This window comes from Carya illinoinensis, chromosome 6, assembly GCF_018687715.1.
Source record: "Carya illinoinensis cultivar Pawnee chromosome 6, C.illinoinensisPawnee_v1, whole genome shotgun sequence".
NCBI classification, from domain to species: Eukaryota; Viridiplantae; Streptophyta; class Magnoliopsida; order Fagales; family Juglandaceae; genus Carya; species Carya illinoinensis.
In genome coordinates this window covers 29,681,471-29,742,418 of record NC_056757.1, presented here as the reverse complement: position 1 = coordinate 29,742,418, position 60,948 = coordinate 29,681,471, and the positions used below count along the sequence as shown (strand labels likewise).

Below are 60,948 nucleotides of genomic sequence, written 5' to 3'. Positions count from 1 at the left end.
CCTTGCTTGAAGTATTAGGCCACCCACCAACTATCTCTGCAGCAAAGTCAGAAGATGCTGCACCGTAGAGGTCTGCTCTCTTATAAATAGGAGAGCTTAAATGTGTAGAAGTGGGGGGCGTGGCAGCAACGTTGGGGGAGAAAGAAAAACAGAGAGAAGAGAGACATGAGGGAGATATGAGAATTTGTATATTTTTGTAAATCTTGTACAAATTCTATAAAAGAGGCTCCAGTGGACGTAGGCAATATGCTGAACCACTTTAAAATTGTTTTGTGTGATTTTCGGACAGGACGGAGGCACAACACATGAGAAGAGAAACACATGGAAGATGAGCGGAACACTCGGCTATTTAATGGGCTGGCCGAATGATTGCAAGTTTTAATTGCTCCCGGACCGACCAAGTCTGCACGGTTTCTGATTGGACAGCTCAGATATACTCGATCCCAAATATTCGAATTTGATACAAATTCTAGGTTGGTAGACTAAATGCAGGCCAGTCGGAGTTGTTAGGTTGCCATTAATTTCAACGTTGAGATAGTTAAACTGTGAATAGTAATATTTTTTATATTTAATTGAGATAGATGTTAGATGAATTTTAAACTTATATAAAGATTAAAAATGAATGAATTGAATTTATCTTCCAAACACTTCCTAATTAGCAACTAGCCAAGTGCGGTTGCGAAGAGAGGAACTTGAGATTCTGACATAAATGAGATTTAGATTTTGCCGAACACGTTTTGAGCAATTATTAGAAGTCATTTAGATTGAGAAATTTTCGTCTCATCTTATCTTATTATTACAATTTCCTTAAAGTTTTACTGATACCATGTTAAAACTGATGCAAATTACATTTTCTCGAATTTGTCACCAAAGTAAACAAAGGTTTTGATCTTATATCAGCTGATATATGGGGTCCTAATCCAACGCAAGCCCATGATGGCTCAAAATATTTCTTTAGCATTGTTGATTAGTTCACTAGGTGTACATGGATTTATTTGTTAAAATTTAAGTCTGAAGCACAAGTTTTCCTCCAAAATTTTTGTTCCTTCATTGAAACTCAGATTGAGACCACAGTAAAGAATATTAGAATTGACAATGGAGCCGAGTTTATAATGCCTAATTTCTACCAAACTAAGGGCATCTTACATCAACTTACATGTGTTGCCACCCCACAACAAAACGTCTTAATTGAAAGAAAGCAACAACACATTTTAAATATGGCAAGAGCTTTAAAGTTTCAATCCGATATTCCCATGAAATATTGGAATGATTTTGCATTAACAGCAGTTCATTTGATCAATTGGACACCAACACCCCTTCTTGATTACAAATCACCTTTTGAAGCCCTCTATCACACCAAACCGTCATATTCTCGCTTGCATGTTTTTGGGAGTTTGTGTTTTGCCTCAACCTTTAGCCACACTCGAACCAAATTTGACCCACGAGCTCGCCAATGCCTATTCTTTGGCTATCCATATGGTGTCAATGGGTACAAACTACTAGACTTAATCACTTATCAAATATTCATCTCCCCTCATGTTGTGTTCCATGAACACATCTTTCCCTTGAAATGTTCCACCTCAGATTTTCTTCACCAATTCCCTCCACAATCACTTGAGATCTCCTTTGCCCCTCCCATACCCCAACCATCACAAAATATTTTTTACCATTTAACACCATCTACCGATACACCAATGCAACCCAATCTTCCTGTTAGTGTCCCAGAAACCAACCCAGACCTCCCTAACCTTCCTTCCTCCATTGAAATTATTGACTCTTAGACCGTTCCACGTCGCTCAACTAGGACCAGACGTGCCCCTGCTTATTTACATGACTTTCATTACCAACAAGCTATTGCATTCACTCCCTTCCAGTCGACATTCAAGCTGCAAGGTTCATCCACTTCCACCAACAAGTCACAGGTTCATTTTCCTTTATCTTCATCTCTTTCTTACAGTTCTCTTTCACCTCAATTCAAAGCTTTCCCTAGTTCCGTATTAATGCATATTGAGCCCACTTCCTACACCAAAGCAATTAAAGATCTCATTTGGCACGACGCAATGAAGCAAGAGCTCACTACCCTTGAGCTTAATGAGACTTTGACCATTGTTAAATTACCTCATAAAAAGAAAACTGTTGACTGCAAGTGGATTTACAAGTATAAATTTAGAGCAAACGGAACAATTGACCGAGCTAAAACTTGATTAGTTGCAAAAGCATTTACCCAACATGAGGGCATCGACTTTTATGATACTTTTTCTTCAGTTGCTAAGATTGTATCCATTCGATGTCTTCTCGCAATGGCAGCTATTAAGGGATAGGATCTCCAACAACTTGATGTGAATAACGCCTTCCTCTATGGCGAGCTTGATGAGAAAATTTATATGCGACCACCTCCAAGACATCCCACTACAAAGACTAATCAAGTGTGTCGTTTACACAAAAGCCTTTATGGTCTGAGACAAGCTTCACGAAAATGGAATGCCAAACTCACCTTTTCCCTAGTTGAATTCGAGTTTTTCCAATCCAAAGTCGATTATGGCTTATTCACCAAGTCCACAACGATATCATTCATGGCATTGCTTGTATAAGTAGATGATATAGTCTTGTTGAGTTCAGATGCTACATCTAATGTTACTGTGAAGAAGTTCTTGGAGACCAAGTTTAAAATCAAGGATCTAGGAAGCCTAAAATATTTTTTTGATATAGAAGCGGGGCATTCAAAGAAAGGGATACAACTTTGTCAATGAAAATATACATTAGACATTCTAGATGAAACGAGGATGATGGCATCAAAACCATCCCACTTACCTATGGAGGCCAACATCAAACTCAGTAAAGATGAAGGTGAAGTTTTCAAAGACCTTGCTTTGTACAGAAAACTAGTTAGCAAACTCATTTACCTCACAAACACTCAACTAGATTTGAGCCAAAGTGTGCACTTACTCAATCAATTCATGGAAACATCTCGTGTCCCTCACTATGATGCAATCCTCAAAGTGATCAGATATGTGAAAGGAACCTCGAGGTGGGGACTTTTCTTCCCTATCGATTCCAAGCTAGAACTTATTGCTTATTCAGATGCGAGCTAGGAAAATTGTCCTGATACACGACACTCGACTACCGGCTTTTGTGTTTTCATAGGAAGTTCTCTTGTAGCCTGAAAATCGAAGATGCAAACCACCATGTCAAGATCATTTGTAGAATCCGAGTATAGGGCAATGGCAGCCGTAGTCTGTGAACTTACATGGCTCCAATACCTTCTTACTGATTTATGCACCAATGTCAAAGCCAGTGACCTTGTATTGTGATAATTTGACAGTTATTCATATCATGGCAAATCTCGTCTTCCATGAACGAACAAAGCATATTGAACTAGATGACAATTGTCATCTTGTTTGAGACAAAATATCAAATGGACAAGTAGTGACAGCTCATGTTCCTTCATATCTTCAAGTGGCAGGCCTGCTTACCATGTCTTTACACTCTTTTGCATTCACTCGACTTTTATCCAAGATAGGACTTATTAACATATACTCTCCATCTTGTGGGGGGATGTTAAAATTACCTCATAAAATCCCTCAAGTTCCTCCGATTCCTCCAAACAAGCAATTCAGTGATGACTCGAGAATGCAGTAGTAGGATGCTTTCTGTTTTAGGGTAGTTACAATGAGCTGTAAAATGCATTCTTTTATTCATTATTTCTTATTTCATTATTCTGTTGTCTATAAATAGCAAGACATATTGAACACTTGATACTAATTTTAATAGAATCTTAATTCCTCACCCTTTTTCTCTATCATCCTTCACTCTGTTATTTCATCATCTCTACGTCAGTTTTAACACTCACAGACACCACTAGCCACCCAGTTGCACCACTGTAACTCAGTTCCTCCACACATAAAACCCACATAGCAAGCCTCTGCTTCTATACATGAAAAAAAAAGTAAGCATTTGCTTTGGTGGTCTTAGTCCTCCATTGTGCATTGCTACCACAACCGCCAACAGAAGGCTCTCATAATTATCATGCACTTCTTATGGGAACCAAGGTGGACCTATCCTTAAAGATTCCTTGTAAATTCTAGATGGGCCAATTACAAGATCAAGAGCCAAGAAAATCAAGAAAACAATGCAAGAATTGGTGCAATCCACGTGGGATGAAGGTAGGAAGAACCCAACACTCAAGATGGGCTTGAAGGAAAAATAACCAGGTTTGATCCACTTGATATAAGCTATGGAAGACATGATTTAAAGATTGGGCCTATTGTTGTTAAGGCTTTCAATTTGTTTAACGGTATTTTATTATTAGTTTAGAATAAGTAGGCTTGAGGATACTTGGCCCACATATGTCTTATTTCTAATGGATTAGGGTTATTTTTGGGAAGGCCTTGTATTTTGGTCAAGAGTTTATTTGGAAAGTTATAATTTTATGTCTCACTATGGTTTCAGAAGCTACGCTAGCGCGGCGTATGACATTGTTCATGCTACAGTACCCGACACATTGTTTACTTAGGGTTTTTGGGGATTGTCTATTTAAACCACTTGTAATCTCATTTGAGAGGCAGACTATATGGAATTGTCATTGAGAGTTGAGTTATCTCCTCTTGTTTTTCTTGAACTTCTGAACTTATTAAAGGTAAATCAAAACCTTTGTGGCGTTCTTCCTTTGTAATCTAGGTTCTTGAGACGGGTTTTTCAACGGGTCTAAATTTTGATATAATCTAGGTTCTTTGAACGAGTTCTCATCGGGTCTAGATTCTCCATCCATATATCTGAGTTTGGCTTTCTTGGGGTTGTTTTCCAGTATTGTTGTTGGGTCTCAAAGCAAGTCTATTGGGATTCATATCAACTTCATGGAGACACATGGACGAACTGAGCCACAACCCTTCATGTGAGAGCAATCTAGTCTACTGGGTGTGCTCCAACTCTACCTCCCATGTTTGCACCATTAACTAACATGTCCAAGTCAATAGCAATGTGAGCTTCTTGCTCCTCCATGCTCGGTGCCACACGGACATAGCTTAGCCACGAGATGTCACATAGACGCTACCGCACTTAGATGCCAACCACCATGGAAACCACAACCCTGCTGCACGGTTCCACTTCCTCTCGGTAAACCTTTCTTCGATATAATTTTAGCTGGTTATTAGTTCCCTTTGTTCACATAAGATTAAATGAATATTGATGTGTCATGGGTTAAGGTCAACCAGTAACTGATTGTTACGGTCTTATATGATTATATGGTTAGTCATGCAAATTTAAATAGTCCTTAGGTTTGAACTTAGGTGTTGTGACTTCTATAGGTGATATTGATTATATAGGAAATATTTGACACGTGAGCACTGAATTTATGATTTTATTGTCAATATTATTAAGTTAATGTAATCTTAGGAATTAATTGTGAAATTATTTGGAGAAACTATATGAAAATCAAAGTGTTTTGGGCAATGACGATATTTTAGGATTTCAATGACTTTTAAATATTAAGAAAATCAATTCTTTTAGGGATAGTCGCTGCTTGCAAACGGCAGGCAGTCAACTGCCACATCAGCCGTTACATTAAAAAAAAAAAACCAGAAATGCCAGAAAGAATCGAAAGATGAAACATTTACAAACCCTCATCCTTCTCAACTCAAATCACTATTTCATATTTTTTCCCTTTTCCTACGGATTTTTTTTTTGAATTAGATTTCCTCTTTTTTTAGTTTTCTTCCGATGATTTGTTGGAAATAATTTATGCTTTAGTTGTACAAAAAGAATGTTTGAATGGAGAATCAATAGATTCGGAATCACCAACTCAATCCAGTAGTTTCGATTCTGCAAATCATACAAAGCGGTCCAAAATGAGGGATAAATCAAAGAAGACGAAGATGGAGAGGAGGACAGAGAAGCATGTGTTCTGCATCGAGCTTCAATGGTGATGCTTTAAAGAAACGGAGTCGGCACTAGCACAGTAGCGATGATAGCAATGTCACGGTTGCCATGCTTGGGATTGTAGCGAGGATGATGGGTTTGGAGTCGATGTTGGAGATTAATTGGGTGCATAAACGCTCAGACCCAAATTCGATTTCACGCAGTCAATCCATGAATTTTGATAATCACTTGGCGGGATTTGATTCGATGTAGGGGCAGCATCGATGAGTTAAATCCACGTTGTCGTTTTGAGAGATTCCAACCTTCCTTGAGTTGGAAAATGAAAACTTCCTTATACTTAGTTTCGAAAATGGAGGTGGAAGTAAAGAGTTTAGATTGAAAGGGAGAAAATCCGAACTGGGTTTGGGAGAATTAAGGCAAAGAAGAGCAGAAATATGTAAAACCATCGAAAATAAAGCAGAGAGGCTGCAGAAGATGAAGAACAACAACTGCTACAAAGGAGAGCAAGGGTCTAAGAAGAAGGTCTTAGATAATTTGAACGAGCGGGAGAACTGTAGTAAGAGAATCCTTGATAAGCTTATTGCTAAGGTAGGCAATAAGGGAAAAGCTAAAGGCTCCACTATTTCTCCATCTCCTTCAAAAGCTCCAATGAAAAAGCACATGTTGCCATGGTAGCCGTAAAAAGTAAAAAACACCCATATCCAGTAACCACAAGGAAGTCTTGAATAGAGGGAGACCAATAAAGAAGAAGAAGAAAATAAGTCCGTGCGTGGTTCAAAAGAGAGTGATGGAAACTGATAAAGGGAGGGAGGGAGAGTTCGTGTTGGACAAAAAGGTGTGTTTAATTTTTTTTTGCCACATCAACGGCGCTTACCATAGGCGACTGAATATAGACTTTTTGTGAGAAAATATAGATTAATATATTTCAGGTTTTAATTACGAAGTATGTGTTCATTTGAAAATTTAAGTAAGTTACTGCATTACTCATGAAAAATGTATAAAATATAAAAGTATTTTTTATCATGACTAGTGTAGCATGAGCAATATTTTTAGCATTTGTGTAAAAAAAATGAGAATGAAATATGAAAATTTGTGCAAGATTACATGAAGATGCTTTGAATTTTTTTCATTATGTGAAAATGATATGATTCTGTTTCGTATTCTGTTTTGATATGATGTGGCATCTAAAAACTTTTGATATGGCATTCTGATACTGTATCTAGCTTTATTTCTACTCCGCCCTTACCACGGGAGTAAAATTGTGGCCTTTGTTTAGATTGATACTAACTTTTTTGTTTCTGAGTGCACCCACTTTGTTTCCCAACGTGGTTTTCTTTGTGGTGTTTCCTATGTGTACACTCAAGGTTCCAAGAATAATAAGAGGAATATTCACTTTTGTCTTTACCCGATTTGGCCACCAAGGATAGCACAACCCTACCATAGGGGTTAAACATGACCTATATTATAATATAATGCTCTGACATGATATAAATGTGATGATACTTAGTTATGCCATGCCAAAGGACTTTAAAATATAAATATTTTGATTCTTTTGAACCATCACTCTGATAATTTTGATAACATGTTCTATTTTGTATATTGAAACTAAAAATGTATTATTTTTGCATTCTGTACTCTATAAATGTTCATATTTACATATTAGTATATATTCTCTATTTACTGAGTTATTGATAACTTACCCCATTATTTACATAATATTTTCAAAATAGGAAGCATGGGCAAGTACAAAGAGGGTACTTGGGTTATTGGGAAAGTTGACATTTGTTTTAAGACTTTGTGGTATTTTTAGTTAATTATTTTTGAGTAGTTGGTTTAAAACAATGAAATTTTGAGTACTTGATATATTGGAGTTTATATCTGTCTGGTGAAATATGATTTTAAGTGACAATAAGTAACTTTCTGACCCGAGATCGTGAAGTTGCAACTCCACAATATCATTTTAAATAATAAGCTTAGAAAAATCACAAAAGAACTAAAAATTAATTTGTTTATATCTCTATCGATCGGATATAAATATAAATATAAATAGAAATTCGCGCAAAGTTATTTTTATGAGAAATGTTACTCCCACAAATGGGAATGAGGATTTCTACAAAGTGTAATTTTTTTTTTTAATGATTAAGATCATTATTGTTTAATAATATTGTAAATTTTTGTTTTTTTTTTAATATTTAAAAAAGTATTAAAAAATACATTAAAGAAAAATTTTACACTTGGCAGATCCCGACTTCCATGTATGACTGCAGAGCCGCTCATTGATCTATATGGACCAAACTCGGTCAAATCTATTGGGTACCCCAGTTAGACTCCCTTTCAGCCCTTCGCCCTGTGAAGCATCCCCAGACCCAGGGCCCAGAGTGAGATGGTTGTCAAGCTCTCTAATAGTCCAAGGCCTAAATCGTAATTAATTAGGCATCTAGACACCGCAATTGACGGGTTTACTTGGTGGAATTAAGTTCCATCTTCTTGTGCTCAGCCTGAGTCCTCTTTCAGCACGGCATTGTGTTTGGAATTGGACCTGTCGATTCGACTTTATAAAACAATGAAGGTTGATCAATTCTTTTCTCCTTTGAAAATAATTTCTCGTGCTTTTAATATCTCTCGGTGGGTCCGTATCATAGACCCTGAAGATGTACTTGTCTGATTTTCCAAAGCCTTCCTGTCTCTCTCAATATTTTCGATCGTGGAAATGGTAGGAGTTAAATATATGTTTGAAAATATAACTGTAATATTTGTATATTATTTAAAATTAATTTATTATTATTTACAGATAATTTAAAATATTCTTAATATTAAAACGGAGTTTGATTCATACTGAGCTTGAATGGACTTTTGAGAGTTCTACATGTTTTGGAGTTAAAAGGTCGGTTGAACAAAGAAAACATTGTCGGGTCATGGTTTTATTACTTTATGCTTTGTTTGAAAGTAAAGACTACTTTAAGGTTTTTATTTTTTACCGTGGATTTTTATTAATATAATAAATGTTCATATTATGTTTTTATTGAAAATAGTCCACAAAATTTATATATTTTTTTAATACAAATATACATGATTTTAGATGATTGGGTTAATACGGTAGGTCATGCGAGTGAGATGACAGTTATTTCGCCAACTTCTAGATTTTATAGTTATCTTTATCAGGCCTATTTTATTTTTATAACATATTTCGTCTCATTTAAATATTTTAAATATTTTAAATTTTTATGTAAAATAAAATAAATAATTTAATTTTAAAATAATACTAATATTAATATTAAAAAATTCTATTTTAAAAATATTTTATATAAATTTTAATTTTTATCTCAATTTATCTATTTTTTAAAAAAAAAAGCAGTGTGCTTTTAAGGGGGTCATTCATTGTCTAGTAAAACAAAGGACAGAGGAATTGCCATTTCTGTAGCAGCCTCCACATATGACCATGTCTCGACGACAATACTTCAAAATTTAAATGAATGTTCTTTGGAATGACTCAAATGTCTCAGCTCAGTTTTCTGTAGCTATCATGGATTAATGCTCGAGATTCGAGAGCCACACAAGCTGATGTATCATGATAAGCCTACCAAAATTCAAAACTATCTATCACAATGTTAACGTGTCAACCGTTACGAGGACTCTTTAACCAATTATTTTTAAAATATTTAATATTTAATTTCAAATAATCAAAATTAAATAAACTTTAAAAGTATATTTTTAAAGTATATTCAATATATTTTTCTATTAATTAAAAAAAATATATACTTAAAAAGTATATTTTTCGTTCAGTTACTTATACCTCTGCCAGTATGCTCTTGCATTTACAGGCTCGTCCCGCACTTCGACTTCAGACGTTGGATTGACCTAGAAAATAGGAGTTGCAGAATTATTCGTATTCAGAAGATAAACGATAAGACATGAAGAATGGCCGTTCACTTTCCGAGAAGACGTTCTTCATCGGAGTGGCTTTGGCCGGTCTAATCGTCGGTGCGGTGTTCGTCTACAGCTTCATCGGATCCGGAAAGAATTACCTGCTGTGCTCACAGACCGACGGCTCCGGCATCCGTGCCATCTCCGGCTACTCGCCCACGGAAACCCAGCTCCGAGCCATCCTCCACTACGCGACCTCGAAGATTGTTCCACAGCAGTCGTTGGGGGAGGTCACCATCTCCTTTGATGTCCTCAAGTCCCGCGCGCCTTGCAACTTCCTCGTCTTCGGACTCGGTCACGACTCGCTCATGTGGACCTCGCTCAACCCACGCGGCACGACGATATTCCTCGAGGAGGACCCCAAGTGGGTGCAGACCGTTCTCAAGGACGGCCCTGACCTCCGGGCACACACCGTCCCGTACCGCACGCATCTCTCCCAAGCCGACGAACTGCTATCCTCCTATCGCTCTCAACCGCTGTGTTCGCCGTCGAAAGCTTTCCTGCGCGGCAACAGTCGGTGCCGGTTAGCGCTGGACAACCTACCGGAAGAAGTCTACGAGAAGGAGTGGGACCTGATCATGATCGACGCGCCGCGAGGGTACTACGCGGAGGCCCCGGGCCGGATGGCAGCAATCTTCTCGGCAGCTGTTATGGCGAGGAACCGGAAAGGATCTGGTCCAACGCACGTGTTCCTGCACGATGTTGATCGGAGGGTGGAGAAGATGTACGCAGAGGAGTTCCTGTGCAGGAAGAACTTGGTCAAGGCGGTAGGGAGGCTTTGGCATTTCGAAATTCCGCCAGCGGCTAACGTGAGCGATGGCGACGGTATCGGTGTATCATTTTGCTAGAAAGAGCCAAGGCTCCTGTTCGTGGGTCCCTGTCGTCGTCCTCTATTTGTCGTTCTCGTTTAGACATTTAAGCTAGAACCGACGGAGAAAGACAACAATTATAATTTATTTCCAAAAGAAATTTAGAATTTAGAGATTTTACAAAAGGTTTGGGCGTTGTGTTCCAAGTTAAAACAGGTTTTCCGTTTCTATTTGTCTTCATTATATCATGTCTGCCATGCGTGTTTTGTCTGGAGGTTTGTGGAGGCTTTTTGAATTATTTATTTACTTTTTTTATTTTAAATACTGCTATATTTATAAAAAAATTACATAAAAATAATCACACAAATTGATATGACTATATTTACTCTTTTAAATTTATTTTATAATATAAGTAACTTTATAATATGACAAACTTTATTAAATTACGTCAGTTTGTAAGATTATTTTTGTTTAATTTCTTTATGGCTAGAGTATTTCCATTTCTTTTATGACATTTTGGTGAGCTTTGGATAATAATATAAAATGTGAAGATTTTAGATGAAAGTTGAATAAAATATTATTATAATATTATTTATTATTATTATTATCATTATTTATTATATGTTTTATGTTAATTTAATAAAATTATAATAATGAAATAAGATAAGATGAAAGCCTCTTTGTATACAAAGCTAGCAATTATATAAAAATAAATTATGCAGTTTTACATATTTTTTAAATTTATTTTTATAATAAAAATAATTTTATGATATAATATATCACATCAAATTATATTATCTTATAAATTAATTTTTATATAATTAAAAGAATGAGATTCTTTTTTGGCTGGATAGCAAACGGGTATCCCAAACACACTTTTTTTCAAAAAAATAGATCAATTTAAGATTTATATAAAAACATTATTTTTTAATAATTGACCCAATTAATTTTTAAAGAAGGAGTTAACGAGATTACACAATCTAAAACTCTATCTAGAAAATGAAATTGCTTCTTCTTGAGTCTTTATTTTATTTTTATTTTTTTTTCAAGTTTTTTTTTTTGGATAGAAACGTACCTCATTTTCTACTGCTGGTGGGTAAGAACAGGGAAACTTTTTAAAAAAAGGTTTCTTCCATTTTTTTTTTTCTTTTATTGAATGTAAGATTAGAATATATATATATATATATAAATATATATCTCTATTAATATATTAAAAAAAAAAAGAATGTAAGATTAGAATAGTACTGCCCAGTCCACAACAAAGGCTTACACATTAATAAAATTAATGTTTCTAAGATCATAATAACCAGGTCCGCCTTTGCACTGTTTTATCTGTTGGCCTTTGTGCTGTAGTTGGACAATTGTTTGTTTAATTTATTGAAAAAGAGTAACTTTACATATAATCGTAAATTACATAAATATTGTGTAATCGAATTGAAAAAGAGTAGGATCCATTATTAAAAAATTAATTTCTTTCACATGTATCCCATGTTTTATTTACCTTTTCAAATCAATTACGTGACGGTTGCACAATTCACAGTTACAAAAATCTTTTCTTCTCCAAGTATGATAGAGATGAGTTATCCCTGTCCAAACTTTGTGATTATCTTCCATCTTATTTTAAAATTGGGATTAAATGTTATAAAAAGCACTCATACATCACACGTCTATTCTTATTATTATTATATTTCTTTCTCAGTAGGTGTTTGATGTAAGACTGCTGAGTAGAATAATTTTAAACCTTAAATTAATTCATATATAGTTTATCTTTTAAGAGCAATGCTATTCTATTACACGGTGCAGTAAGGAGGCCCTGGTTTGCTGTTGGTAAAGTGTTCGTGCTAGAGAAGAGTACAAATGAAGTGAAGTGGTTCGGTAAAGTGAAGTGATGAAGGGGTTGTGGGCTGTGGGCCTTGAAGCGAGTGGGATCTGATAAAGCTTAGAAGTCAGCTGGGCCGTTAGTGGACCTTTATCCTTTATCTTTGTTACGGATAGGATCATGTTGATTTTATTTTCCTAATTTCCTAACGGTTGTGAGTGGAGAGGTGTCAGGGTTTGTTATATGGAATGGCAGTGGTTTGCTGTTGGGGAAAGCAGAATATTTTGAAGTCATTTTCCCTGTTCTCTGGAGGATTGCTCCCCTTGAAGTGAGCTGTATTCCCACGTTTGACGTAATTCCAAATTTTCTCTCAGTTTCTCTCAATTTCAACTCTATTTTCTATTACATTTCCTGGCCCTTGGGTCTATTACAAAGTGGTATCAGAGAATTCATTCTTTGTGATTTCTAATTCTCATGGCAGAAGGCACCCGCATAAGGGGACACTTGGGCTTTGACAAAATTGTCCACATGTTAAGAAGGGATTTTTATTAGCCTGGGTTAAAATCTTATCTAAGTTCAAGTGGTGAAGGTGAATAACACAAAAACCATGGACAGATATAACTATAGATTTTATGGAGTGGCTACCTAGGTCCGGGGGCTTTAACACTTTGTGGGTCACGGTGGATAGATTCACCAAGTATGCAAACTTTGTGCCACTAGCTCATCCCTACACTGCAAGAGTAGTAGCTTAGTTGTTTCTCTAATCAAATTACATGGGATGCCAGGTTCTTTTGTCTCGGACAGGGACCATATATTTACTAGCAAGTTCTGGAAGGAGCTGTTTTCACTACAGGGTATCCAGCTGGCCTTCAGCACAGATGAGTGGACAAACTGAGGCAGCCAACAAGTGGTTGGAGAACTACTTGAGGAGTTTCACCAGCGATAGGCCTAAGGATTGGTCGAGGTGGGTGGAGTTAGCTGAGTGGAGTTTCAACTCTAGCATACATGCCTATACTAAAGTATCCCCCTTTGAGACGTTATATGGAGATAAACCTCCTAGACTACTTAATTACATGGCTGGAACCTCAAGGTTGGAGGAAGTCGACTCAAAACTAAGAGATAGAGATCATCCTTGGACATTACACAAGGGAAACATCACCAACGCACATAATCGTATGAAGCACTACTCAGATCATAAGAGAAAGGAGCATCAATATTCTATGGGTGATTGGGTATACCTGCAGCTCCAGCCACATAGGCAGTCCTCTGTACACAACCGCCGAAATTTGAAGCCTCCCCCGCTTCTTTGAGCTGTACCAGGGGGTGCAGAGGTTTGGCGAGGTGGCGTATCGCCTGAAGTTATCGGACACAGCCCAAATCCATGACGTGTTTCATGTTTCTTAGCTAAAACGTGGGTTGGGGCAAGACATCACCCTAGTGCCAATGCTGCCAACACTCAGGGCATCTTCAAGCCAGAGCTTGAGGAGGTCCTTGCCAGTCGCATGAGGAAGAGAAATAACAGGCCTTTTGTCGAAATCCTTGTACGTTGGCAGGGGCAACATGCCGAAGAGGCTTCGTGGGAACCATGCTACCAGATGCGTAAGGATTTTCCTCACCTTGTGGACAAGGTGTCGTGAAGGGAGGGGGAATTTTACACGGCGCAGTAAGGAGGCTTGGGTTTGCTGTTAGTAAAGTGTTCGTGCCAGAGAATGTGCAAGTGAAGTAAAGTGGTTCAGTGAAGTGAAGTCACGAAGTGATGAAGGGGCCGTGGGCCTTGAAGCTTGTGGGTTCTAATAAAGCTTAGTGCTAGCTGCAAGCTGGAGGTTAGGCCATTGGGCCAGAAGTCAGTTAGGCCGTTAGTGGGCCTTTATCCTTTTATCTTTGTTACGGATATGATCTAGTATTATGTTTATTTTATTTTCCTAATTTCCTAGAGGTTGTGAGTGAAGCGGTGTTAGGGTTTGTTAAATGGAAGGGCAGGAGCTTGTTGTGGGGGTAAGCAGAATATTCTGAAGTTATTTTCCCTGTTCTCTGGAGGATTGCTCCCCTCGAAGTGAGCTGTATTCCCACACTTGACGTAAGTCCAGATTTTCTATCATTTTCTCTCAATTTCTACTCTATTTCCTATTACATTTTCCTGAGTCTATTGGCCTTTACACCACATGTCATCTATATAACATAATTTAATTGATAAAATTTAAATATTAAAATTTATCTTTTAAATTAAATTATATCACGTAAATAGTGCGTAATGCAAAAGCCTATGGATAGTTTATTCGTCTTTTAAACTGATTGATTTTGATATCTTAATTTTATTGTTTTATTCCTTATCGTTTTAATTTTGGTAAAATTTGTAATTTCATTAACATTTTGTTAATCTATCGTTAAAATATTGACATGACATGTCATCGGTCATCAAAAATAAAAATGTAAAGGCAAAAATATATAAAATAAGAAAAAAAACATAAAATAGAATTAATAAAAATTAAAAATAGTTTATATTAAAAGATAAAACTAAAGTTTGGTAAGAGGGGTAGTCCCCCCCCTTCCTCTCTTCAAAGGGGTGGCCGCGACTCCCAGTCTCGGATCTCTCTTGGGTTCATAGATATGTCGGTGCCAACAGTTCTCCGAGAGCCATCCTGATTTTTAGGCGGCATGAGATATGAAATGATAAATCAACACTTTTGATGATGTTAATGGAAATACAAACTTCATAAAATATATATATATATAGTCGCAATCGTGAATGCGCGAACGCCGTACAATTATTTTTAAAAAATTGAATAAATATAAAACTCACATAATCACATGAAAAAAGATTAATTTTTTAATAGTAGACTCTATTTTTTTTCAAAACGACTGCACGTCACTTGCGTACTTCACAACTGTATGTAACATTACTCTTATATCTATTTTAACAATATACCATAATGAATAAAAAAACTTATAATCAAAATATAGAGATTATTGTATCTAAAAAGCAAATCATATAGATTAGAGAAATTCTATAGGAAAGCCTTATACCACGTACCTCCACTTAATAATATGTGATTTGTCATTTTTATCATTCTATCTTGATGCTCAAATATATATATATATATATTTAAAAATAGAAAGACAAATGACAAATTATATGTTAATTAAGTGAAGATGTATAGTATAAGGTTTCATTATATCATTTATCTATAGATTATCTTAACAAAATTTAACCCTTAAAATTAACGAGTGTTTTTTTATTTTTATAAATGTCTTTTCAAAGTTTTTAAAAAATCATCTCCTAGACAAAAATGTCATCTGGCGGTGCCTCATCTCATTTAGGTTACTAAAACCTGACCAATGAAAGCCAACGGCTTGTTGCCTGATGGCACAATTGACAACACCCATATCTCCAAAATGGAGATGTTCCACCCCACTCTCCTGATGTATAATAATTAAAAAAAAAAAAAAAAAAAAGAAAAAAAAAATCTGACCACTGACAAGCTGCATCACCTCGTAGTGGCTTGGTCGTGGTTGTCTGGAGTGGGCCACTTTTGATGACTAAGACAGTCGAGAATGGGAGGTCGAGCACCACGAATTGTGGGCGCTCTTGCCTGCCCGGGGCCTAACCAAAGGGGCATAGCTGCATAAGTCTCCCTGCTTCTGAAAAAGGAGAATTCTACGAACTACATCCTCGTCTCACTATAATAAAGTGATGTCGTTCACCAACTTTTGAATTTATCTTTTAAGGAAATAAAGGATGATTTATAAGTGATAAAAGTTGTTATAAACCAACTTGTATTATATGACTACATTTAGCCGTCATAATTGACTAGATTTAAGTCGTCAATTAAGACTTTTGTACCCCTATATATACGAGAATATTTCTAATTTCATAATAACTGAATAACAAATCTCTCTATCTCTCTCTATTCTAGAGAATTTCTCTCTTTTCAATTAGTTCACAGCACGTTATCAACACAATTGCGATTTTTCCCCTACCGCGTTATCTGCAACCTCTTGAGCCAGGATTTGAAGGATAGAGAAAATTTCAGAAATCTCAACAACTCTTGCCCATCGAAGCTTAAGGTCACGAACGCGGAGGCCGACGGCAACATGGCTTACAAGAGGGCATGCGGACCAAAGACACAGAATCCAAAACAAAACAAAGCCACGAACTCGTTTCCAGTTCAAGGCTTCAATTCAAGCAAGAAACTTAGGACCCTCTATGATGCTTTGACCGTTGTCTCTACTTCTATTGTTGTTGTTAAACTCCATTTTGATTGTACGGGTCAACTCGCACCAAGAATTGGGCGAGTGGAGCTGCGAGTCCGACTCAGAGAGTAGAATCAAGTCTGAGTTCCGGCCCAACCTCATCACCCTCGATGGCCACGCCGATGATTGAAAGGGCATTGATGGATTCGAGTTCCCTCTCCTCCCCGCTCTCGACCCAGATGAAGATCACGAATACAAAGGAGGAAAAATGTCTCCAGGCTTGCCCTCTATGATATTGCGGGAACCCCTAGTGTGGCTGCCGATGTCGACCACATCAACACTAGATCTGAGGTGTCTGATTATAGAAGACCAGCTGGGTAAAACTTTAGAGGGATCCGATTCTTTACTGACTAGGGAGCAGTACGTGTACATGGTGAAACTCACAGAGCAAGCCGAGCGCTATGAGGAAATGGTTCAATTCATGGAAAACCTTGTGACTGGCTCCAACTAGGTCTCAGATCTCACTGTGGATGAGCGCAGGGCGTGTATGCCTAAATCGGAGGCCAGCTTGAGCACTGTAGACAACACTGAGATTGCTTCGATCTGCTTTTCTGCAAGTTTTCTGCAGTTGCACTGTGTAGAATTTCCCGTGAAGGGGTAGTTGAGCACGCGAACCAGCATCTCTCGTGAAGGGGTAGTTGAGCACGTGACTGAGGCAGACATGTGAACCAAGCTGAGATTTTTTTTTTCTCTTTCATTTTATTTGTATGGGTGAGGAGGGGTATTCTGGTTAGTTTGTGAAAAAAAAAAGGGTGGGGAATCTAAAATCTGGCATGGGCTTTCATTCAGAGAGAGAGAGAGTCTTTGAGGCTCAAGCTCTATAAGAGAGAGACATGAAAATTGCTCGAGCCGACCTGATCAGTGTGATTGGCAAGCAAAGCTCACAGTATCTATTTTGGTGTTTTTCGTTTAGTTGACCGTTTTGTTTCTAAGAAATAGCTCCGACGAGGATACGTGGAGGATTGAACATATTATTCCAACTTAATGTCACCATTGGGATTCTGTTCGCTAACCTTGTCAATTATGGCACTAATAACACAAGGTTTTATTGATTCTGAAGTTACTGGTCTTTTACTTCAAGTAAGTATTTCAATAAATTATTTGCAATTCTCAATGTGAGTATTAAAAATTATATTCATTATTATTACTTAATAAAATTCTATATTTATTTACATAATTTACATCTCAGTTATATCTTTGATAAATTTTTATTCAATAATTTATATACAAGTTCTATTTACTTTTTATACTTGTTATAAATTATTGATATTAAGATTCATCTTGGAATAAAAATTGAGCATCCCTGAAAGATCGCTCTAAATCAATAATTTTATTAAATATCTTATAGTTTAAATGAGTGATACGTGTGCCAAAAACTCATTATGATTAATGCTAGGGCTGGGCTCCGACTCCGTCGGAGTCGGAAAGCCCAACTCCGACCTCCGACTCCGACCAAAGTCGGAGATCAAGTTGGGCTCCGACTCCGACTCCGAATCAGAGTAGATTCCGACTCCGATCGGAGTTGTCGGAGTCGGAGTAGAGGGTCGGAGCTCTAATTGGAGTTGAATGGAAGAACAAAAAAAAAAAAAAAACTGAACAAACGAAAATCTCAACAAAGAACATTCCCCAATTCACAATTTGTTTTCTCTTTTGCAACCCAATATCAAAATCTCCGAACAAAGAACATTTCACAAAGAATAGATTTTTGCATCCTAACAAATAACAAATAAACAGAAATTATAAAAAATAACATAAATTATAAAAAATAATATAAACAGATTCACAGAAGATTTTCGCATCCTAGGGTTTTGGATTGCTCCTTAATGCGGTGGAGAAGAGGAGGCTACTGATGGTGAGAAGCGGTGGGAAGAGGTTAGGGATGAAAACCTAACCCACGTGTAGTGGAACTCGAACACGGTTCTGAGAAAATGATGGAAGTGAGAAAACGAATTGAGTAATATTAGTTGACTAAGGGAACTTGTGAGAAAACAAAGGAGGAATTTGTGAGAAAACGAATGAAGAAGCAAAAGAGAAGCTTTCGGTTCTGAGAAAATGAGGGAAGAGGTGAGAAACGGCGTAGGGTTTCGACCTGATTCCTAAAGGCTGAAGAGATAAATATATAGGATGCCGAAACGACGCCGTTTTGAACTTTTGAGGGTTTTTTTTAACAAAAACTTGGCAAAATGTAACATTTGTACGCGGGGAGGCTCGAACGTGGGTCAGTTTATTGGCAAAACACCCCATCGCACCATTAGGCCACTCAACTACTTGCTAGTTATGTTACAACATTAAATATATTAAGTTTAAATGTCAGAATTTGGAGTCGGAGCTCGGAGCAAATATGGACTCCGGACTCTGACTCCAACTCCGACTAAGGGAGTCGGAGTAACTCCGACTCCGACTCCGAATTCCGAAAATTCCAACTCCGTCGGAGTCGGAGCTTTGTCGGAATTCGACCGGAGTTCGAAGTTCGGAAATTTTGCCCACCCCTAATTAATGCACCTAAAATTGCATAATTAAAATTGTGTAGAGAAAAGTCACTAACGAATATATGTATAAATGAATACCTCGAATGTGCTCCTGAAGTAATAATATCGAGTACAAAAGTTCACAATATATTATAAATTTATATCTGATCTTCTAGTGACCAAATAAAATAATGAGTTTTTGTTAAAAAATCATTAGTCGCGTCCTAATAGTTCCACATCATTTTCTGAAGTGAATGATATTAGGTTTATATCATTTTATTCCCTAAAGTGAAGAAAATGATGCATTTTATTCAAAGAAACTAAAACTGGACATGATAATGAATATCTTTATAATATTTTTATAATTTCAAACTAAAAGTTTGTATTAGAAAAAATACCAACTTTCTTTTTGAGATAATATTATACAATTATTGAATCAAATATTATAATGCATCAAAAGTGATATAATTCAAAATATTTGTATGTTTTTATGATTATCTTGATCATCCAAAATCAATTACGATAAGTCGAATAAATTTTCATATGAATGTTCATAAAAGAATCTTTTGATTCTTTTACTATAAAGCCTTACCACCAGGAGTGGAAAGAAAAATTTGTTAGAAGCAAATAAAATGAAATAATTCAACATTATCTTGATTATCATAGGTGAACTGGAAGTTCAGATGATAATTAAATTATGGATGCAATAAGATAAAAATGTCTCATATTCTAACTGCTAAAATTCTAGAGAGGATTGAAGTCCCCGTAGAACAAATAAGAAATTTAGCAATCTAATGTACATAAGATATGTCTAAAAGCATGTGAGATTTATTAATACAAAAGATAAAGCATCTCAAAAGAGAAAAACACAAATAATTTGGTGCTCCTGAAGATGCCGTACCCACAAAACAAGCAATAAGATCTATCCAAATTTTCTGTATAAAATTCTCCTATATAAACTCCTAAATAGTATGAACATCCTCAAGAGTGCCTCCTGAAGAGGTTTTTTATGAAATGTCTTCCTTTGAAGAGGAACATGTACCTGAAAATAACGAGATCTCGATACATTTTATGAATATTGGATAAATTCTGAATAGAAATAAAAACGTTGTCGACAATGTATTTTCATATAAAATTAGACTTGACATTACCAGAAATAATGAAGAAAGTGAACCAAGAACCGTCGAAGAATACTGACGTAAAAATATTGGCCAAATTTGAAAGAAACAATTCATGCATAATTGATATCACTAGTAAAATATAATGCATAGGGACTTGTAGTCCAAACACCTAAAGAGGTGATGCTTGTTGAATATCAGTGGGTATTTATATAAAAGAAATGAAAATGTAATATATAAATTACGAGTCAGTTTCTTGTAGACAATCCATATAGAATTGATATTACTAGTAAAATGTGATATATATGGACTCATAGTCCAAACACCTAAAGAGGTGATGCTTGTTGAATATCAGTGGATATTTATATAAAGGATATAAAATGTCTGAAGCTTCTAATCTGAAAATGTGATATATAAATCACGAATCGGTTTCTCGCAAAAACAATATTGATATGCTTTTAAAGTGGTTGAAATTATATTGAGGTTTTTATTAGCTTGAAAATTACCGAGAATTTGGATATGCATGATTAACTGCATATTTATATGGATCATGACATATATATGAAAATCTCTGAAAGATATATAATACATGAAACTTCTAATCTGAATACATCTAAAAATATGTATTCTATCAAGTTTCAAAAATCTTTGTATAATATAAAACAATCCAAACGCACGTGAAACAATCTATTCTCATATTTTTTCAGTATCGATATTAACTTATTGCAGTTTATATAGATTATTTAAATGTCATTGAGACTCTAGAAAGGCTCATGAAAACTGCACATATTTGAAATATAAATCTGAAACCATTGCGGCTTCAAGGGGGAGATGAATAAAATTAGTAGTTCTGAAATATCATCTCTTAAATACAATTAGTATTTCAGATTCATATTACGATTTTGTAAGAAGTGTGCATTATTAAAATAGAAATAAAATAGAGCATACAGAACATCTACCAGAAGATAGAAACACAAATATAAATATTACTGAAATATTATTTCATTATCTTGAAACAAAATTATATAAATGTTTTGCATCATTTTTTAAACGCTCTTGTTTTTTAAGAATCTGCATGACATCCTTATCTAAAAGAGTAGGCAATCGAAAAGAAGATTTAAATAAGGATTTTAAATTCCTATTCTCGTATTTTATTGCTCATATCTTATGTTGGACTCCAAAAAAAGTTGCTGAAGGATAGAAATATTCTCGTGAAGTTTGTCAACCCCACAAGTTTTTGATTGTAGTCGCTGAGAAAATGCGACAATGGATGATGAGTATCGAGTATCGAGTACCGAGACTCACAAGCTCATAAATAGTTTCATTATCTGACTTATTAGTCAAATCATTATTGTATTGCATTATAACACTTACGGTAAAAGCAAAAACAACTGATAAACGAGGTGCAGAATACCTTATATATTGGTCATGAGAAGATTGCTGAGCCATTGCAGAGTAAGAATGCAGAAAAAGATTGCAGACTAAAAATGCAGAAATATATTGCAGAGTAAGAATGCAGAATTATTAAAGAAAAGTGAAGAAGATAAGATGTAGCATCTCTACAAGAGACAAGAGATGTAGCATCATAGCTTTGCGATGCCTGACAACTATAGAAGAGCTAAAAATCCTGCGATGCTTGTGTGGTCTAAAAAGATGGCCACTGTTTTTGTTGAAAAATGAGATTAGCGACTTAATTTTGATCAATTTTCTACTAACTATGTTATTTATAAGAACTCTAGAAGAGTAGTAAATTTAATGTTAAAATGATCTTGAATTGATATGGTGAATTTCACTATAAAGTCTTGAAGCATTTTTATAGGGACAAAACTCATCCCCTGAGTATTCCAATGGTTGCTCGATCATTTGATGAACAGAAAGATCCATTTCGTTCTTATGAAGACAATGAAGAAATTTTTGGTCCTGAAGTACCTTATCTCAGTGCAATTGAAGCCCTGAATATGTGATTATTTTATCAACATGGACCAAGTCCACAATTAGTTGGATATACGAATGCAGGTTATCTTTCAGATCTACACAAGAAGATCATTGCACTTTTCAGGAGAAGTAATGTTTTGAAGACTTATGCTGATTGTACTATTTTTCCTTCGCTAAAGTTTTATCCCGCTGGATTTTCCTTTGCAAGGTTTTAATGAGGCAATCCTAAAGTCCTTGGCGGTACACATGAATATTGTACTCTTTTTCTTCCTTTGGCAGTGCACATGAATATTGTACTCTTTTTCTTCCTTTGGCAGTGCACATGAATATTGTACTCTTTTTCTTTCGCCATTAGTTTTTTTCCTACAGGATTTTTCTTTAGTAAGGTTTTAACGAGTCATATTCTTTAAATATGGTCATCCAAATGGGAAGTGTTATAAACCAACTTATATTGTATGATCACATTTAACCGTCATAATTGACTAGGTCTAAGTCGTCAATTAAGACTTCTGTACCCCTATATATATGGGGATATTTCTAAGTTCATGATAACTGAATAACAAATCTCTTTCTCTGTTCTGGAGAATCTCTGTCTTTTCAATTAGTTCACAACAAAAGTATCATATTTATTATTTGTTACAAATATTTTTATTACCTACACATACTAATCCAGTGGTCCTTAATCCATCCGATGACTTATCCTGGGCCCCCCATTCCTATATGTTCTGTGGTCTCGCATGCCATCACTGAATCTATGGACAATACAATCGAACATAATCCTCTCATTTTCCATAAACCTCTAGTGTAAAAGGCAAGACATGACAGTGTTTTATTGTTCTGTTGAGGCTAAGAAGTGTAAAAATTTAGACCAGCAACAATGACTACACATAATTACATATTTGGGGTTTTGTTCAAATGGTATGAGCAGAAGAAGAATTAAACAAGTCTAATATCCCTCTCTTCCAAAATGACCCAAACAACTCTTGCCAATCTTCACGCACCTAGAGCTTCTTAGGCCTAAAAGCGGAGAGAGCAGCAAACCCTTTCCCGAGCTTGAGACACATGTTATCTTTCTAATATGGTAGACCAAAATTACAAAGAAATCTTGAACATATGCACTAGATTAATTTTTTAACCACCAGTTGTTGCCTACAGAGATATCATGGGTTAGAACATACCAGGCTAACGTGGAAAGAGAACAAAAGAAAGTGAAGTTGATGGTGAGGGACAATCATACAGCTATAGATGATCGGCCAATCTACACAAAATTCATGCTACAAAAAGTACTTCATACGTTCATCTCTCCTCATGGCATTGTATACGGCTTGGACCTGAAGTACACCAATTTCATGTTAACAAAAGCCGATACAGGTTATAAATCATATTGTTAATCAATATTTTGTCTGCCTAATGTGGATTTCAAAAGTAATCAATATATATCTTTCTTCTAGAAAGAGAAGAAATTTCATTGATATCTGGTTGCGCGTTTGAGAGAAAGAGGGATGCAGAGACCGACCTGCTCACTAGAAATGACTTGAATGGGTCCAATGTTCACAGATACATATTTGCCTCTCGATGACACTTTCTGCTTCACATGACCCTGTGCAAAACATGAAAATATGATGTTGATTAGACTAGGATTTATACCGTTATATTTACTTAATCTTAAGTAGTTCTTTATAAAAGTTCAGCTGTCAAAAACACAATAGCATTATATAATTTTGTAGCCGACACAATATTTTCACAGAACAAGACAAAATCTGCAAATCAATTACTTGACTAAATTGATGCAAACATTGGGAATAACAAAAAGGTCATCGAGCACTGCACCAATAAACTTTTAGGTTAAAGATGTTCCCTAAACAGGCCAGTCCCATAATCAATCGTTCAACTTGCAACTTAGATAATTGCTAAGGTGCGTACTGCCCATAAATTAAGCTATAATTATTACCAGATGAGCCAGCCACCACGCACAAGGAGCAAATACCAGATGATAAGTCAGCTACCACGCACAAGGATCAAATCAGCACCACTACATGCTCAACGAATTTACAACAGACTTGCTCTTAATATTCTGTTATAAATAGATGCTTAGGGGCAATATAGTACATTCATTTTCTCTGTATAGATTATTCTTCATTCTTCTTGTATAAATAGCCTACTGTACAGAATATTTTTACATTACATTATTAGAATTTCTCAACACTTTCCATCATCTTCTTCATTGCTCTGCATCTCTTTTATTCCAACAACCAGACCTTCATCAACTTTTACAACAATAGAAAAGAGCGATTAAGTAGATGACCATGAAACAAACTCAATGAGGTGGTTAAAGAGAACTTTTTTTTTATAAGTAGAGGTGGTTAAAGAGAACCGACGGCAGCATAATTTGCAAGTTTAACAAAATACTTGCCGTTGCATGGCAAACCCAATCCTGGCAATAGAATAGGTTTTAGATCTTTTCCAATGTAATCCATGCTCTCCTCAGTCCTCCACATCCCCCTTTAAGAGCCTCCAACGGGAACAATATTCGTCTGTCTGGCAACTTTAGAGCCATGACAGAATTTTGTTGTACAGCCATACATCAGATTGATTGATACTACCTTATTTTCATAAGTTCCAGCTATATTCAGTAGGAGATTCTAGTTCACAGAAGGCCCAATGGTCTCTCTACTTATGGCATGGTCGATCCTGCTAGTTAGCAACCTTTGCTGCCATGGGACATCAGTGAAAAAAAGGAATCCTAGAACTTGTTTTGACCCAGGAAAAATGAGATGGTAAACTTAGTCATACCTCACCAAAACCAATCTATCATCCAGCTCCTGACCAAAGGCCACTCAAGAAAACACTGTATTTGCTTTATTCGTATCGAAAGCAAGATACAGGAAAATTGCACTAAAAAATATTCGATTATGATTTACAATTCTAAAGATCTTACAAATTAAGAATGACGAACCAAGATACAACACAGTGTGTTAGTTCTAACAGTTAATGGAGTAATCATGCCCACGAGCTCTTACCATTGCTGCCTATAGATATAGATGGGAGGTAGGAGAAGGTAGCTTCTTAGGCAACAGTAGCTTTCTTCTCTTCTCCTAGGCTGCCGTCACAACTAGTCCTTGTATGTATTGTACATTTCTAGTCCAAATGTGCTGTCTAGTTGTTTATATTGATTAATGGATCAATGTAGCTTAAATGCTTCTTGAGATTGACATCATCGCAACCATAGGTATACAGCCTTGGACCAAAAGACTATTTTGGCATCAACTTTCTCCTTATGAGTTGCAGAGACATAATAGATGTGGTCTTCTCAGGCAACCTATCCCAACTAGCAAGTATGCCAAAACGTTACTTTGCTTTCCTCCAACTCATCATCATTTATATTCACTCAGAAGACATCCCATTAGCATTTTTTCCCACTACCCCTCTTATGTCATGTATAATAAACTAAAAATCATACAATGGGAACACAATGCATTCAAAACAATACCAACTACAACATAAACCTTGAAACAAGTCTGTAACACATTCAAACTTGATCGGTATTCACTACTACACTTTCTTGTCTACAGCTAACTCTAGTTCATGCTACAATAAACCAACCTCTGAATACTTTATAAATAATTTAATTCACGACAAAAACAATGGATAACTACCTCGGGGATTGGTTGTTGAATAACAGATTCAACAGCGACAACCATGGCTTGCACAAAATCATCACCACCAGTTCCAATCGCCGTGAACCCTCTTTCTGTTGGGTATGAGTTCACCTATCAAAAGTTGGATGCATCATTAATTCCATAATGATTACAAATTGTAAACAAAATCGACCACGACCACGACCACACATGTGAACAACGAATGCAATTGATTTAGGACCAAACTAGTTCAATTTTTTAAAAATCTATGCTGGAAAAAAAAAAAAAAATCGTACAAATTTACAATTTCCATAAAAGAACGTGTAAAGTCTATGTGCATCAAACTCGTTCACTCCAGAAATATAATCCAATTAGCAGAAAAATAGGGATATATTTGTTGCAGGTGTTATCTTTGAATGGTATAAGAGAGCATGTAAGCAAACCGCTTGAGCTGGGTTCCTTCGTACCATACCTTCTGATCCAAAGCGAGCCATTCATTGGTTGAATCGTCTGCTACGGTGCCACCAATCACCACATTTGTGGTTTGTCCAACTCTCCCTTCCGTCTTAGAGACCTCTGCATCCAATAGGACCAATACCAACAAAAATTAACAAGACTCTAAAATAATTTTAATTGAAAAAAGAGGGAGAGAGAAAGATAAAGACTGTTCGGAGTCGAACCCGAAATAGCTTTGAGAACAGCTTCTTGAGGCGGGCCCTGGTCGTCCTGAGAGGAAGACGGGGTTTCGTTGTGAGAGCAATCGAGTTGAGTTCGTTTGGCCGCGTGAAAACCTCGGGCCTTGGGGTCCCGGAATTTGCCGCTCAACCTGGGCGTAGAAGAGAAAGATCCGCCGGTCCTCAATGAAGCTCGAACGAAAGTCCGATTGAGACAAACGGGTTGCCAGGGCTCTGCCAATAAAACGAAACGTAACGCAGTCCTGCTCGCCATCTCTGCTCCTCTTCTCGATCGAAAATTGTGAAGGTGGCCCTTCTCTGCGGTGTTTTTATTCTGTATTTAACTCAGAATTTTCCTTTTTTTATTTTTATTTTTTACTGGTCTTCCTGAATGATATGGGCAGCCTTAGCTTCCAGTTCGGAGGTCTGAATGAAATGTCCAGAGTCCAAGGAACAAGGAAAAATAATGATAACTACTTTAAGAAAATTTGGTAAAACAAATCTTATTAATATGCATATTTTTTTTAATATATTTGATCAAAAATCAGATTTTAATAAAAATTATATTAATTTAAATTTTAAATAAAAAAAATATTAATATACATATTAATACACAAATTTATTTATATATAACAAAACTCACTACTTTATCGTCTTTTCCCTAAAAAACCCTTTGGTGGCAATATATGAATGAATGACCCAAAAATTAGACCAACTGGGTTACGTTAGTTCAAACTTCAAAGCCCAATTGTCTCATCCAACCCAATTCCATCCAGGGTCGGAATGCATGCATGCAAAACCCGAGTAGTTCCTTGACATTTGCAAATTGATTAAGAGAAATACTTTTTACAGTCGGGAGATGTAATCGATTATAAAAAAAAATTAATACGGGATTTACATGAAAAAAAAAATTATTTTTATAACTTTTTATAATTCATGTAGGTCCCCTTAAATATAAAAAAAATTTTTTATAATTTTTTTTATTCATTCCGTACAGCCGACTGCACGCCAACTGCATGTGGCGACTATATATAGCAAAGCTGATTGATTAATATCCCGTCAAAGCTCCTTCTGAACCTCGTTGTTGCACTTGCCAAGGTGGCAAGGTGAATAGGTGCTTCGTCAGTGGAAACCCTCAAGTTTCTAGGTGCGGAAAAGCCAACTTCGAGACGTTGAAGTTATTTGGATTAATAGTTATTGTGTGTTCTCCAAACTTCTTAATATTATAAGAGACAACGTTTGAACCATCCGACCATGAGGCAAAATAATGCATATTTCATGTGGTAAGTGGAGAAAAACCATGCCTTAGCCATTTTCTAATCGGATTGAATTCTTATCATCGGTATCGTCACTTCAGGGCCGGACACAGGTCTTATTGTTCATGATATTTTGCATTTTCAAGCACTGCAACCCTTTTGGTGAAGACTTTGATACAGCTAGTTAGTCATATACTCATCATGTTTTGATTTCAGACCGGGAGGGTTTGATCAGATGGAGAAAATTAGGATGGCCGCTTTTGGAAAATCCCAAGTTTCTGGGGTTGGGGCAGACATGCGGTAGATGTTGGAATTGGTTCCACCTAGTCAACTACCGAAATGATTTTCGTTGAGGTTAGTCAAGTCAAATTAATAGCCATTTTTGTCAAGTTTATATAATATATTACATGACTAATAATTGGCTTGTTTGGATCACTTTAACAACTTTCAAAACACGTTCACTTTTGGATGCTATGGAGCTAAACTGCACTTTAGATCAACGAAAGAAAATGTCGTCAACGATTTAATCATTCATTTTTCATGTACTCGACTCCTTTAAAGGATTCCAAAGACACCGTTCCAGCTAGCAGACACACTTCAATAGTAACTTTTCAAGACCGTGATGATTATATATTTGTTAAAACATTCTACGTAATAACTCCTGTTACTCCCATGTAGACATACCGAAATAAAATGGAGTAATGATACACGTTACGGGTGGGCATCAAGACACCACCCTCGCCACCCTTTGTCCACCACCTATCTCCGCCTAGGCGGTGTGGGTAACCCTGCCAGTCCCATGCGAGGGCCCAACCCTATATATATATAATTAGTTTTTAAAACAGTGTTGTTTTGATAATGAAATTTTTTAAAAGAAAAAGTTTTAAAACATCGTTTTGGGATTAAATTAAATCTAATTCCTCCACCCGTGCAATCTCCCTTCCTTCCTTCCATGTGGGCTGGGGTGAAGTGTGGGAAGTGGGTAACCCCATCCCAGGGTGCAGAGAATACCCCGAGTACAACTATAATATTTTCAGTTCCTCTTCAGACCGGTGTCGCCTTTAAACAGCAGTTATTGGAGACCAATTAGGAGCTGCCACGTAAGTGTTCCTCAGTAAAACATGTAAGACGCATAGCAGGGGATTACTTTGCTTCTCCCATTCCCGCTCGAGCTCTAGACAGAAAATCCCTCTAGCTCCTTCCTTCGTCTCTCTCTCTCTCTCTCTCTCTCTCTCTCTCTCTCTCTCTCTCTCTCTCTCTCTCTCTCTCTCTCTCTGTGAACTTGATCTCTCTCCTTCCCTCTCCCTCACGAACACCATAACCTGATTTTGAATCTCTCTCTCTCCTTCGATCTCTCTCCTTCCCTCTCCCTCACGAAAACCATATATCAAGAAATCAATGAGTCCTGATAAAGACCACTTGTCGTTGCCACTTTTCTTCGGCTCCTCAAACTTTTTTCCTTGCTATTCACTATCATTTTCAAGGAATGTTTGAGATCTATGGAGGAATCTTCACTAGCTCCATGTGCAGTTTAGTGCCCTGTATAGAAAGCTTTAAATATTGTCATCTGACTGTTTGAGATTTTATTTCGAAATGAAATTTTGTTATTGACTGTTTCAGCATTTTGTTTCTAAATCAGTAATCTATTATAACTTGATGAGTTCCGACAAAAAATTCCAGTACATTTGAGCAAAAAAGAAACTTTGATACGCCAAAAAGTCGAATTAAAGATCAAACTCAGATTTCCAGTGTTCAACAAAAAAAAAAAAAAAAAACATAACTCAACCAACGAACAACAAATAAGGATACCAATTAGACTGTGTTCAGTTGGATATTACCTTGCGAGATTGACAAAGAGATTATGAAAGAGTGAGAGAGCAGAGAGAGATGGAGGGTTTTGGCTACAAAGAGGGAGGGAGGGAGAGAGCAGAGAGAGAGGGTCTTTTGGCTTCAGACTCTCAAAGAGGGAGGGAGGGGTTTCGTCTATTGCGCCTCCTCAATTCCTTCATGTACTACACACGTGGCAAGTTGTCATTGGCTTCCGATAAATGAGAGTTGTAGGAGACACCTGCGGGAAGGTTTTCTCTAATATTTTTTCAACTATATTTTAAATTAAATATTTTTCTATAAAATTGTATTATTTTTATAATTTAATTTTAAAAAAAAGTTCCTCATTTGACACGGGACTAGATAAAGGGTTGTATGAGACTTGTATAAAAGTTCCTCATTTGACAACTTGTATCCATATAAATTATTTTTTTTTTCTTGAAATCATGTATAAAGGATCAGTGACCGGTCGATCAGGATTCGATCGAGTTTTATAATTTAAGACATACAAAAATTACACGCGGATCTTAAAAATCTCATAGTGGAGTTTATCCTGTCTGAGTAGATTTCGCATTGTTCACCACTATTGTTTCATATTATAAAAAATATATATAGTACCTAATTTTTTTTTCAAATTATAGTAAATACTAATATTTAATAATATGTATACACTCAAACACAGATCGATTTTCATTAAATAACTTATAAAAAGAAAATCACCTTCCATAAATTACATAAATACTCTGTTTATAAAATCACTTGACTCAGTCACATCATAAGTGTAACGATGGTGGGCGGCTCAGGACCTCAGGTTGCTGGTAACATGTAGCATATCAGACTTGGGGTGGGAATCTGTGACCGCTTCATAACTCGAGTCACTGCAATTTGATCGAAGCCATGGAACAAACGTGCGTAATTGAACATTTCAAAGTTCAAGGTTCAAAAACGTGCAGGCCACCCGCCAACCCCGAAAACCACGAGAGGCTTTGAGTTTTGTCTGTAGTAAAAAATTATCAGCCTTATTTATTTATTTTATTTATTATTGAATTTTTATCTTTTGTTTGAATGTTTCAAAATAAACGTGATAATAAAATTAAAATAGCAGTTTAGTCATTCTTATTTCTTTATAGTAGTTGTCAATTTAAAAGAAGTTATTTTAATGTTCACGAACTATCATTTTTCCCCTGTAATATTGTAAGCTTTATACCATCAAAAGTATCGCTTGATATCCTTTTCTAAATATACGTCATAATATATATATATCTTATTTATCAATTTTTTATATTTTTATTTTAAAAAATAATTGATAATCTAAAAAAGATGAAAAATGCCGCAGAATAAGAGTGAAATAGAAGTATGATTTTTCATATTACTCATTTTGAATTTAATCATATAAAGGATAATTTTGATCTCTTGAGAGAAACTTGGAGATAAAATGTAATTACCTCATAGATTTATGCTACTTTGGTAATTATCTTTTTAGAAAGCTTCGAAATTATTATCACTAGTTGTGAATCCGATTGATTTATAAGAATAGTTAATTTTTTTAAAAGTACTGTTTGTAATTTTTTTTTTTTCTAATTTTGTTTTATTTGGCGAATTTAAATCTATGATGTTTTTGCTGAATATATATGGACAATATATGTAGAAATAAAATTATATTTATAGCAAGAATAAAACTTCATATAACCTCACACAAGTGTCATATATATATATATATTGTTCGGGACATGTCTCACTTTCAATCTCCCACAGTTTAGCTGTTCTTCTTTGATGAAATTCGAGGGAGCTCCTCCTGCAAACACTCCGATACTAAAGTCAGTTCAGAGAGATTATTCTTTTAAATTTTAAAGATTACCTATATATATAGGCTCGTTTACCGTACATATCTCATCCTGAATTTATCGGAACAGATCAAGATTTAGGATTTTAAATAATCCTATCACTTCTTGTTATTTTTATCCTTCCGTTAAAGGCGGCGCTATGTACGTCTTTTCTTGAATTCCTCTTGACCATCCATTCGTGACTTTTGGGCTCATATTGGACCCAAACTTTGAATTTTTTGGTGATTAATGTATTATGGGTCCTTTTTTATGCTTTAGGGCCCTTTGATTGGAATGGTCCATTCATATATATATATATATATATATATAACTTTCAATAAATTTTATATATTAAAATGAAAAGCAGACATCCTTCCCAAGTGAATGAATATTCAACTTAAAACATCAAATAGCTTTTAAAACCCTAGTTATTAGAGGGAGTCTTAAGATTAAAGAGATCATAATTGAGTTTAAAGTCTTAAATTTAAAACTCTTTCTAATACCAAATTAATAGGAACAACATGCAATCTATATTGTTAGCATGATAAAACTTAGTTTGTAAAAAAATAAAATTTAAATTTAAAATTTCCTATAAGTTAAATATTATTCTGTCTACAATGCGGAAAATATCCTCTACACCACTACGTGAATATAGGCTTTTTTTTTTATATATAATTTATATATATTAAAATTTTATTTTACTATACCTAAATCTTAATGTCACACTATTTATAATAGAATCTATTATAACTTAAAAAAATAATAAATATCAATCAATTTTTAAGATAATTGACGTGAAAACATCAACAATGCACTAAACGTGTAAATATATATATATATATATATATATTTTTTCCCTTCAGAAAATGACGTGTGAAACCTTTTGTAGTTAAATTGAGTGTACAATTACAAGTACATCCGCAAGGAAAAACGCTCGACAGAAGCGCACCACACATAGTGACATGGAAGTCAAGAGATGTGCAAATGTTAAAAGCAAAGACCCAGATCTAATCGCCAACCAAAGAGTAGAGCCGTGGAAGACAGAGAGGAACCCACACATCCTCCTACTTTGCTAAATTCCAAAATCTCCAGCTTCTCAGAACAACCAAACATCTTCAGCGACTACGTGTTCCAACCGCTTACCACTTCATTTCTCCCTCTATATATTGATTTTTACCAAAAGCATTACGATATTGATTTTATAGCGCCCCCAAAAAATATCTTTGTTCATTCTCTCTTCTCTCACCACCTGAAGAGGTAGCCGTAGCTTTCCTCCGGCGCCCTTTTTTTGCGCTCTGTTCGAGGTCCGACATATCGGGTATGGGTCCTGTCGTGTTGACTCAGCTGGCCACGGGTCTGAGCGTGTTGGCCGGAGCCGTCCTGGTCAAGTCGGTCATGGAACAGAAGCCAATGGCCGGCCCGTTCCCGCGGTGCCCCAGTTGCAACGGAACAGGCCGGGTCTCCTGCCTCTGCTCCCGCTGGTCTGACGGCGATGTCGGCTGCCGTTCATGTGCCGGATCCGGTCGAATGGGGTGTAGAAGCTGTGGTGGGAACGGTACGGGCCGGCCCTTACCTGCCCAACTCATCGTACGGCCACCAAACCGTCCCTCTTAATCCGCGTTTGTTGTTACGGGTCTGCCAACTAATATTACGGTCTCTCTCTCTCTCTCTCTCTCTCTCTCTCAAATTCTCTCCCCTTTTTCTTCGAATCGAATTATGTAATATAAATTCCACAATACTTCGAGAGAGAGAGAGAGAGAGAGAGAGAGAGAGACACAAGTGGGAGATTATCAGGTTGTAATTGTAGTCACACTACAGTATTGAAATTCTTATAAAATAGGAGTAATTTAATTTCTTCTTAGTTTACTCAAATTTTCTTTTATATGCACTGGAAATTACGATCTGAATTATGTTGATTTGCCGCTTTAGTTCTATGACGATGAAGTGCTGCTTTTAGTTTGCAGATTTTATGAATGAAATCTTATAAATCGATCGGGATTCATAGCATTTCTTACAAGCATGTTATTAATTATCTTTCTTCCATTCTTGAATTTTGGTCATTGCTCTGGATATATATGAATCGATCGAATTGAACCGACAAGAGATGAAAGCACAAATGGGAAATGCATGTTCTTGTTTTTCTTAGTCTCGTTAAAGCATTTCTCTTTCTATTAATCTAAAGACCTTTACTCTGTTGGGTCTCCAAAAGAAGGGGAAAGAGAAGACGTGTACGTGAGGGGAAGAACATGAATACGCGACCATAATTTTGGTCAAACTAAATCAGGGCAGTCGATCTATCAAATGACAACCTCGGGGGCTTTGCTCATTTTTCTTTTATCAGAAAGCCATGTTTGCGTTGCAGGCTCCTCCATATTATATTAATCTGTTTCTTTTTTAAAAATAAAAAATAAAATTGCTGGCTTGCTTCTCAACTGAAAATCTGGATTTTTTTGTTCTCTTTACGTAAATTAGTATCAAAATAATATAATTTTAATTAATTTATTAGACAAAGAGCTAATATTTTAAAATTTCATAAAAATTAAGATCATGATCCTCGCCTCTATATATCTTGATGGAACTTGGGAATTAAGTCCAGCTTGTTTGGAGACCAGGAATGATCATTTTACTGATATGTGCTTTTCAGCTCAAGTTTCACCACCTAAGTTGCCCTCGTTTTATTTACTTGTTTTACTTCGTATGTCCGTAATTAGCGTTCTAGAACACTAGCTTTAAATAACAAATAACATTCGCATGAGTGGTGTTACATCCACCGAATGATGTAGTCCGAAAACCTACTGAATAGGCAAAAAAGTTTTTTTTTTAATAATAATTTATTTTTTTTATTTTTAAATATTTTTTTTAAAAATAAAAAAAAATTCACAATATCACTAAAAAATACTTCTTTAATCACTAAATTTTTTTAAAAAAAAATCCCATTCGGGACACTATTTTGGGACCCAAATTCGGGTCCCAAACTGTTTGTTTGGATTTTCTTTATTGTGCAACGCAGCGCCCTTTCGTGGTCGTATACATGATGATCTTATGCATGGCAGCTGGGCATCCAATCCAAGTAGATGAATTAAGTAAGCTTACAAGCTGTAAGAACCACTTTTAGGTGAAAGAAGAGAAGTCAGGAACTAGAAAATTTCTAGAAAAAAAGAAAAAGAGAAGAAACGAAAACCCTTTTTCATGACCATAGGTAAAGGAACATTTCTTTTTTTCCCATTCCATTTGGATGTGACTTATTAGTATATTAGGTCGGGAGTAACGTCAAAGCACGTTTGTTTAGTTGTATGAAATAAATTTTTTATAAAAATAATATGGCTTTTCATAAAAAAATAAAATAGAAAAGAAGGTGATTAATTAATAATTTAATGCATAGAAACTCTTCCATTTGGTGCAAAGAAACTCTTCCATTATTTTGGCAGAATGGCATGTTTTCTTCTCCAATGTGATCAAGGTGATTTAAGACTAACCCTAGAGAAAGAACAGAATAAATTAGAAACTTTAACCAAGTGAAGGAGAAACTGAGGCACGGAATAGTATAAAACATTTATGTCCACCTAAAATCAAATAAGGTTCTTAAAAAAAAAAGCAAATGTATGACAGTCATGAAAAACTCCAATTGCAGGCATGGTAATCGTAAACTGGAAGTTGTAAAAGTAATTCACCATGGTACACTCATTTAGAGCGAGCAAAATAAACTTCTACAAGATTGCACAAATATTAATTTTGCCAGAAAAGCTGATGAGCAAGAAAAATAGATTGAATCCCCAAGTAATATAAACTTAGCAACTTTGTCATGACAGTCGGAGCAGCAAACCTACTAAGGAATTCTAATTTTGGAACCCACACAGTTAATTACTAGATATAAACAATAATAATGAGGGGTTTTTTGAACAAATTCATAAATAAACACCAAGTTCATCTCCAACATTTTTAGTTATCAGCCTAAATGTTTTGTATAAATGAGAAAAACAGAGACTGAAAAGGAAAAGCTCAATTACAGTATCAGTCAATTTATAACTGCAACAATCAGTGATGATGAATTGCAAGATAAATATACTAATATACCATCAAACTTAAATTGCTCTTTTCAAGGATCTTTGTAAATTATATTCTTTGCTTTCAACATCATCCTCATTCTACCTGAACAAGAACCATTTTCAATCTTTTGAAGACATGCAAGAGTCACAAGCAACTGAGCATACCTATAATTAGTTAGGGGGATAAAGTTAGCAAGTTTCCCACAATCTAGGTCATCCTCAAGACTCTGTGTCAAGAGTAGCCCTTCATACTTCTCTGTCATGCCGCACGACAACATCAATGACAGGCCTCTCATCATCAAAGCTCTAAAACATTGAAACATCACTACTTAGTAACAAAGGAAACTCATCAAATATGAAAAAAATAATAAGATTCTTAGGAGTTATGCTTGCTTTTGTAGAAAATAAATATGTTTTGGAGGTCTTTTCCAAGACTCCCATAAAAATTAAAGGAAGTGGTTTAATCTGAAGAAAATAAGTGACTCGGGTCATGATCACACCCACTGATGGATGACACATTTCTTACATGTTTTGATATGGCATGATCGTCTCTTTCAGAAGACATGCTCTTGTCAATGACTGCCCAAATTCAATAGGAACAATACTCAATGAGAAGAAACATCGGGGATATCTATATTATAAAGGTATGCTTTTAAACTCGAGTGTTTTACTACACAAACCAAATTTGCTTGGCAATTATATTGATCAATAAAATTTGTTTTACCTATCAAATAAATAAATAAAATTATGTTATAAAGATATGCTTTTTAACTTGAATTTTTTACTACAACATGGTTTCTTCACATACGCATGAATTATAATGTAACATCATCAATGGCAAATGAAAAATACATTTTGACATACCCATATATTAGATACAAGATTGTGAACAACAGTTTTCAGTTTATCAAGTTGAGCTTTCAATGCATCAGCATTATCCTGCATACAAATTTAAGCATCATCATCATCTTGTAGACCAAATCCACGTGGCTGATCCACGGCACAACAACATTGGGGATATTCTTATTCCCAGAACAATTTCCCCCTAAAGCATGGAAATTTTAATCGTACTTGTCACTTTAAAAGTCCATGTAACATGAGCCTATATTAATGAATCTCGATCCATCTCCTATCTTTGGTCTATGTAATTTAGAAGTAATTGATTTGCCATTAATCATGACTTCCAATATTTTAGTACCTGGCTAAAATTATTGTGAAAATTATTTATTATAAATAAACTACGTCAATATGAAGCTACAATTGGTAGAGGTACTTTAAGAGTCAAAATTTCTATAATAGTCTCAAAGAAGCTTCAGCATATGCATAAGCTAGCATATAGTTCATTTCTATCATAATCCTATATCAATCCCTGGACAAGAAATAAAATTCATTACATCAAAATTAGCATGTCAACTTATTTTAACAAGCAGAATTAAGACCATTTTTTAACAAAATAATGCATGCTAACAAACAAAAAAATATCCAACTTATCAGAACAAACATCAACATTAAATTTCATAGTACCTATAATTGAAAATACATTTTTGACAAATAGCAACAAATTACATGCATTGTACCAACAAAAAAGATCCTTCTCAAATAAAATTAAGAAAAAGATTCAAGTAAAAATGTTTTCTATCTGCTTGGCAATTATATTATAAAGATATGGTTTTTAACTTGAGTTTTTTACTACACAAACCAAAACATGGCTTCTTTGCATGCACATGTATTATAACGTAACATCATCAATGGCAAATGACAAATACATTTTGACATACCCATGTGGGTAAGCCTCAGACATTGTTCCAATGGTCTTCTTATCTTTAATGTCATGTCTTTTAACCTACAAGCAAATATTTTATTATCAATGGCCAAAACAACTGGGACAAAACAAAAGTTTAGAAATAATAGTATGATCAACTACTTACGACATTCAGTAATCCAAAATACGTAGTTGGACCAAAAGGTAGATGGCTTATAGTCATACCATCTGGCACACCGGCCACGGTATTCATGAACTAAGATAACATCTGTAAAATCATGCGCATGGCAAGTTTCAATGCTTTCTTTAATAACCTATAAAAAAGAAATATTCAAAAATATGCTTGACGATGGAAAAGGACCACAACATACGCATGCAAAGGACCACAACGGCAAGTTTCAAGGCTACTACACCATTTACACTTTATTGACAATGGAAAATTAAATTCAAAGCATGATAATGAAGAATGAATCTCGGTAACTTTGACAAACAAAATTTTTTCATGTTCTAGATAGTTATGCAGCACCATGCTTCCAATCATCAAAAGCCTTACAAAGCCCTTGAACTCTTTCTTCATGGACCTTCCCAGGAACTCCATTCGGAGTAGCTCTTTTGTGATCTGTGGGAAGGGAAAAAAACAATTGAAGATATTTCAAGCAAATGGAGAACGCATACTTTGTTTTTGTGTGGTAGAACAGAGCCTTCAGTCGTGCGGGGTGATCTAGGATTTATTGGCTTCTCTTGGGTCTAACTTCATGGAATCAGTACCCAGGATCTCTTGCTTACAAGGGCCCTGGGGCTACCTCCCCATCCCGTACAACACCTCAGCTATATCTCGATCTCATCTTGAGTTGAGGAGGGTGACTTGGAAGACGATTTCAGCGGCCGTGGTTTGGGACCATTAGGCTTCTACAACGGCAGAGAACCTCGTTAATAAACCACAAAATGAATGAAAAAGCACATGGGAATCAAAGGGAAGACTGCAAACCAAGCCCACCATCTTCTTCCACATTGAAGCATTGGAAGATGTCAGTGAAGCCAGAGCTCGCGAAGCGATCGTGGCCATCTAATGCCGATGAAGCTGTAATCGAGAAAATCCAAAGAGACACTGTCCTCTAACAATGATGGATCCATTTCATTTGAGTTTTGGGATTTTGGAATTGAGAAAATGGAATTCCAATCATCACTCGCTTGGTATTCAAATAGACACGACACAAATGGCCACAAACGGTGGCTTAACTGCTATTTAATGGGAACAATAAAATTAACGGAGAAACAAGATTTTTCGTTTAAAATAACAAATTCCGTTTCATACACACTTTTTATATATAGAAGATATATTAGGTCTGATCGGCAATGCTGGGATTAATGGCAATTAAGCTCTTAAGAGCCTTTGACTCAAGGACTTGGTGTGCCATGTTCTAGTTGTCAAGAAAGAAGAAAAACGGGGAAAGAAAAGTCAAATCCAGGGAAAAATTAAGAAAAAGTAAAAACAGGGAAAGAAAAGTCAAATCCAGGGAAAAATTAAGAAAAGTAGTATAAGCAAAGTGGTTCAGTATTTAATATGCAAGCATGGAGTAGGATAATTCAAAAGAAGTCTGGCAGCTGGTAAGCCTGATCAGGATCTATACGGTTTGTTTCTAAAGGTACCATAAGGCCTTTCCATCTCCAAAGCCAACAAAAGAGTTGCATTGATTCATATATTCTGAATTAATTAATTAGTGAGTTTAACCAATGAAACAAATCAGTTAAAAACTCCCAACATTAATGCATGGCATTCTTCGCTTATGACTGCAAATTCTGGATTTGATGTGACGACCTTCCCTTGAAGAATGTCTGTAAGTTATACTCTCCGATTGACCCAATTCCATATCTGCTGAGTTTCGTGCAATGGAAACTTCATGAGTAGAGCCAGACATGATATCTGAAAACCTCATGTATGTAATTAGATAATTATAGAAGCAAATTTCATTACTGTAGTATGTCCGAACTAATATTCAGCAATTCTAATTTTAAAGAGGCATTTGTACATTGCATGAGCATTCTATGGGAAAAGACATGATGATCAAACACAAGACAAGTTCCACTGATACAAGCATTCCTTTTGAAAGCACACATCTTTTAAGCCACCTACTTAGGTAAAAATCGATCACTCCCTGTCTGTCTCACGCCTGCAGTCATGTACAACATTCTTCCTCACTTGGGGGTGAAAGCCTGCAACAACAAACCGTACAAGCGATTAGCTCAAGCAGCCAAAACTATTTTCATGCAAAGTTCTTAATGTTGATGTAACAGTCATATCTAGGGCTGCACTTACAGCAAAAACAGTGGCGTGACCAGGATCAGCAAGGTGGGCAAAGAGGTTGTCAATGGGGCCCGTGCCAGTGTAAATGTGTTGGAACCACGCACCCATCACAGCCAACATTGCCAACCTCCCATTCTTGATTTCTTTTGTCCTCAACTCCTTGATCTTCTCAGGAGAACCGGTTCCCCAACCAAGTGGGTCGAACCAAAGTCCTCCAGGATAGCCAACGTCTGTCCCTGTGAGCTTGTTGTTTGGGAAGATGGGGTCTGTGTTTACAGACCCTGGCTTGATGATGTCTGCCCAGCGTCTTCCCTCTGCCCAGCCGATGAAGATCAGCTCGATGACGAAGAGAGTGGTTGTGTCAGTGAAGTATTCCTGCTCTCCAGCAGTGTACCAAGATGGGGTGTTCAGGATTCCAATCTTTGTTAGCAACTCTGGAATGAAAATACCCGCAGCGCCTAACATTGCCCATCTGCAGTGCACAAGCTCGGCTTGTACGTTCCATCTTAGGCTCTCGGGATCAGATGCTGTTAAACAATCAATATTTCAACATTTAAACAAGACCCAAGAAAAGAAAGTTGTGGCCTGAACATCACTATATATGTTGGAGGTCACCTAAGGAAATGAGTCAAATGGCCAAATTAAACATGCATGTGGTATATTTTTTACTTGAAATTGTAAGTGGAGCAGGATGTAATTCGGCTTGAACATACAAAGACCCAGAGGATCAAAACCAAAGTCTCCAGGGAGGCTGCCGTCGAGCCATGGAGGAGGGGTGCTGCCTGGGAACCAGAGAGGCCTATCAGGGTCAGCAGCAGCAGCACACACCGAGAGTGATCGTGTTCCTCTGGGTGCCGTATAGTTTCTCACTCTTAATTTCCTCCCACCAAGGAAACAAGCTTTTGTTGCACCCAAGGCAGATCCAGTCTTTTGGGAACTGCAATGTATGGAAGAGTACTTGCATAGTTAATTAATCATAGACATCTCTGATCTCTCCATTCCCTATGTTTTTGTTCGAATGTAATTCAAATAATTAATCCTACCTTCATTCTCTAGTCAGTTAAGCTTTCGGGATCTGGATTAGCATGGTATCATCAGAGTAGAACAGATGTCCTGAGTTTGAGACAAGTGGTGTTTTAACAATTTTAGCTCTTTTTCAAACTTTAATTACAATCACTCGTTAACACCAACTATACGACCAAGTAACAACGGATGCATGAAGTCCAATCTCTGCTCATAAAGAAATTCCTATAACTTTATTAACGTCATTATTCACTAAACCAGCTACTCTATATGAGATTCCTATAACTTTATTAATGTAATTTTTTCTAAAGAACACTGTTGTCGGCTATGTTTTAGAGAACTTGCCTGTGGGAAGAGATGGCGTGGGAAGAGATGGCGACAGCTGCAATGGCAGAGGAAGCGCAAGCAGAAGCCATTTTAGGCTTTCAGCCAATATTTTCTTCAATTAGTATCGGCGCTGCGTGTTTGATTTGCGTACGTATGGGCAGCAAAAACGTGGGAATCTATTAATGTAAAGCAGGGGCTTATCTTGAAGGATAGGAGAGTGAAGGTGCAAGTGGATACTGTGTTGCCATGTGGTATAGATTCTGATATCAAAACCTCCACCTCCATTTCTAAGCCTTACCTGGAATAATCACAATTTGGTGGCTCACACACCAACTCCATTTCTAAGCCTTACCTGAAAAAAAAAAAAGTTTTGTTGCTCATAAGCCTCACATCTCACTTTTTTATTTTTTTAAATTTATTCTTTTTAAATTAATTTAATTATTCTACTCATTATCCATATATCAAATATTTAGTAAAATAAAAAAAATAAAAAAATGTATGGTGTATGGGATTATGTTTAGATTTATTCATTTTTAAATTGTGAAATGGTTTGTTGATAAAAAGATTTCATAAAAATAAAATTACAAATTGATATAGCTTACCGTGGTAAATAAAATTGCACAACTACTTTTAGTCATGGTTTGGATAATGAGTTGACATAGTTTGTGAATAATAATGAGAATTTTGAGTTGATATGAGATGAGTTAGAAATGATTTGAGTTAAAATGTTTTAAGAGATTTTAGGAAATAGGAGATAAAAAGTTGAATAAAAAATGTTATAAAGTTAAAATATTGTAGGAATATAAATTTTTAATATTATTTTTATTTTGAGATTTAAAATAGTTGAATTTTTTTTTGTATTTCATTTGAAACTTTGGAAGAATTGTAATATTTAGGTAATAATTAAATGAACAAGATAAAAATTTGAAATTAAAAAATATTTATATTTGTACTATTTAAATATTAAGACTAGATGAGATAAAAATATATCTCAATCCAAACCAATTCTTAGTCTAAAGTAGATCCAACTTTTCAAACCTACCTTCATTAATCTGTACGTTTGTAACTTTGTAGAAATGTGGTCTTTACTCTTTAAGCCAGAGTGACTCAAAGCCCAATGAAGAAGGTGGCTAGATTTCAATTAGATTTTAGGGCCGAATAGTGCTTCTAAGCTGGCTGGGCTCTGAACCGGGCTCGTTTTGGAAACATATATCCAATTGAATTGGGCTGGACAGAACCCAGCTATTTCAACGTTTCATTTGAAAGAGTATCGATTCTGGGCAAATTATGAGATATTTTAAATCATTGTGCTTTCAATTTGAAAAATGAATTATCAAAATTATAAACTCTTGTTTTACGATATTAAATAATTTCAAGTGAGATGGAGATCATCTTCATCAAAGTGTGTCAGCAAGTTGATTGAACAAGATATAGAATGTGTGGCTTGGGATGTATGCTTCGTATATAGTGACAACCTTGATTTTGCATGGCGAAGACGAACAAGCTTGTCATCTAGGAAGATATTCTACTTCCTCAATTCCTCCTTTTTTTTCAACACAAACACCATTGTTGGAGACAATGGGCGCATCACGTACGTACCAGATTCGTATGTAGGACAAAACCAATTGCATCAATTAAAGAAGAATGTCTTGTATAAGATGAGTTCCAATCAAACAAAAGAAAAAGGGTGCTCCTGTAGCTGCATTAATGGAGAAGATTTTGGTTTATGGTCGCGACTATAACGTTCCATAGTTTTCTGTATTTTCGAAAGTCAATGTTATACACTATATATATTTTCATGATCTCATGCACTCTCATCATATAATTACTTGATATAATAATGCCTATGAACTATTAGATCAAATCGTCTCTAAATAATATAAACATATAATTATATGATAAGAGTCCAATGGAAGTGTGTCGTATGACATTTTCCTTTTTCGGAAACAAAATTGATTTCATATAATCATCTTATCCACTTTCTCGATCACTTCTGTTTCATTTTCTTAATTTAATTAATTTGCTATAAGAAAACTAATTATTCGTTGACACTTATTTTTTTGTTAAAATGGCTATATATTCTTATTAAAATGAGCCTATTTCTTTTAATAACAAATAACTATTTTCGTCCCAGATAATTTGTCATAAATACCTGTATTTCTTGTAATATTTAATTTTCCCAAAATTCGAAATGTCATACCAACAAGGCAATTCAAGCTTTAACTTTATACGATTATCTGGCTGACAAAAACTGGCTATCTATACATTAGAAAGAGCTGAAGCCTTGCGGCCAAGTCGGGCTATAGCGATTTATATTAACTTGTTTACTGTGTAGAAGCTAGCTAGCTAGCTGGTCAGACAACCGAGCTCATTTGTTTTTCTATTTTGGCTGTGTTTTTACTCGAGATTGTGATCAAAAGCTAGCTATAATCAACAGTACATGAAATGCTTATTGAAAGATCAATTCAAGATTGGGATATTGCAGATGGAATTAATTAGATTGATAGTTCTAAAGACAAAGGAGTACCTAGCTTGACACCGATGACATGATCTCTGGTCATGAACAAGCTGCTTGGGAAACAATCAAATATCATATATGGAAAATGCTAGATGGCCTCATGAGTTTGCCTCATCGATCTTACCGCTCATGCTGGGCAACCCACTAGGATGATCCTATCATATATATGGTGGAAAAGGAATGCAAAATCTAAATTCGTATGAATAGATCGAACAGATCATCAAAGCAATACTTCAAACAATAGTGGAGACGCAGACTTCCTGGCTGAAAGAAGTTTAAGAGTTCCATCCAAATTGTGAAAAAAAAGGCTGTATTTGCATTGGTGCTTTCAGTTTGAGCGTGATTGAGTGAATTATGTGCAACGTTTGCCGCTAAATTAATTAAGGTATATATGTTCCCACATAAAATTTATTTCCTGATAAGATCAATATTACTACTTCTACCTGCAAGTCCAATACTCTTCATACGCACGTCGTTCTCTACACATATATTCGATCTTATAAAAAAAATGCTTATTTGCTGTCAGTTATTTCTTATCAAAATGGATGATCTTTTATCTTCACAAATAGTCATTTTTATCGCAAATAATTCGTCACAAATATTTTTTCTTGTAATGATTTTATATATACACACATTGTTGACATGAAATGAGATTATTTATAAGAAAAATTTTAAATTAATTTATCTTACAAATTAATTAGATCATATATATCATGTTGACACGGGTCATGTGGAGAGCGTAAAATTAAAGCTTACAGATTCAGTTTTTCTTTTCTTTTTCTAATTCACATTTGGATTGAACTAAATCAAGATTCACCCAAAAATTAAAAAGAAAACCCTTAATTTTTCCGGCCTCTCCCCCACTCGATCATGATATTGTACCGTGTAGTACTAACCTGCATCGATCCAGTTTACATCTACACATTAGTCAGGTTTTCATGAGATTCGATAGCCATGCATACATAATCATCAACAAAAAATTTACCAAGAAAAGCACCGACCATGAAATTTATAAGTACTGTACAATCTTAGCTGCCTTTTAAGGAAGCAAATGGTTGCTAGCTTGCAATCATATGATGTGTAAAGTAATTAGTGAATGTTTGAGGTCTACCAACAACATCAACGCATGTTTGATAGGGGATCGGATTTAGCAACCTTAGAAAGAGAGCAATATCCTTTACGTGTTCTACTTTTCCTTTTAATTTCTTTGGATTCCTTATCATACTTTTTTCATGCAAGCATGTGCTTCCCAATAGTGCTGCAATTATGTCTTCAAAGAAATTATGTGATCGAGATGAAACTGTCTTCTGATTATCCTGTGGTCTGAAAATGATACCATGACTACATTATAAATTTCCACCCTTTGCGTTCTCTCTCTCTCTCTCTCTCTCTCTCTCTCTCTCTCTCTCTCTCTCTCTCCATGGGGTCTATAACGTAATGCCGTGTATCGATTTTCGTCGATGGGTCTTTTTCAATATTCTTCCTTAGTTGCGAAGTCAACATGCGAAGATGCAGTAGTCCTTTGGCATCATTGGCTTGTGTTGAAGAAAAGAACAGCTATATAGCAGTAGTTCTCCCTGTGAGTTCTCTTTTTTCTTTCTAAAAGTTGTAAATAATGCCATATTTCGTTCTTATAATGGCGAGTACAGCTTTTCCAAACCTCTAAAAAGCTATCTATATAGGTTTATTGTGTCGGACTCTTCCTTACTCGGCCCCAAAAATTATCATGCTGTTTTTGAGTTCTTCTTCACAGTCCCCATTCATTATAAATTTCACATGGTGGTGGGGTTCTATTGCTTATAGATTAGGGTTTCAAGCTGTAGTTAATTGACAGGGAAAATCTAATGCCGATAATGACTAAGTCTTCAATTGCTGACAACATTAGGGGATGATTGAAATTAGGGGGCCGGACTGTTGGAAAATTAATATAATGATCTGCTCACTTTGTGGGTGCGATGTCTGCAACATCACCACCATATATATAAAAAGCTTTATTACTTTGACTTCCCTATCCTCGGTGCATGGACAGCTGCTATCCTATGTCTTCTTGCACTTTTTTACCTTTCCTTTTTGTAAATGAGTTCTTTCTTTTCTTATTTTTCTCTGTATAAGTTCTTTAGTTAAACCATTTGAGGAGATTTCAACAAGTTCAGCCTCTCGATCTGTTGAATACAGTCACAGTTTTTTGATAAAGAACACCATGCATCGAAATCATGGATGTGGGTGTTAAATTTAATAAAATCAACATGAAAAAAAAAGGAAATTAAAAGGGAAAGTAAAAACCACATTTGAGAAAGATTTGGTTTACAAAAGTAATTATAAAAAGCTATCTTACAAACCAACATGAATTTTCGATATGATACACCATATCATAAAATTCTTTTTCTTTATATAGATTTAGCACTTCTCGGAAAAATGTTGATCCACCAAGTAGCCCAAAAGGATACATATCTATATGAAAAATACTAGTTGAATCGATAAAAGTGAACGATTAAAGTAACCGATTGTATTTTTAATTTTTTATTTTACTTGATGGTTTAGGAAATGAATATTAATGAATTAGTATTTTTTTATTTTTTAAAAATATTTAAAACTGTGTAAAAAATTATTAAAAGAAAAGAAGAAAAAAAATAAAAAAAAAGTGCATATGCATTTGTCGGTTCACTTCTTAGATTGAATTATCGGGTCCCGTAACAGTGTCCTATCTATATATGTATGCATAATAATAAAAGAAAAATGAATAAATGTACGTTTTGCACGGTCCACGGCAGTAAATTATTAAGTTCATACCAACAACTCCAACTACAGAACGTTAATAATTCGGAATCTTGTCATTGAGTTAGGTCAACTTTATTAAATTTATGCAGATTAATTGTTTTTTTTACAGTATTTAATTAATTTGTAGGGACCGGGATTTTGCTCCAAAAAAATCAAGGGACAGAACTTGGAGTACTCCTCCTTGCTCAATTCATCATGATCTGAATGCATGGGACTTGGAATTAATGACCTCCAATTAATTCCATGGACCATGATCGATGCAGCTAGCTGTCTTTGTTGTAGTTACTTCCATGGCCAATAAATTTGTTGCATGGTGTTTGATCTAGGGGAACACGAGATTTGCTTGCATGCATGCATACATGCCGCTCAGCATTCTCAAAGTCGACATTGCAGTATTTGAATTTCCGGATATGATCTCTCAGGCTCTAATTAAAAGCCTTTGAAACTACAAACTTTTAGTACTTCTGAGAGCGAGATAGGATGACTTTACAATCAACATATCATACCTAAATTTCTTACACAATTTGAGGTCGAAATATTTACCTTAATAACCCTCTCTCTCTCTCTCTCTCTCTCTCTCTCGTTTCCAATTAATTAGATCGAACGTTTAAAGTGATGATTTGAAAGTTGGTATTCACTGCATAACGATCATGTTTGGGACTTTGCCAAATACTAATAATTAATATATATCTACGAATCCATATTCCGTATATTGTTTTTGTTTGGATCAGTACGGCATGCATGCATACGTACACGATATCACTCTTTGTAACCATTTTAAAAACAACTAACAAGCCTGCAAATTAAAACGTATGTGATCATGTCGAACATCCAAAGACTTGAATATATATGTATATTGCGTTCTACCTAACAACAAATAATTTTAGGTGTATTGGCAGTCCAATAATTTGACAAGTACTGGCATCAGAGTCAGAGAGAGGCCGTCATGGATACGATATGGTAACCTTTCTTCAACACAATTTCCTGGCCACTCGGAGCAAGTTGAACTGCTACGGTACTACTTTTCAGATCATAATAAGGTGCCAAGCACAATAAAATCTACCTAATCCACGGTCTGTCAAGAGTGAGAGAGAGAGAGAGAGAGAGAGAACGAAATCTGGGATTCTAGAGAACCCCGAATGAAAATGCAAAACGGCATCGTTTTTATTAGCAAACAGCACCGTTTTTTAATCAATTAATTTGTTTTTAAAAAAGGATACTGTTACGGATAATCGGATTAAAAACCGACTATATATTAATATAATTTTTATTTTTTTTTACCCGCTCAGGTTCAATCCGAGCGATTATCCGTCCGTATTCACCCAGTTTCCAAGTTTTGGACCAGACCTTAAAAAAACAAAAAAAAAAAAAAGCCCCGTTTCTACTCCCCTATCCACATACACAATGAACTTTTCGGTTGAAATTAAATCGGCTGAACAGGGAAAAGAACATATATAGAACAGACCACCGTAAATCGGGAGTCAGGCAGGCCAGCAACTAAATTGTTTTCAGATTATATTATTATTATTTATAAATAATTTAATTTTTTTAATATCTCATGCAGTAATTAAACTTTCGTTAAGATTAGATGCCGACCAAACAATCACAGTTTTTATATATATTTTTTTTTCTAAAAGCGCACAACGCTGCAATCATTGCTTGCTATAATCCAAAGAATCCGGCTTCCAATCTTTTCACATTCACATTCAACATAGAGAATAATTACGTAAAATTAATGCAACTATTTTTAATAAAATGGCATAATTATATTGAATATTAATTATGAAATAAATTGTAAGATAATTGGAAGAATATCACTATATCATTTTTCACTTTAATTTGGCGTAAAATAATTGCAGGCACCTGATCTCTACAATTCGTCCTTCCGAAATTCCTAATTTTACTATAATTTCATTAACATCTTTAATTAATTATCATGTCTGAGCTGCGTAAAAGAGTGGATCGAAGAGATGAGAGTTTAGAGTATTGGCTTCAAAATCACTCTAGAATTGGGCAGCAGTACGTGGTTGCACCCAATTATATGTGTAGGATTTGCACGACATATATTTATAATTTGAGGGTGGAATATTTAGGACATCATGATCGATCTATTAAAAAGAAAAGATTAGCTAGCTAGCTAATTGCGTACTTAAGGCAACAGCCCGGCCAGCGCCTTGCATGCAGATTCGGGCGCCTCTCCCTCATCATGATCATCTCGATCATTTATATAATTATATGCATAGTTCGTACGTTACGTTAAATTCTCACAAATCCCCATTATATTTTATTTCTTAACGTACAGTATTTTGGAATGAGATTGGCGGAGTTTTACGCTACCAGCTAGCTACCATGATCAGTTTCCGTACGACGTGAATTAGGTTAAATATTAATTGCTTTTACGGTAAATATTAATTGTGTGATAATATTAATCGTTATGAAAAATTAATTTCCGTAAATGTCCGTAGCTTCTCAAGTTAATGTTCAGATAAATAATTTGTATAAATTTTAAATAGATAAATTCTGTGCAATCCTTTTTAATATGGATTATACCTTAAAAAAATAGAAAAAAAAAAACTATTCTTTACTAGTGAAACTCATTTTTTTATTAAAATAATAAAATAAAATTATTTATTTAAAAAAAAAACTTGTACGGAATTTATCATGTCTATAAATTAACGTACCACATCTCCGGTCCTCGATCCGCATGTGAGAGTAAGATGCATGTGTTCTTTTAGCACATACGTACTGATCAAGGAACACATGAAATTTTTTAAAAGATAAACGATATTCTTGACCTTATATTTTCGCCATCTTGAATAACATTTGCCGGTGTACGTCGTTCGTTTTAACTAATATTCATTTAAGTGATAATTGCCATATAAAGCTAGTACTTCAATGTAATTTAAAATGAATAATAGTACTATTACTCATTTTTTAAATAGATTTGGAAAAGCACGTGCTTCTTCGATGTTAAGTGATAAAAGTCAAATGTACATGATACTAGTTATATATTTCCCCAACCTAATTTAGAGGAAAATTATGCTTTTAAAATACTTTTTTAACTCTATACAAAGAACCAGGAGATGCATCGATGAGTGTACAGAAATCATGGGTCATTACTTTTTCAAGGGTACGTAATTCATTTCACTACCAAAAAAAAAAAAATTTTTTTGCGTCACTTAAATTGAATCTAAAAAATATAAAATAATTGTGAAAAAAATTTTAATAATTATTTTATATTTTTTACATGCAATTTAAGTAACGTAAAAAGTTATTTTTTTAATAATAAATTTGGATCATTAATTATTGCAAGGTTGACCCAGCAGCGGTGGTGCTTGTATCGGCTCGGCATTAAAGATCTATTAAACTGTCCAAGTTCACCTGTAAGCTGTAAATACGTACATGGAAAACATAATGCATGATGAATGCGGGAATCAGTACTTTTATCATGGTGTAGATAAAAGCTCTATATTCTCGATCTACCAGAAAAATCTATCCAGGCCCTAAGGTCTGAAATGATCATAGGATGTAATTCGGGGTTTTTATTTTTATTTTTATTCAATCTTGATCCCCATTCCCCTACCACGTGTCGCTATTTTATAAGCTCCAAAAGTCGTAGGAAGGAAAAAAAGAAAAAAAAAAACTTTTGCTGGCAGAATAATTCAAGAGGCTGTACCGGATCAGAAACATAATGACTATTATGGCCTTGGTGATTTTGAAAGTTCCCTTGCCATGCACGTAAAGGCAAACTACTTGTACTTGTCCCTGAACCAGGAGGCATAAAGCAACCAATTACTCCTTCCTTGCACGGCCAAACAGCGAGTGAGACCATCGAGAATTGATTCTCAAGGCTTAGTAGTAATTGTCAAGATCAAACCCCCAAAAAGACCTAAAGATCACTTCGTGAAGGAGCTTCATTCAGAGGATATGTTTCCGTCATTTGAAGATCAATCTCGTAAACTTTATACATCAGAATTAGCATGAAAGTAAACAAACCTATACACAAAGCAAGAGAGCGACTTTACGCCAATGAATTGTCAAATACCGGCAGCGATCGACAATGCACAAACTGTTAAATTATGAATGATCAGTACTGTAAGAACTGACAAAAAAAAAAATACTTAAGCAAAAGGTTCGCACGGGTATAAAAATTAAGACTGGTCAAACGTTATCTGACCAGGTTCTGGGATTCCCAAGTCACGCACAACCGAGTGTGTAGTTACATCAACCGATCAACGTCCCAGAACTATGCATGCATGCATGACAAATCTGTGATCAGCTTTTACAGTTTGGTCATGAGCTTAAAGATCTTGTGCTGCCAGGGGTGTTTACGTCATTTAGGTAATTAACAGATAATTAACCAAACTTATATTGCGTGGATAAGAAAGCCACCTCCAATTATACCCTTTTCACAATTGAAAAAAAAAAAAAAAAAAAAGTCTGGATCGGCACGTGGCCCCATCGAAGTTGACCGCCGTGCATCTGACCGATGTACAAATAATCAGGTCGCCCTTTTTAACCAAGGGTACGCGCATACGTACCTTGCATTTCAAAGCCAACTTTAATCATGAGTCAAAAGTGGGATACCTTTCTTATACGGACGCTTAAAATAATCACACCTACACAGAACGAGCTAAACAAACAAAAATATAGGGCTCAGAACACACTCAACCGTGGCATGCACAGGCAGGGCTGCATGCATGCGAGTTGTTGCATCCCAATTTCTCGACACACTTTGCGAGGGTCCTAATATATGTACGAGTTAATGAATAGCCAGTGCGTTAAGCATCATCCTCTGCACTGTCGACCTCAAATTCTCTTTGGAGTCAGCGATATTGATAGTTTATAGATTTAAGAGATCGATCGTCTTTCGATTGCTTGAGTTAAAGGCTTTTTTTGAATCCCAACGAACGCAATTATAACCTGTGCCGCCTAAAATATCCCAAAACTTATGCTTGTGATCTGTGTATTTTTGTGGAAGTAATAGAAACCTCACGTAAATAAACCTTCACTTCACTCCATATTCTTCAAATCAGAGATTTTTTTTTTAATTAATAATATTATCTCAAAATATATTGCACTAACTATGACGACCTATCCATATAATATCGCACCACCTAATTATATAAATCTGAATATAGTACTAAATTAATTAAAAACTATATTAATTTTAAATTTCTTCAGGTTTCTAAAGCGTAGTAAGTACGTACGTACGTACGTAGTTCGGCGCCCTCCATGCATAGTCACAATGTTTTCTCAAAATAATACTATGATCGATGATCTATAGTCCATCAATTATATATATTCCATGTCATTTTTTCACTTTTTAGTCTAATTCTTCATTAAACTATTGATTATTTCAATTCCGGTGAAATATTTCCTATTCTACGTACGTACGTATTATGGTGTTCTGTACATATATATACACATGAAATGCCTGCCTATATACACATGAAATGCCTGTCTTTTGTTAAAAAAAAAAAAATGAATTCCACAAAAAGACTGACTTTTTTTTATACTTTTTCATGTTATGGTTCACTTTATTATAAAAAGACTAGTGATACTTATCTATTTAAAGTTTGTATTTATCGTTATTCTTACTCTTATATTGCGACACTTCATGCAGATTGCAGTTATCTGCTTCTGACAGCTATTGTCTTACGTGGCATGTGATCAAATATGATCAGCCCCAATAATCTAGCAGATGGCCACCCCAGAAGGAACAACTAACCTGTATCGATCTAAACCCTCCAACAAAAGAAGGCCAGGCAAACAGCTTGCCTCAATAGATAGTACTTGTCCTAATTTAGCACAAGGCTGGCATGTAACAGATTCGGGCTTGCAGAATATAAATTAAATGCGTAAACAGAATATTACATATCTTTAATTTATGTATTTGTCCAAATATATTGTCAATTATCATGATTATCAAAAAATTATTCGGATTACATAAGAATTTTTTAAGAAAAATAATAATTACAATCGTGAGTGTACAAATTAATATCATACAATTATTTTAAAAAAAATAAATATATATAAAATCCACATAAAAAAAATTAACTTTTTAAAAATTAATTCTATTTTTTTTTTTAAAACGATTTCACGTTTATACATAATTGTATGTACCATGGTTGTCCATGTTTAAAGTTTAAAGAGGGAGCCTAGCTACGTCTTTCATCGCAAGCAGCAAATTAATTACCACGTACTCAATCATGAGTCATCCGTGATACGTGCATGGTTGGTTGCATGGGATATTGTTCTTTTCATTTGTATTTTATTATTTTTAATTAAATGAATAATAATAAACGTCAGATATTTTAATCATGAGTACAACTAATTAAAAAATTAAAAATTAAAATAATAATAAAAACAACATCCTTACAAACATGATTAAATTTATAAAAATTTTGCATATAGTTATTTTAGTATTTTTTATACATTTTATTAATGTGATTGGTTGCGTTATTTTTTTAATATAAATTAATTATTTTGACTAATTACATCAATCAAATGCGTAAAAATATACAAAAATAACTGTATATAGAAAAACTCAAAACCATCTATTAATTCCTTGTCCTAATTGGAGTTCTAGGTCAAAACCGAGATTTGCATTTGAAATCGAGCTAATTCAAGCGCCGAAAGTAGCAAGTAATTAAAGTGTGAAAACGTAACCACCGGATCATATGCAAGTGGGGCGGAAGTTTATAATGATCACGATCGATGGCTTAATTCGATAGATCTCGGCGATTCCTTAATTAATATTTTGTTTTAATTTGTGATTCACACAAAGATAGCGTGCAAGTTGTACGTGTGCGTCTTTTCACTGCTTTTTGTTGGTTACTTCATATGAATATGATACCGATCTAGAAACAAAGCTATCACCTAATCTGTTTTAAAGCTTGCTTTTGCCTTTTGCATGTCGATCGGCTTCTTGCATGCTTAACTTGTGATTCAATTAATTAATGATCTCTCTCTCTCTCTCTCTCTCTCTCTCTCTCTCTCTCTCTCTCTCTCTCTCTCTCTCTCTCTCTCTCTCTCTCTCTCTCTCTCTCTCTCTCTCTCTCTCTCTCTCATAAAGCATATGTTTGGTGAATGACTAAACGCAGATAAATACAAATTCTTCAAATTCCTAAGTAAAAATAAAAAGAGGGTTGGCCCAACCTTTTTCCTGGCCGAAAAGGAAAAGGAACATAATTATTAATTGATTTCTTCCTTATCCCTATTTCTAATGTGGAGAAGGTATCAGTACTCATGACTGCATGTAGGACGCCATGCATTTGACACGGCTCTTAATTTCTCTAATCTTCCTCTCTCCACCTTTGCTTTCAAATCCAAATTATCGGCCTTACTTTGTGTTATCTAAGCTAAAGTAATGGGGACATCTCGCATTATGGCTTCGCTAGCTAGCTAGCCCACCATGTGTTCTCATCTGTGATCCACAGCCTAATCTGCATCCGATACGTACATTTCTTAATCGAATTAAAACAATATTGAAGTGAAATATAATTTAAATGCATTACGTCTTTGACCCGCGAGTTTGATTAAACTCGTTTTAATTAAGTAAAGGCATGCATATTGCATGCCTCCTAAAACAATATCATTAAAATATATAAATGTAATAAATTATTTATGATGTTTGTCAATTGTCACTTAAATTGGTCGACCTTAGAAAACAATTAATTTCATTAATTATATAAGAAACATTAATATATGTGTAATGATAGATGTAAGATGACAAATCGTATTTGCTGAATTATTAACATATATCCAAAAGCAATGAATCATCATGTGGTAAGTACGTATATATTTTCACCAATAATTTCAGCAACTTAATTAGGACGAAATAAAATTCATTTGTTTATAAAAGTATGTTAGAAAATGAGATGGTAGACTTTTTTTTTTTTAAATGCGTACTCATTCTCATTCACTTCAATTACATGTCATTTCCATCGATACAACAAAATCAATATCAAGTGGTGCCTCTTCCATCCATATAACTTCCCCCTGTCATTTGTACAGCCTTGATCCTTGATAGGGAATTAATTTGTTGTAGCATTTCCTTCCCAATATGTGACCACAAGAATCCAGTCAAATCTCCTTGAGAAAAAAGACCTAATATCCTCCACAATTTCTCCCAGCCATGAACAATCATTCCTGCAAATTTTAACATCTTGTATCACATTCTTTGCATCTCCTTCAAAAATAACATCTTTTACATTAAGTTCTCGACAAAGTTCAATAGCCCTCCATAAAGCATTACATTCTACCAGGAAAGGTACTTCAATAAAAGATTTGCCAGCACATAGTGAGAATAGAAATTCCCTCCTACAGTTTCTTGCTATTAGGCCAATCCCCAATTTCCGATTCACCATATCTAAGGCTACATCAAAATTCACTTTTGTAATTCCTACTACTAGTTTTTAGCCATGTGGTTAGCATTCTGCTTTGTCCTGTTACCCAAGTACTGCTTCTGTTTTCAACCTTTAAGCATTTCTAAAATTAGCCAAGCTCACCAAAGCAGAATTAATGACTTTATTTGGGCTATAAAAAGAATCTAAAAAATGAACTTATTTCTTCTAATCCACACGACCCCTTTAAGAATGACCGCAAGCTCTTCAAGTTTTGCTATCTAAAACTGTTGCTACATCCTTTCTCATATTGTGCAAAAATCTACATCACTACAACTCCATTTTTGGACCATACTTTGTTTTTCTGCCCATACATAACTTGCTGTAGGACAAATCCATAATGCATGCTAAATAGTTTCTGCTTCACGGCAACAAATTGGACATAGGTCATCATTAACTATTTTTCGATGAAATAACTTTTGCTTTGTTGGAACAATGGTTGTTAAGGCTCTCCATAGAAATTGTTTTGTTGATCGTGGGATGTTAAGCTTCCAAACCTTCCACCATAGTGGCTTCTGTGTAGAATTTTTTGAAGATTCTTCCCTCTTTTCCTTTTGGTTACTCATTCCCAAATGATAAGCACTCCTTATAGAAAATTTGACATCCTTGGTAAAGCCCCATGTTACTTTATCTTCTATCCCTCTTCTACTCAAGGGTATTCTACATATTGTAAGAGCTTCTTCTTTCTCAAAAATTTCGTATATGAGTTTTTCATTCCAGTAGCCTAAATCCTCAATGATCAATGTCTTGACCTTTGCATCCTCTTGCAGTTTCTTAACTAATGATTTAACTTGAAAAGAAGGAGACCTTGGAATACTGCATTTTTTACCCTATATGAAAATATTTTTCCCATTCCCCACACTCCAAACAACCCCAACAATTAATAAATCCTTTGAAGACCACACAATACTCCTTTATAAATATGATGGATTATGACCAAGGTTAGCTTCCATAAACTGACAATTCTTATAATATTTTTCCTTAAAAATTCGAACAACTAAAGATTGAGGTTCATGCATTAGCTTTCATCCTTGTTTTGCTAACATTGCCTTATTAGAATGCTCTATATCTCGAAACCCCAATCCTATGAAACATTTTGGTTCCCCCAGTTTTTCCCATTTCTTCCAATGAATACCCTTTCCTTCACTTTTGCTACTCTGCCAAAACTTTGCAAATAAGGAAGAAATCTCCTTACATAGAGACCTCAGCAACATAAAAACATTCATTGTGTAGGTAGGGATTGCCTGGAGTTCAGTCTTTATCATAATCTCTTTACCAGTAGTAGAGAGAAAAGTATTATGCTAATTACTATTTTTCTTCCATGTCTTATCCTCACGCTCCTAAAAGTCTTATACATTGATCTACTGACCATAGTGGGCAGTCTCAAGTACTTCCCATGATCCCCACATACTATTGACTCAGCATTCTGCAAAATTTGTCTTTGATTAGCCTCACTTGTGTTTGCACTAAAAAGTATGGAAGTTTTTTTGTCTCTTCAATGCTTGACCAGATGCTACTTCATACGTAGAAAGTATATCTTGTATCTTATACCAATCTGCTAAAGTTGCTCAACTAAGTATAACACAATCATTTGCAAAAAGCAGGCTCTTTATCCTGGTACCGACAACACCCCTTAGTCGAACGTACCAAGTTAATTAGATGTTGTGCTGTTTTTTGCTTTGCTTTGAAATGGGCTGTGTAAGTAGTACTTCTATATATAATCATAGCTACTACTACTTGCGTTGAAAAAAAATGTGCTGATCAAAAGCTTAATTGGGATTAAGGTCATGAGGATGCCTTTAATTTTTGCTTGGATTATTTTAATAATTTGGAGAGTCGAATATATATATGGATCTTATATATAGTATTAAATACAATCAGTATTGAACAATATGGATCTCAATATTTAATACTAGAGTTTTGTTACATACAAGTAAAGTCGCGTACTAATTTGCGTATCAATATTGATTCCTTCATATTCAAAATCTAAATTAGCACTATTTTTAATAAAATCTATTTTTTGACCAATTATATTAGATTAGTGCACACATTAGCTAGTGCGCAATTATACTTATAACTAGATTTTTACTTAATACTACTAAGTCCATAGACGAAGCCAATGTCTGATTAATTAAACTCGTGATGAGGGAATGTCTTATTAATTATTATATTTATTATTGTCCCCTTGGTGTGTCTATATATATATATATATATATATATATCTCAAAGGCAGAAACCAAGCAACCCTATATAGTATTGATCAGGCACGTAATTAATGTTCATTATCCCAATCGCCTTGTGGCTTTGCAGTTTGCACCCAACAACGGCGCAAGACACCAAAGGGATTCACCAACTCTTTACCATATCAAATGGAGAACTGTTTGGTCCAAAATATTATAGAAAGTAAATTATCTTATATATAGCCGATTGTAGGTTAGATTATAATTTTTTTTTTTTTATGTAAAGAATATATGTCCTATTACATGTAGTAAATTTTAATTTTATGAAGGAAAATATTATCTATATTTTCATAATCATATGTATTGATGTGTCATCTACTAAAAATTTGTAAAAATTTTGAAATTTAAATTAAAAATAAAATAAGACCGTCACTCATTACATATGATCATATTTGTTGGGGGGATTTTTTCCAGTACCACAAGCCCAAGAGGGCTAACCTAGATCCAGCATCAGGGAGGTCTCTCACATCTCAGAGGGCCCAAAAAGTCAGGCCTAGGCCAATAAGGCCCCTCAGCGACTCGACCAGAACTCGCGACCCATGTAAATTGGGCATGGGAATTCGGGTTGGAAGATAGGACACTACAAAGGGACCGTAGATGGCAACACCAGCAAAAGGAGGAAGGAAACATGTCAGATCGAATGGATGAGACTCTAAAACAATACTAAGAGATCACACTGCATTAAATGTATTAATCAAGAAATCACACTACATTAATTACTTTATCCAAAAGGTCATGCCGCATTGAAGAAGGCATAGCTAAGGGAACACCCTTTCACCCAGACTGCAGGGCATGGCTGCCCAACTCTTGAGGTAGCGTATAAATGGACCCCTAGCTATTGGGTAAAAGAGATCCAAAAATGGAAACTCATTTGCATAATTCTAGCCTTCTAATATTATATAATAATTATCATTGACTTAAACACGAGAGACTTCCAAGTTATCCAAGGCTTTCCTCTGCATCCTCTTGATAATTACAGATTTTGAAAGCCAAGATCCGCACTGCTATGAGGCCGACCCTTAAGCATGCAAAACATGCCGTCAACAGTATTGTTTAGAAAACTTAACATCTCTGTATTAAATATCGGAATAGGCAGTGAACCGTGTGATTGATACTTGGCATATATTGTTTCCCGAGGGAGCACGCAATTTTGGTTGCGCCAAGTCCGAATAAGAGAACCAATTTCGGTCGGCTACTCTGATTTAGAGGGGCTATCTATTAATTTGGTAGGTTGGCAGCATGAACAAGGTCCCTAAACTCCCCTTTCATTAGCTAATTCACGGGTCCCACCCTGGCCTGTTTCACAGTCCTACTTTCTCTCGTCCCTTCCAGAATGGTCTCCCATTATCCCATACGATTTTTATTTTTTTATTTTTTTTCTAATCATTCCCATACGATATATGTATGAAGGAAATATGCTCCTTTATCCTCCCTCGTTAATTTGCTGTTTTTCATGTCTAATTTTTATTTTATTGCATTGTTTATTAATTATTTATTTTAAAAACAATAATTGATAACAAATAATCATAATAACATAAGAGTACTACATGATGAGTGCCACATATTTGTCAAAAATTAATGCCTTACTTCGTGATGTCCCACTGCATATATACCTAACGAGTAATGCAATATACTATATTTTTATTTTATTTTTAACTTATTATATAAAATATGATAAATTTATCATTATTAGATAATTTTAATTTTTTATAATTTAATAATAATAAATAAATCATATCTTGTATAATAAAATAAAAATAAAATAATAATATATTGTAACAAAAAGGTACGCTGGTCACGGTTTCAAGCGTACGTCAATGGAAACGTGGGTAAGCATAGATTCTTTGAGAAAGAAAACGTGGGTGATCTCGTCGAGTGTTTTTAAAATTGTTTATTTGTCGTAAGAAATAGAAAATGAACTCGGACTAAACAATCATCAACGTCACCGTTTGAAGTGAAGGGAATTGTTAATTTTACGGCGACGTGACAGCAAGCCGACGTTTTCACGATCCTTACGCGACCCAAAATCTAGAACGCATGGAATTTCAATAAAAACGATGAAAAAAAGAAAAAAAAATCCCAACGAGTGATGATCATAATAGAGTTCGTAGTGTTAAAGAAATGATTTGGTCAAAACAAGAGAATTCAACGAAGAGGGGCGAGAATTAGACCTGCAAAATGGCAATTGCTATATGCATGGATAACCAAAGTACTCTTTGTAAGCAACCAACATATATAGGAATTCTTAATGGGGGGAAGTGTTCCCACGATGTAAGTTTGGACGGCCAGAAATGAGCAATCATATATACGAGTCCCGGATCTTTAATATGAAATTATGAAAAACTCAAATTTTAATGATAAGATCCGCTTTTTTATAAAAGATTTGGATAAAATTTATACATTTGAGACTTGTTCTTAACATTATTTATTGAAAAATCGAAATATAGAATTCAACATGCTAGATAGTTTGAGATAATGAAATGAATGTATTCATGTTTTTTTATTTTTTGTACGAGTTTTGTTAACATCTTAGCAACAAATGGTATGACTTTTTTTTATTTTGCGGGAATGTAGTCGTGCAAGAAATACAAAAAAGAACACGCAACGAAGAAATAAAGATAGCATGTGCGCGCCGCTGCCATTCATGATTTGTTAAGTATTCTATCATGAGTTATTGAATAGAAAGAATTTATAAAATTTAAAATAATTTTATGAGATATATATGTTTTATTAATTTTCATAAATAGCGTACACGCGCATACTTACAAATTATATTAGGTTATAAATGATTCCGTGATCACTATTTATGGTGTAGATTCATATACTACATGAATTAATTATAATATGGGCCACATGCAATAATGCTATTATATTTGACAGACATATTTAAAAAATTAAAAATTTTATGTGCAGTTAATTTTATATATTTCTTGTATATTCTGCTAATGTAATTGTTGTGTTATTCTTTAATATAAAATAACTGTTTTAGCCAATCACATCAGTAGAATGTATAAAAAATATGCAAAAGTTACTGTATGTAACAAAACTCTTAAAAAATTAATGATTTTATCAATTATCTTTAGAAATTATTTCAAACATAGTTTTTTTTAAGAAATTCTTCATGTAAAGTCCTTTATGAAACCAAAAGATTTTTTAAAACGTATCATATTAATGTACCTTAACATTTTTAACCCTAAATTGAAAAAATATGAGAAACTTTACCTACTTCCTACACGAAATATTCAACTTCAAAAGATTGTTGCGCTCGTTATGATTTCTTATCATCAATTTGAGTGGATGATACGAAATTTTCCTTGGATAAATATGCCTTTCAGACCATGGAGGCGTCTATTTTGATCTCTCCCTCAATTATATTGTTTTCATCATTATGTAAATATATTATTCTTAGTGGGTCTTAATTTATTGGATTTGGATCCTATAAAATTTGGGTATAAACTATAAGACCTACAAAGAGAGGTACGCATGATTTACTGTCCAAGGGAATTTATTGGATAATATTAAATGCTTAATAAATGTTATGAGTCTTATTTCTATACAATACTTATATTATAGTGTCTAATTATATATATGTCATTATACATTAGTAATTTAGTATTACATGTTATTATACTAATCTTGTCTAATCGTTTCGTTTTAAATTTCGATTCCTCATTTTTAAATTAGCTAAATATTTTAAAACCTTTCAAATATTTTCAAAGTCTAAAATTATTTGTAATGAGGTATTTTAAGTGTTATTGAACCAAATCTAATTTTTGAAGGTTAGTCTCTTTAATTTTTTGAGCCTAAAAAATAGTATAGTTTTAGAAAATTATTTTATTTAAGAATATTATTTAGTATTCATCATTTTATTTTATGTTAAGAACTATATTTATTTAGATGAATTTATTTATTGTAGAAATAATTATTAAATCGCTTCATTTTACTTTGCATGAAAAATATTACTTTCTTGGATTAGGAAAATAAAGCTGGATTTTCTATTTAATGTGTTTCCATTTTCCTTTCTATTTTCTCTCTTATATATTTATCCATGTTTGTTTTCAATCCTTGGATTAAAGTGAGAATCACATGTAAGGTTAGGATCGGTTGTTCAAATCCTAATTCCCC

At 34.9% G+C, this 60,948-nt stretch overlaps 4 protein-coding genes across 8 annotated transcripts; 2 read left to right on the top strand and 2 right to left on the bottom strand.

Annotated features, from left to right (window-relative positions):
* Positions 1-9,654: 9,654 nt before the first annotated feature.
* On the top strand, positions 9,655-10,877 carry LOC122314393 (probable methyltransferase At1g27930). The gene has a single exon (XM_043129935.1). It carries the CDS (start codon positions 9,786-9,788, stop codon positions 10,644-10,646), a length of 861 nt encoding a protein of 286 aa, XP_042985869.1. The 5' UTR covers positions 9,655-9,785; the 3' UTR covers positions 10,647-10,877.
* An 8,925-nt stretch (positions 10,878-19,802) lies between these two features.
* LOC122314423 lies at positions 19,803-26,970 on the bottom strand. 4 transcript variants are annotated; one of them, XR_006243706.1, is made up of 6 exons: positions 26,517-26,969; positions 26,309-26,412; positions 25,855-25,968; positions 23,715-23,798; positions 23,377-23,529; positions 19,803-20,187 (listed from the first exon to the last, which is right to left on the bottom strand). XR_006243706.1 is itself a non-coding variant. In XM_043130020.1 (6 exons), the coding sequence occupies exons 1-5, from the start codon at positions 26,782-26,784 to the stop codon at positions 23,473-23,475; spliced, it is 627 nt and encodes a 208-aa protein (XP_042985954.1). In that variant the 5' UTR covers positions 26,785-26,970; the 3' UTR covers positions 19,803-20,187; positions 23,436-23,472. The 4 variants fall into 4 exon arrangements, 3 of the variants coding, with proteins under 3 accessions (XP_042985954.1, XP_042985953.1, XP_042985950.1); XM_043130020.1 differs by having other exon boundaries at positions 23,436-23,529; positions 26,517-26,970; XM_043130019.1 differs by lacking the exon at positions 19,803-20,187 and adding an exon at positions 23,291-23,347 and having other exon boundaries at positions 23,436-23,529; positions 26,517-26,970.
* A 5,490-nt stretch (positions 26,971-32,460) lies between these two features.
* Positions 32,461-33,277, top strand: LOC122313906. The gene has a single exon (XM_043129208.1). The coding sequence runs from the start codon at positions 32,737-32,739 to the stop codon at positions 33,028-33,030; it is 294 nt and encodes a 97-aa protein (XP_042985142.1). The 5' UTR covers positions 32,461-32,736; the 3' UTR covers positions 33,031-33,277.
* Positions 33,278-39,166: 5,889 nt separating this feature from the next.
* LOC122313905 (chlorophyll a-b binding protein, chloroplastic-like) lies at positions 39,167-41,161 on the bottom strand. Of its 2 annotated transcripts, none has more exons than XM_043129207.1 (4): positions 40,916-41,161; positions 40,243-40,469; positions 39,542-40,056; positions 39,167-39,438 (listed from the first exon to the last, which is right to left on the bottom strand). In XM_043129207.1, the coding sequence occupies exons 1-4, from the start codon at positions 40,966-40,968 to the stop codon at positions 39,421-39,423; spliced, it is 813 nt and encodes a 270-aa protein (XP_042985141.1). In that variant the 5' UTR covers positions 40,969-41,161; the 3' UTR covers positions 39,167-39,420. The 2 variants fall into 2 exon arrangements, with proteins under 2 accessions (XP_042985141.1, XP_042985140.1); XM_043129206.1 differs by having other exon boundaries at positions 40,243-40,466; positions 40,898-41,154.
* Positions 41,162-60,948: the final 19,787 nt, after the last annotated feature.

Coding starts and splice junctions, on each gene's coding strand:
- LOC122314393 (XM_043129935.1), top strand. CDS start 9,786: ATGAAGAATGGCCGTTCACTTTCCGAGAAGACGTTCTTCATCGGAGTG.
- LOC122314423 (XM_043130020.1), bottom strand. CDS start 26,784: ATGGCGAGCAGGACTGCGTTACGTTTCGTTTTATTGGCAGAGCCCTGG. Junction 25,969..26,308: donor GGCTCGCTTTGGATCAGAAG/GTATGGTACGAA, acceptor AACTTTTGATAG/GTGAACTCATACCCAACAGA. Junction 23,530..23,714: donor AAGTCATTTCTAGTGAGCAG/GTCGGTCTCTGC, acceptor GGTGTACTTCAG/GTCCAAGCCGTATACAATGC.
- LOC122313906 (XM_043129208.1), top strand. CDS start 32,737: ATGGGTCCTGTCGTGTTGACTCAGCTGGCCACGGGTCTGAGCGTGTTG.
- LOC122313905 (XM_043129206.1), bottom strand. CDS start 40,968: ATGGCTTCTGCTTGCGCTTCCTCTGCCATTGCAGCTGTCGCCATCTCT. Junction 40,467..40,897: donor CACGCCATCTCTTCCCACAG/GCAAGTTCTCTA, acceptor CATACATTGCAG/TTCCCAAAAGACTGGATCTG. Junction 40,057..40,242: donor TTTTGATCCTCTGGGTCTTT/GTATGTTCAAGC, acceptor ATTGTTTAACAG/CATCTGATCCCGAGAGCCTA.